We start from the raw sequence: 72,089 nt of genomic DNA on the forward strand, positions 1-72,089 counted from the left end.
AAAAAAAAAAATATATATATATAAATATATATATATATATATCAGAAGATTTTATAGATACAGCGAATAAAGCAAACGACGTAGCCGGGATTTAGTTCATCAAGTTTATTTACAACAAGCTTTCGGCCATACCTTGGCCTTGTCTTGTAATATATACACACCACTCTGAATATCACGGTTGTGCTTGCTTATATTGTTGGTATCTTTTGCTCGAGCTTGAACTGCCAGTAAGTAATTTCAAGTATAGCAGCTCTATACTTGACACCACTTAATAAACCGAACGTGATAGTCAAAGATTAATTTATATACATTAGAAACACTTCAAAGTGCAAACTTGTTGAAACAAGAAAGAGAAAATTAGTTATTGTTGCAGCTTGTGCAATTTTTTTAATTATGGAAATATGCGATTGAGATGTAACTTTATATATTTTGATTGATGCTGCTGAGTAGGGCCATCCTCCCGTTTTCAAATATCAATTCACATGTTTCATTTTATGTATATTGTTGTTGTTTTTAACGGAAATAAATTCAATTAAATTCAATTAAAGTTTTCCTACGATTTCAAGATTTATTTTAAACAGGCATGACGAAGTCTTTTCGGAGTGAAAATATTTTCATCCACATTTCCCCCAAATTAACCGCCCCAGATTGGCTGCTAAAAGCTGTTTTTGTTGTTGTTTTTGCGACCATAAAGAGGCAGTCTTACTAAAGACAGATCTTTAAGTACATCTTAGCCTTATTCTTACTAACAAAAAAGGTAGGTCATGAGACATAAAAAAGCTCGAGCTGTATTTGTTTGGAAATTTATGTTCTTATAAACCTGAAAATGAAACATTCTGAGTAATCATGAGCAAGATGCACATTTAAATAAACAATTAATGCACGCACGAAGCGCGAGCTGATATTTTTTAATATAATGACATTGAGAGGGACCTTTTAAGGACTGTTTGTACTGATTCAATATTCTTCCTCCTATTATCTTTCTTCTTTCTTTTGCTGTCTTCTCCACTTTTCCAACAGAAAACATACGTTCTTTGAGACGACACCGTTTTTCAAGTGACCAAAATATTTCACATGCGAAGAGGGGTACGACTGGAAGCTGATATCGTCAAAAAGACGACAATGAATTCGGATTTTTTTTTACATACATATATAATATATAATCATATCATATTAGTTACGTAGCTTTGTCTGATAAGCCTTCGCCACGTCAGAAACAAACGTAGTTTTACCTGATCAAAAACTAGGAGTGTCAACGTCGATTTAATCAGGTAAAAGCACGTATGTCAAAAATGAAGAAAATTAAGTAATTAAGTTTAAATAAGGAAATCAAGGAGTTTTTGGTCACACTTCCTTATTATGTTCCAAAGTTCAAATGAAAAGAAAAAATATCGATACACCATGCATTCTCCAATTTTCCAAAGGAAACAAAATAATTAATTTTGAAGTTTTAAGCTCGAATATCTCAGAATCGCATTAAAGAAGATGCGAAGCGATGACGTCAGTTACCATGGTGTCATGGCGGCCTGGTTCTAAACAAATGAACCAACCGAATGAAAGCGTGTGTTTCTCATATGGGAGAAAATGGATGCTATCGGAATTTGATCCCTTGCCACCTATTTTTCACGTGAGCCCACGTACAGACGATCGTCAACTGCGACTCTGTTTAGAACCAGCCTGCTGTGGCACCATAGCAACTGGCGTTCAAGCACTAGCACTAGCAAATATATAGTAAAGCAATTGCTAAGGCATGAACTTTTGCTTGGCTAGCAGTATCATTGCTTGAACTTGAAGCAATAATTGCTTTCCGGCATTTGATACTTTTTATGCATCTGACCCAATTCACCCCACACACGCACTCACGCATGTGAATTCGAATTGTGACACGTTTTGACCAGTCGCGATCCTTAATAACACACCAAAGATTATAAAGTTTTCATATTAACAAGTTATTCCTGTTTAAAATCCCATCACATTTTATTTTAACCGGAGTATAATGATCTGATATCACTCTATTGAAATCACAATAAAGGAAAGAAATTTACAAAGTCAATACAAAACATAATAAAAAAAAAATTAAGATAGGCCCAGGTCATGACGTATTACTGTCGATGCAGGGCAGTAGTATAAAACTTATACAGTTTTGACGTAACAGGTACATAACTTAAACATAACATGAGTATATGTGAAATAATAAAAATAATGCAATTTAGAGCATGGGCATGATTATTAACTTTCGTCCCTCTAGTTTTTTTATTAATGATATTAGAAAGTGATAATGCATAAAATTATACTTTATTTATCAATTAACAGTAACTCTTAGCTTCTACGGTATTTTGAGACCAATGAGTGTTAAACAATAAGCGATTTATCATTTTTTCAATTTGTTTTATTTCATTTTCAACAGAACAAAGTAAAGTGGTCGTATATACTTAGAAGACCATTTCACATGAAACATAATTATACAAGAAATATATATTGAGGTAGGTACAATATAGTCTGCAGGCACAGACCCTCATTGGAACTTTCGGATCAACAAGTGTGCCTCCACGCAAAGACAAGCACATACAAAGACCCTTCAGCACACAAGGCATGCAGTAGGCTGCACATTCAGACCCTTATTTCTAGTGAAGGGTTTGCCCTGCAGACTAGGTACAATACATGATATTTTCCCATAAGTAAAACAACGTATTTTATAAGCAAATCATCATAAACATGATGCAGATCTGAGAAAATAGAGGGATCCACTAAGAAGCAAATGCTTCAAAGAGTGTGGACCCCTCTAAATAATTATTGTAGAACTGTCTACGAAGACGGACACAGAGGTTTAAATAAAATGGCAATTACACAAGACAAAACGAAAAAGAAAAATCACATAAAGGCACAAGTAACAATAACATTCCACCAAAGTTCGTATGCCGAGCGAACGAAAGAAAAAAGGGGAACATTTTCTTGCCATTGAAATATAGTCAATGAGCCTTATTGTAAATGGAACATAAATAAATACAGCATTGTTGTCAACTAAAGTAGTATACAGAGACTGATTAATAATGGTATCATCATGATCATAAAAAATATATAAAGAAATACACAAACACCCACTAAATATTCTACGCACTTGAAAACATAATCACATAGCATATACAACTTCACAAGTGAATGGGTTTCGTAGACTCGGCATTTTAATAGACCAGCTCATAGTTACTTCATGGACAATTTTGGTCAAATGACCTTCCATTAATTTCTTTCATTATGATAGGCAGATTTCAAAGCAAGATATTACGTAAGCTTGCCTTACATAGCAGGTTGAAGAAATTGAAAAGACCAGGTGACTAGAATAGCACACCAATGAACACTTTACACTTTATGAAGGTATTTGTTGCATTCCTATAGTAACTTTGAATGCATATCTTAGCATGTTGCACAATGTACTTGGCAAACTGTGAATTACCAGTCGATCGTGGACGCATTGTTGTTTTTTTGTGGATGTAAATGAATAGCACTATTTTTCAAAAGAATAATCAAGACATCAAAGTTGGTGCTTATTTCATCAGATTTTAAACCACCATGTATAATACCAGCCACTATTCAGTGACATCAAACAAAAGAGAAATTGGCAATTGTTTGTTGATTTATTTTATAATGAAAATTCTTTGACTGTCTAAAATTAGATTTTGTTACCCTACCACCTATCATAACCTAAATGCAAATAAAAAATTAGGTCAGTGACTCCAACATTGCTAAAGGCTTATTTCACATCTTGATCATAATCATGAGCGAAACTTACACTGGATTGCTTTTAGACAAAGAGGGCGCCTGTCGAAATGCCGAGGATGATGGCAGTACAAACGCAAGCCGCGACATCGACGATGACCATGGTCCGTGATCGAGTTGAGGTGTCTCCTTCCTGCAAAGAAATGGAGAGAGGGATATCATACAAGATGAAAGGCTTGGTACACTGCAAAACTCTGGTGTTGATTTAAAACCAGCCCGGAATCTACATAAATTAAATGTCCACGCCGGAGAAGTATTTAAACAACACCAGTTTGGAATCAAACCGATGCTGTTTTAATACCAATTTGTGTTGTACAAACACCTATCTGGTGTTAGACCAAAACGAAACTGGTGTTGTTTAACACTTCCCTGATGTGGACATTATGTAGATTCCGGGCTGGTGTTAAATCAACACGAGAGTTTTTGCAGTGTGGGATATCCCTTGAACACAATATCGGTAGAAATGACGTCGTAGGTTCGAGTTTCTATCAAAGACTTCTCGAGGGATGAAGTTTTCGACTGAACAAAGACTTTCAGGAACATAAATATTTTCCCCTATAACAGTGTGTTATTTGAATCTACATACACACCCATTTTAGTAAACAAACTGTCAGTGTGCTTCTCATAGAGATATATAACATTATAGGCATTATAAGTGCCATAAAGATATGCGTGCTTGCACGTGCAATTAATTTTTTCTATAAAAATAATTCACTCGTATTATTATCCTTGTTGTTAATAGTATCCATTACATGTTAAGATTGTGATCACAACAACGGATGTAAACGAGGGGAGGGGTCCCGCCCTCCGGATTCCTGACACATGCCTGACGACATTTCCCACCCACCCACTATTATGTTTCATGTGCTTTTTGTTCCGTTTTTTACATGTATTTCATAAGGGGGCGACAGTGACATGGGAACTACATGTATTTTAGATGAAATTTTGACAAAGGGGGTAAAATCACCTTCCCCCATCTTGCGTTAAAAATATCTTTCGTCCGCACCTGGTGTCAGATGGGAGTCCAGTAAAAATAATGATAACATTTATGGCGTTGTGGCGTTCCCGCATTCTGAGTATAGAGCCAGAAATATAAAAAAGGCAAAAAGGGCATTTTATATTCATATCATCCGCTTCGCGCCCGCCTTTAAAGAAGGTTGAGATCTTAATGTATTTTCTTACAACAAGCTCCCCTGGCTTTTCCTTGGGGTAGCAGCGGTATACGAGGCCATTGTAAATACTGACGAGAGCGACGATGAGCATTCCGCCGATGATGAACCGACCAAGCCTGGTCGTCGAATAGGCGGGAACCTCGGCACTAACAGCTGCAGAGAGCACCACCAATGCGACAAAGATGAGCCCTGCGAATATGATCCGTTTCCCAGCCGACGACGGTCCGATCAAGAAGACTATGAGGATGAGCCATGTCGTGATGACAGAAGATGCGATACGACCGTGAGTCTCTCGTCGACGTACCAATACGGAGAACGTAACACTGTCGTAAGAGGCAGGACAGCACTGGTAGGCAAACGCCTCACGCGTGACCTTTGAGTCGACGATCTCCCAGATCGGATGGTCATCCGGATTAGTCTCTGACAAGTCGATGGTGTCGAATATCGGATGAACGGTTATTGTTGTGTTTGAATAGGACCATGATCCGAACTTCATACTGCATTCCTAGAGAAACAAATAAAAGAGAAGCACGCCCTCTTCTTTTTTTGAGTTGTCTTGACACACACGCCACTGTGTGCCGCTTCAATTTCTTGGCGCTTTTAATTGACAGCACAATGGTATTTTGACGACCTTAGGATGACGTCAGTAATATTCTCAATAAATATAGAAAAATGTGATGAATGTATACACGACCCGGAATCCTCTTTTCATTATCTATTTCTCCCCCTCCCCCCCCCCCTCTCTTACCTCCCCCCCCCCTCTCTCTCTCTCTGTCTTAGGTTCGTTCTTCCCTCCGTCTCATTCATTTAAAAATCGAAATCTGTATATAAAACTCCAACCTTAAAACCTGAATAATCCAGGCAAAAATTATCAAAAACATCAGTTCGATAATCTTCAACATCTACATCAGCATGTACGTGCACCTAAGTTTGTGAAACGGGGTCCAAACATCATGAATTTACTTTACATGTTGATCGTAGGGGTAGTCTTTCAAATCCATCGTACACGTCGTTTCCAGCTGCAAGGGAGGATAGTTGTATATCCCGCCAAAAGAGACTATTATGGCCAAAGCTTCTGTCACTAAGTCATGAAGCGGTGAATCGCTGTATAGAATGGAGTAAAAAGAGATCGCAAAAAGAGAAGAATTACACCCCCCCACCGAAAAATAGATAGATAGATAAATGGTATTTATTGTGATAAAAATTCAATTAGCAGCCAAAGGCTGAATTGCATGAATTTGTACATAGTAAAATCTTAGTAAACAAACAAGCGAAACAGTAAAAAAATAACAACAAAGTATGCTAATGTATAATACTGGAAAGGGGATACAAAAAGAAAAGTATAGAGAGGGAGAAGTAATGTCAAATACAGGAATGGGGAAAGGTTAGGAGTAGACTAAATGTATATACCTTTAACATAATGCACATTTTAACATAAATATATATTTAACCAATTTTGAATGAATAACAATACATGTAGATTGAAGAGAGGATTGTATGAAATTGCTTGCTTTGTAGAAAAGAAAAAAAAAATAAAGCTATTAATTGGGTGAAACTGAAGGAGGAAAACATGTATAAATATTATAAATGATACAGTAATCTGGGTTGGGATTGCTCTCGATATGCTTGATAATGATTCTAAATAAACACTGTGTTGATGGTAATAATAATAGTTGAAGGAATCGGAGTAATGAATGAATTATCTCAAAAGAAATTTAAATTAAAAATAAGAGGACGTGGAAGTAATATGATCTGAACAAAAATGTAAATGTAAAGTGGGTTATAACATTAGCCAGTGATTTTTCGGAAGAGAAAGTTGAATGATTACTGTTTTTATTTATTTATTTTTTTATTTATTCATTTTCCAACACGTGGGCTGGATAGCCCTCTTCAGCCTAGCGGCTGTTCTTCTGAGGGGACTGTAGAAATTAACAATTAGAAAAATATTTCAAAAGTCAGTTACAGTTTAAGAGAAGCTACAAATAAAGCAACAATAGTAATGATAAGAAAAATAGCAATGATAAGAAATACTGATAAATAAATCATTAAACAGAAAAGGTGAATAGATAAATTAATGATCGGATAAAATGCTAAATAAATGAGAAATGAATGAATGAATGGATGGATGGATGGATGGATGGATGAATGAATGAATGAATGAATAAATAAATGAATGCATGAAAAAATGAATGAATGAATGAATGAATAAATGAATGAATGAATAAATAAATGAATGAATGAATGAATGAATGGATAAATGAATGAATGGATGAATGAATGAATGAATAAATGAATGGAAGAAAAAATGAAAGAATAAATGAATGAATGAATTAATAAATGAATGAATAAATGAATGAATGAATGGATGAATGAATGAATGATTGAATGAATGAATGAATAAATGAATGAATAAATAAATAAATATATAAATAAATAAATAAATAAATAAATAAATAAATAAATAAATAAATGAATGAATGAATGAATGAATGAATGAAATAATAAAATGCACTGGCGGATCCAATTCATATACAGGAGTGTATGAAATTGTCAACAACATATTTATCTGTGTTTGTTTTTAAAATTGCATTGAATCCTACCCAAATTAAATTTTAATTGTTTAGATTGTAAAAGGGGAATTTTGTTTGTTTAGTTGTTTTAGAAAAAAAATATATGGGTTATTGCATTCAAATTAGTTTAGTGTTATCATGTAAATCTACCGATTCGATTTTAACAAACTGTGTGTAAAATGCGTACAGGTCCGTTGTGGGGAGCAGTTCTTTTATGTTGCTGAACAAAAATGGACAGTGCTCACTTAGTGTAAAATTCTTTCAACATTTTTACTTTCATTTGATAGATGAGACCAAAACCCCAGAATATAATGTAAACAAAGTTAATCCCATGTTGTATATTTCCAATTCCAAGATTCTCGATTGCATCGCTCCCTCGCTTTTGAGTTTCTTTTAAAAAAAATCGGATCTTGCCCTCCCCGAAAAATATATACAAAGTAATTCTACCGCGAAAATGAAGGCACGCGCTTTATCTCCGAATCTTGACAATTGAAGGGATATGGTCCGGGCTGAAAGTATTTATAGTTTGATAAATAGAGTAGAATTCACTGAGCAAAATGCCGAAAATTTCATCAAAATCGGATTATAAATAACAAAGTTATTGACTTTCGCAATATTTTGTGAAAACAGTCGTCATGAATATTCATTAGGTGGGCTGATGATGTCACATCCCCACTTGTTCTTTTGTGTTTTATTATATGAAATAAGGTTTATTCAAATTTTTTTCCTCCAAGAACTATAGAAAAATTGGATTGACAACTGATTGAGTGCATTAGATATTTATTGCTGTAACTTTTTTCATTATAAGGGAGACATATTATTCACACAAGTATGAAATAATAAAAAAAATATGATTTTATATATGTAATAACATAATAAAACGGAAAGTGGGGATGTGACGTCATCAGCCCACCTAATGAATATTCATGACGACTGTTTTCGCAAAATATTGCTAAACTTTAAACTTCAATAACTTTATTATTCGTTGTCAGATTTTGATGAAAATTCGGCATTTTGCTCAGTGAATTCTACTCTATGTATTAAAATATAAATATTTTCAGCCTGGACCATCCCATTAAAAGATAGGCCTATTGAATAAAAAAAACTCTTTCTGATTGTGATTAAAACGTGATAGTATACCTGTCGTAAAGCGATATATCAGGTACCCATATCTCAGATGGTCGGATATGAATCTCGTGGATGTTTCCATAATCTGCGGGATTCCAAGATAATCTCGGATCAATCCAATTCTGTACGAATTTATATAAAAAAAAGTTTTACCTCACAGAATTATTAATGTTACCTAATTAATTACCAAACATGTATACACTTGACAATCCGGGTAAGTTTATTCTTCACTTGTGTTAACTGTATATCTGTTTATCTTTAAAGGGATGGTCCGGGTTTTTATAGCTTAATAAATAAATTGCTCAGTGAACTCTACTCTATGTATTAAGATATAAATATTTTCAGCCCGGACCATCCGTTTAATAGATATGTTGTATTTTATTCATTTAAGCAATTAAAAGGCATGAATTTGCCTAGATCACTATAGATGTTTATGTTATATTGATTAATCATTCACTCTAAAAACAAGAATGGTTAACTTAACATTTGAAAAGTTGGAGGAGTGACCATTTTCTAAATGTTGCATTTACCACTTTAAATGGTTCTACCCAACAATTAAAATGTTGGATTCAGCTTTATACAAGGTTGGATGTAACATTTGGAAAAGGTTGTCACTCCTTCCCTGTTGTTCCAGTTTACCCATTGCCTTTAAGCCGGTCATTGTGATTTGTCAAGCATTTTCAATGGATAGTATGGAAAATTACTATAAACCTGACCAAATTATATCGCTTCATAACTTCTCCCATGCTTGTTCTATCACATCAGGTTATCGCGTAACCCGACCATTCGAGTACGCGTGGCAATCCCGGCGCGGCCGCGGCACCTATATGCCCGTGAGCATTATTGGAGGTGTGCACTTGTTTAAAAAAAAAGTTTTTTTAAATTATCAGTCAAATAAACGATTGTTTGGGTCTTATTTATCCGAGTCTTTGTGAAAATTATACGCCAAAGGGGTGGGTAATCTAGGTGTGACTTTTCGTACACTTTCGGACCCAAACCTCTTCTCGAATAAAATAATCTTGAATTAAATGTTTGTACAGGCCCTGAACTATTCAAGGATACTTGAAATATGTTTTGTTATTATTGTGTCAAATAATACAAAACAAACTGTAATAAACCAGTTCGTAGTTACTTAATGGACAATTTTGGTCAAATGACCTTTCATTTCTGTCATTATGATAGGCAGATTTCAAAGCAAGATATTACGTAAGCTTGCCTTACATAGCAGGATGAAGAAATTGAATAGCCCAGGTGACTAGAATAGCACACCAATGAACACTTTATGAAGGTATTTGTTGCATTCCTACTTTGAATGCATATCATAGCATGTTGCACAGTGTGCTTGGCAAACTTTGAAATACCAGTCGTTCGTGGACGCATTGTTGTTTTTTGTGGATGTAAATGAATACCACTATTCAAAAGAATATATGAATAATCAAGACATCAAAGTTGGTGCTTATCTCATTAGATTTTTAAGCCACCATGTCACTTTAGTACAAATGACCTTCCTCTGATCATGCGTAGAATCTTTTGATCATGCGCAGAAAGGAACTACGAACTGGCTTATAAGGTTCGTTGTTGCAATTGGAAATAAACTCGGGTTACGCGATTATCCGACACGACGCGATGTAATGGCACAAGCCACTTACCACTGCCAGCCAGACGTTCATATTGATAGTTCCCTTGAAAATATCCTGTTGGAAAATAGACAGAAAACAAGTTCTATCAAATTATGTTATTATTTTCAGGATGATGATAATAATGATAATAATAGCCAATAATAATAGCCAATTTTATAAAGCGCTTTTCCCAGAATGGCCTAAAGCGCGTTACAGCATATAATTGCGATGCATTATCATTATGAGGTGAGATGTATCAACGGACTGTTTTGCGTTGCTTCCCTCTACGTTTGTTGATATATATTTTTTTAAGAATTGGTGATCTTGATCAAAATGATTAGGAACAATAATGATAACGATAATAATAATGATGGTATTTTGTTTCAAGACACACCACAAGTTCGCACCACAAGCTCAATTGTACAAAAATTTTACTAATATAAAAAAGCAAAATAAAACATAATACAGCAATATTTAATAACAAATAAATACACATATTGCTCTTGATTTTTTTATTATTCATGATAATTGTACTGACCAGTCCACGCAGTTTTATTAATGTCATCGCCATATCCACACGGTTCACTCCGTCATATCTAGGCAGAAGTTCTTTGTCGTAATCTGTAAACAGGGAATTTCTCAAACGAGCATAATCATCAGCTGGGGGGATAAACCAAAACCATGAACACGAATGAACGTATTTTTAACAATGAAACTTTACATCGACTTCATTAATAACAATCATTTTACAAGGTGCAGTAGAGTATACCAAGAGTATATAAGTCTATGCAATTTAATGTATTAAAACTAATGCCTATATCGATCTCTGCGGTATTCATTTCACAAGATCATATCCTCCCCCCCCCAAAAAAAAAAAAAAATCGGTGTGATTTGTCATGCATTTTCAATAGATTGTATCAAAAATTACTATAAAAACCTATTCCATGCTTGTTCGGAATTACATCGGGTTATAGTCCGGTCGCGATTTCATTAATAACAATCATTTTACAAGGCGCAGTAGAATATACCAAGAGTATATAAATCTATAAGCAATTTAATATGTATTAAAAAGTAATGCCCATATCTCTGCGGTATTGGTTGTTGGGATATTCGCCTCTCACAAATCCGAATATTTATAGAATGAAATAATGAATACATAAAACCAAGCCTTGGAAAAATAAAAATAAAACTACATTCGGAAAGAGTGATTGGTGATTGGTTGGCTTACCATTCTGAGCCACTGCGCATGTCAGCAAGGCCACGCCCACTAGGGCCAGGTATGCCAAGCAATACTTCATGACGCGGACTCTTTCTGAAAAAAAAAGATAATTGTTATTCTTAAATTATAAATTACACTTGTTAAAAAATTGGGATATTATTCATTTAACTGATTTTTCTAATACAATATACAATCATTTATGTTTAACAGTTTAAGAAAGTCAAGAAGTATACGTAGGCCAATGCGCATAGGCCTATATAACCGTTTCGACTCATCCGTATTTTAAGTGAAAATAAGATTTCGGTTTGCACTGCAGGAGAATACTAACTGAAATTTAAGATTGTTAAAAGCAAAGTGTTTTTTTAACATAAGTATTTGTAAATTGCCATAATCATATTTCAACTATGTTTTGGGAGAAAATTAAGGTTATACACTCCAAAATGCATGATTTAAAATAAATCCAGATAGATTGCTTAAGAACCAATCGAATCCCTGATGTAGTTTGACTCCTACATATTCATTTTAAATCTAAAAGGATTTAAATTCAAATCCCTCGAAATCTAAAACTACATTTATTTGGATTTGAATTAAATTCAGAGTTGTATTATTCGTCGTTAAGATCGCAAACTTAATCTCGCAACGCCATACAGGGTGTGTGTGGGGGGAGGTGTCTTGGAAAAACAAACCGGAATTGAATGTGATCACCACTCGATCATAAATGAAACTAATCTTATTGCTATTTCGTGATATTTTATTACATTTGCCCAAATTACTGATCTCAAATTACAAAGGTCGCAGAACCAGAGGTACTAGAGGAATTTATCCCCCATTTTTCAATGAACGGATACAGAAACGTAAAAATATAATCCACGGTTACCCCCCCCCCCCCCCCGCTGATTTTTGGTCAGCCTCCCGCCCCACCCCGCTTTCAAAACCACCCATTAGCACCGCCCTGATTAATCTAATTAAATATCGATAGTTGAACGTTACTTGGCAGAGGGTACGTAGGTTCCATTCACTCTTAAAATGTTGGGCAATATATACTGTCCGCACAAAAAGTATCCAACTTTGTGTAGTTTTCAGCCAATACTGTGTAGTTTTCATCCAAAACACACATTATTGGTGTACAACTACCCAGAATATGATAAAATTTTAACCAACTGTTGTGTAGACAGTATGTTACCCAACATTAAATTTTGTAAGAGTGTACGTTGAAACAATTGTGAATGATATACAGTTCCTTTAGTGCTATGAATGAGTGATTTTACATTTGAATATAACTTATCATGGGAGATTTGTGATATCATAATTAAATCAAAGAGCATTTAAATAATTACACCGATTATAGATTGATATAATCATGGTGGTTTCATAAAGTTTCAATAAGTATTTTAGATGGTATGGCGCAAAGTTAATCTAGATTATGTTTTCATTTGATCAAAACTGAACTGAATATCATTTTGTAAAATCAACTTACCTCGTTCAAATATCAGTGCCGCAATCGTGAATCAAACTGCTGCCGAGTTCCATCCACTAACTATTGACCAATATTATTGATGTCTGGATTAAATCTCTGGAGGCGACGATGAATTTGACACCGAGTGTTTTCTTGTTGCGGGTAGATGCTCACAGATTTTGTAGGGGGCATGCGATTTTTATTTTTTTTTTTGTCACGGCAAGGGGAGGGGCGGCGAGGCGACCCCCCCCCTAAATTCGAGAAAGTTACACTCATCACCGGGCAAGCTAGCCCATGGTTACCGGTGAAGACCATTCTTTATTATACAAAATGCTCCTAAAATTCGACACAATGAATAAGCACCGGACTTATTTGAATAAATAAAAATCAAATAGGGTGTAACTTGGAAGATTTATTAAAACTCGTGTGTAAATGAAAAACGCTTATTTGGCGCCGATGACGGGAGAATGTGGCCCTCTCAAATTTAACTAGGACCCCACTCTCCCCCCACCCGCCCCCTAAAAAATCCCTGTAGGAAAAAAAAATCGCCGTTTTTCCCAAATGAAATACCTTTTTTTGAAGTAACACACAATAGATTTTATAGAAAATCACACAATTTTTGCTTCGCGCTCAATTATTGTGTAATATAAGGTAATCGTCCTGTTCCTGGTTAAAAAAATGCTGGGAATGTCCAGTTGTCAGATATATCACACATTTTGGGGCTCGCGTTTTACGCGTGCTTCATAATTATTGTTTATTAAGGTACTAATTCTGTTCCTGTATGCTTACAAAATTGTTTAGAATGTCCAGTTTCTAAGTTGGAATATAATAAGTTTTCAGCTTGCGCTTCGCGCTCGCATCATTCATTTTGAGAGATATGTATCATATTCATGAGTCACTAAATGCAGTCCTAAACAAGTTCTTTTTCTCAGTTTCTGTTCATTATGTAATTTCAGCTCGCGCTTCACGCTCGCGTTAATTATTTTGGTAGATACACATCTTTTTTTCGGGATTACAAAAACTGATCGGACTGGTTAATTTGTATGTCTTTTTGTCCAAAAGTTTGAGCTAGCGTTCGGGCTCTGAATATCTCACAAGGATGCCCTTAGATCCCCTTATATCCATCAGGCCTATCTAGTTATAAACAAACAGGGCCGGGAGATTTTGATGGAGCGGGAGGATGAGGGGGGCAACTTAAACATGACGTCATATTTTTTTCTTTTTCAATTTAATTACAATAGGGATATATTACAGAGTAATTCAATTCACTCAGACATCTCTTTTTATACTTTATATAGTCCCTTCCTTTTTCTCTTCCCTTTCTTCCCTCCCTTTTCCATCTTTTTTATATTTTTTTTCACCACCTGAAAACTCACAGGCCCGTATTCTGAAGCCGGATTTAACTTAAACTCAGGTTTAAAGTTGTGGTTTAAGTATGGATAGCCAATTGTTACATAAATCACTAACGGTATATAGAGATATCATATTTCAACTCATTTGGCTCTCAAATCATGCATTCATAATTGTCTAGGAAGTATAAATAGATGATTGTCTTCACCATCAATGAATCAGAAAAGAGCACAGCAATCATAAAAAACGTACAACTTAATAAAAATATTGACACTTTTGGCTTTCCATAATTTTAGCACAGAGTTGGACCATGGTCTAAGTTAAATCTGACATCAGAATACGGGCCATGCATAGAGGGTAGTTGTGGCCCGAGTTGTGTTTCCCTTTTGACCCCGTCCTTGTTGTATAATACACGTTATACACGCTCCTTTGGGGAACACGGTTGTGTTTGATCATATTGCTGGTGTCTTTTGCTCTAACTTGAACTGCCAGCAAGTAATTTCAAGTAGGACAGCAGCTCTATACTTGACACCACTTAATAAACCGAACGTGATAGTCAAAGACTAATTGATATACATTACAGACACTTTAAAATTATGCATAATGTCAATGACTACAGAGACCATTCGAACTTGTTGGAACAAGGAAGAGAAAATATTTTATGTTGCAGCTTATACTTTTTTTTATTATGCAAATCTACCTTACAGCTACATCTATTTTCGTAAGATTTCACTTTTCATTTTAAACAGGGCTGTTTAGATAATTTTTTGGAGGGAGCGGGAAAACTGGACATTTGCATGGATATTGAAACACAGACAATAAAAAGGGTATATCGTTATTCACATATTGTTTGCCGTCATTTTGGAGGTACCTTGGCCGAGTGGTCTAAGGCATCTGGCTGTACATCAAAAGTCCGGGGTTCGATCCCGGCCGCGGCACCTATGCCCGTGAGCAGCGGCGTACCAAGGATTTTCCAAAAGGAGGGCACATTTAGTGGAGGATACTTCGTCCGCGAAAAAAATTGACAAGCAAAAAAAAAAAAGGTCTTCAACCACAAATGAAGGATTTCCTACCAGAAAAAAAATGAAAAGCCCTTCTAAAAAAAAGAAAAGAAAGAAAGGTATACCTGAAAAAAGGAGATTTCGTACCAGAAAAAAATTTACAAGGAAAAAAAAAGTCTTCAAGTTTTAAAAGAGGGTGCACACCTTTGTTTTCATTGCAGTTTTACATTACAAATGATTTGGATCAGTTGCGACTCGTCAGGGGGGCAGGGGTACGTCCCCTGCACTAGTTGTGACTCGTCAGGGGGCAGTCTGCCCCCCCCCCCCAGGCTTAGGTACACAGTGCCCGTGAGCAATAAATAAAATAATAATATAGGATTTGTATAGCGCACGTATCCACCTTGCTAGGTGCTCAAGGCGCTCCTATATCATGTATATATATATATTACCTTGGCTAAGCTAGTCTACCAATTCTGGTGCGCACAGCTTTTTGAGGAATTACTTCCTGCTGGTACCCATTCACCTCACCTGGGAGCAGTAGCGTAACTATATGATTTTCCACAGGGGCGGTGGCAAAATCGTCCGGTGAAAAATTTGACAAGCAAAAAAAAAAGGTCTTCTAGCTCGATCGTCAGGGGTGGGGGCAAAAAAGGTATTCAAGCTCGTCAGGGGGGGGGGGAGGTTTTCAAGCTCGTCAGGCATGTCAGGGGGCAGGGAAAGTCCTTTGCCTGAGTTTTTACTCGTCAGGGGCCCCGGGGGGGGGGCACTCGACCAAAAAATTGGTGGGGGTGCATGTGCCGCGGGCGAGACAAAAACGGGGGCCTTGGAGCGGGCTTATTGTAAAAAGGAGGGTCCTCGGAACGGGCTTCGGAACGACAAATGTTTGTGAAAACGGGGGTCTTGGAACGGATCGCCAGCGTGTGAGCACGTATGCCTCCATACGGAACGGTCATGCGTGCATGATGCAGCTAGCGCGGCCTCCGCTGGGGAGCTCTGCGGCCGCTTTTCACCAAAATTGCAGCTCATTCAACGCGATCGGAGCGGCGTAACGAAAAATATGCGAAGCTTTGGAGCGGATTTCTCTCTTCTTTTTTCTCGATAAGAAGAAAATGCTATGCCTTGGAGCGGCTTTCTGTGTTCTTTTTCTCAACAAGGCAAAAATGCTATGCCTTGGAACGGAAATTTGAGTGTAAAAATGGGGGTCCCCTCCGCGGCACATACCCACTATGCATTTTATACTGAGTGCCCCCCCCGGGGGTCAGGGGGGGGGGCAGACTGCCCCTGCCCTGCCCCCCCCCCCGTAGGTACGCTATATAGTACCTGGGAGGCTTATCCTGCTACCAAATAAATGGAAATGCTATATGCATTATTGGTATCTAGGTGCATGTATGTGCACTTTTAAAAATAATTATTGTTATTATTATTATTATTGTTATCATTATTACTATTATTTTATTATTATTCTTATTCTTATTATTTTTCTTATCATTATCATTATTATTATTACTATTATTATTATTATTATTATTATTATTATTAATACTACTACTGTTATCATTATTGTTGTTGTTGTTGTTATCATTATTATTATCATTATCATCATCATTATTAATATCAGAATTATTATTTCCTACAATTATTTCCTCTTGTGTGTTTCCATGGAATTTTTCACTGTCTACGATACCCCTGCCACCCCTCCATGCCAACATAAGTAGCGCATCTAATTTTGTCTGAAGGAGAGCAGCAATAGACATTTCTACTTTGATCGATGAACAGGCTTCATCATACAACATCGTTGGAGGAAACTAAACTAAACAATTAATGTTCATCAACGCCAAGGGATCGTTGGTCCATGCCCCATGTCATTCCTGTTTGTGAGTGCTTTGTCGCCATCTACGATATAAATTTATTTCCGGTTGTTTCGATGCGCGCGTCAATTACAATCAACGAAAAGTAGTAGTGTCTATGGGTAGTGTGTACAATTTGCATATACACGTATAAGACTATGCAGATTTGCGTCCGTATGTGTGCGCGCTCATCGACCGGCCATTAACCGTGTATTTTTGGACGTTGAAATGAGAAAGAATCCTCAAAATCACACAGAAATTACGGATATTACGGAAGTTTATATTCAAAGGGGCGTCGTTTCCCATCGTAAGTAATATAATGCACTTTTATTTTGATTGTAAAAAATAATGTTATAATCTTTTCTTGCCTGTAAATTCGAGATTTCAAGTGGACTTTGCAGAAATTGTAGGGTGAAGAGGAAGTGAAGAATGTGTGTAGAATCTCTATTCATGTCTAGCCTATTGCCCAAATTGCGGGACACTCCCAATGCAATTTCAATGCAAATTGGCATGCATGGAAATGGAATGTCATTTTGACAAAATTTTATTGGACTTTCCAAATATTGCCGCATGTTACTAGTAAGACTAATTCCACCCAATTTATGTGATTCCACCCAAGTTTGATTCTCAGACTCGGAGTCGGCAATCGGGGGCATTGAAATTGGGAATTAACATGATTAAGATTAAAGAACTCGGTTGAGGCGCACGGCCAAGCCCAAGAGTCAAGACAAAACAATGTCAATAGTCAATACATGGGAGACTCTTTCCAAATAGGGGAGACAATCTCCCACATTGGAGACTTGCTTTGCAAAAGGACAAAAGAAACAACACCAACAAAAGCATGATTTTGTCCACCCAAAGTTTGTCTCACTGAGGTCAGAAGCCCATTTGTTTTGTGTGTGATTGACAACCAAATCCCTATCAAAACAAAAGTAGATAGATCTAGACGGTGAATTTTTAAAGTAGACGGTGAAGGGGTAATTTTTCATGAGGAATCTGCTTATCACATTTTTATTTGCCCCCAAGGTAATGGACCTTATCGCAAATAGATTCACGCAAAGGGGGCAATAGCGCCGCTATTGTCCGGATGCGACCACAAGCAGCCGACAATAAAGTGTACGATTTCCATAGTGTATCAAAATACGATCAACGCCCGCAGCCAACATTTTGCTAACTTCCAGTTAACGCCTCGTCATATTTGTTCCAGAGTCTAACATCACTTTTCTTCTTTCATGGGTGGCAGAGATAGATGTACTGTCTATAGCTGCAAGAATTCCCACAGACTTCATGAAAACAAGTGCAATTTTGTTTCATTTTCGAGCACTGTCTGTGCGTATTTTGAGCTATGCAGCTGTGACTGTGCAAAGTGTGCTTGTACATGTATGCACGGACAGCGGGCACTCTCGGCCCAGGGACAGTGTACGTCGGCGGGCGGAGCAGTGGAGGAAACTGGTCCCGGAATTCCAAGCAATAATAAAATGATGATCAATAAAACAAACTCTGCAGTAGATTTGAGTATTTTATTCTAGTTATATTTTTTAAGAAACATATACTGTATTCTCGACTATAATCTCAATCATGATTTTATTCAGAGTATGCCTAGTAAACAGAGCTGTGTTTCTTTTTATCTCCACATGATACTGGCTATTGCATATAATTCAGGATCATGGTCGGACATTCTGAAGTTTTATTAGTGGCATGATTAGACAAAATAATGAATTAAATAGAACAAAAATGAGAATAGATGAAAGTATGTTGAGAGAAAAAATAAGTTAAAAAAAAGAAAAAAGAATCGAAGGTGATCTGTGAGAGAAGTTATTGAATGCGATGAAATTAATTGAAGATGTGAATGGTCGCATGTCATAAGGTGGTCCAATTTCGCGAACAGGGTAAAAATGGTCAAAAATTTTATTTTTTTATATGTTATAGCTATTACCATTCTCTAAATAATGAAAAAGTTTTAAGTCTCAAATACCGTTATTTTTCCTTAAAATGACTAATTAACAGCTAATTATTACATAGATGTCAATGTAAATGTGAATTTTGAAATGCGTTTTTCTCAAATTGGACCTTCTGCACATAAAATGGTGTCAAAAGTTAATGCAACATTGGATCACCCTAGTATTGTGCAGTTATAATCTTGAAACATCAATGATTAAATCTGTACCAAAAATAAAATAATTATCTATTATTTTATGCATGTTAATTATACTAATTAATTAACAGTATTTAATTTCACATTTTTGCCCCCAAAATACCTGTCACTGTATTTGTATGCTTGGCAAAATGACAATATCATGGGTAGAAATGTTTGTTGCAATGATACACAACATTTGTACTAAAAATTAAGATTACAAATAAGATAATTAACCAAATCTCTCCGGTTTACTAATTGATAAGGTTGGAGATCAGAGCTGACATACACATGTATTCCATTGCTGCATATTTTCAAAATTGTTAAATTCTTATGACATTTAGTTGTTCCCTGCTTTAAAACGCCCAGAAATATGAGGATATCAGTCATACTACATATTATAGTAAGTTGTTAATTAGGTTTAATTAATATTTTATCATTCACCGCATCCACCGGCTCCACATCCACCGGCTCCGCCACCCCTGTTACTTCAAACTTAATGTGCTATAGTTTTTGTTCCTCATATTGTATTGATCTAATTCATAGTAATATATTTAGCCTATAGTTCAAGCTTCAAAATGAGATATTACTCAATAAATTTGGTCAAGATGCTGTGAAGTAGCAACAATTTATCCATGGCAGCGTGTGGAAAATTGTTCATACGCCACCCTTTTTGCATACCCAACTTATGAAATGCGACCACATGTGAAACTGCAAGATTTTTTGATAAAAAGAATGGAATAAATATCTTTATAAATTAAATATCCATCATCTAAGTTTCAGACAAAACAAATTACAGAGAGGTTGGAGGGATATAGGGCCTATATATGGGATCATAAAATGATTTAAATTCAGGGATTTATTCCACGTTTGCCCCCTTTCGCATCCCGTGGTCCTCTGCGATGACAGACACCCTCACGTGACAAACGCTATTTGCGATAAGGTCTATCCTTTTGCAGCAAATGTAAACAAAATTAGACTCCAAAACCGGAGACTGTCTCTGAAATTGGATACCCAAATTCTTTACAAAAGTCTCTGATATTAGAGATAATCTCCCACATTGGAGACAGTCTCCAATACAGTCCGACCTCTCTTATCCGGCCTCCCCTTATCCGGATCTCTCTATTATCCGGACACACACTTGCCGAGATTTTTTTTTTTTTTTAAATCTTCTACAGGTGTGTGAGGAAATGAGATTTCAATCTAAACTCAATCCTATACATGTACATAAACCCACTCTGATTACATATATTTCCCAACATATTTTTCATGCAAATATCTCACCCAAATCACCAAAAGAACTTTAGGAATGATAATTTCCAGTAAATCAGGGTGCAGCACAAACATTTCATCACATTTCTCTTTTTGATTCGCGGGAAAAACAACACATGTCTTGCTAGCTAACTTTAGGCCTCAATACGGACAGCGCCATCTATCATGTTTGAGCCTACAGTCAGTGGAACAATGGCTGACATTGCGAAGCTGCGATACCCGCCGCGATGATCTAATTTTAAAACTTGGTTTCATCGAGTCATTCACTTTCTTTCGAAGTATGCTCGATGTATACCTCAGTCATTTTAGCAGGTAAATTATCCAAGAGTTTTGGCCATCGATCGATTTCATTTCAATAAAAAACACTGCCTATAATTTGCACTGACTCTGCAGTGAATATTGTCTTTACCGTACGCCCACTACAATAGTGCAGTGTAGCTACCGCCGGTGGCCTGGGGAGGCAGCCGGCAGCACAGCTGCGTGTATTTAATATTGGGTCTCCCAGATCCAAATAAATCCCTTATCCGGATTGGTGCTGGTCCCAACGTGTCCGGATAAGAGAGGTCGGACTGTATTGGCCTTGCGCCTCTACTGCCAGTTCCCATTTTCCAAAAATTTATAGTACCAGTACCGTACCGGTAGGCGGTACAGACACTGACTGAATGAGTGACTCAGACAGTCCGACCTCCCACTCAGTCTCAGATAAAAGTCTTGACTCTTATCGGGACACGTTGGGACCAGCACTGGCAAGACTTCCATATTTCCCCTCCACTAAAAGTGAAATTGAAAAAAAATATGGAGAAGGTTTATTAAGAATTATCTAAGTTTTATCTCAAAGATATAGGAAGGAAAAGTTTGATACATACCAAAATATGGCTTTAATCCGTCAAAATTTTGAGTGTGTGTAATAACCAGTGGCACAGGTTTATTTAGTCAGAACAATAAATACCCAATAGTATTGGGTATTTAGAGAGTAGACTACATGTAGTTTTAATATCAGTTGATATTAACTGGGCGTTGTGGCGTGCGCATGTAATCCAAGCTGTGGGGAAGTTACAAATTGATGCAGAGGTTTGAGGTTCGAGCCCTGGTCACGTCTTTCGGATGGTGACAAAGGTCGGTCCCAGACGTAAATAATCATATCTGATTGATACACGTCTGACAAAACTCAAATACACCCACACACACGATAACCGTTATGAAACCCATAGCTTTAGCTCATTGAATAAGGAGACAGACTGGAGATGCTTCGTTCTGCAGTGAGAGGTTCGAATCCAAGTACCCACCGGAAGTAAGAAGAAAAAATAGAACGAAAGAAGGGGGTTTTAAAGAAGTATTTTTTTAAAGTAGTGGAGGGGACATAAGGAAGTCTTTCCCGAGCACCAATCAGGATATTAAAGGGATTTATCCGGATCTGGGAGACCCAATGTTAAAGTACACAACCGAAGAATCAAAAGTATTTTATAATGACTTCCTGTGGTCATCATTGTAAAGGGGAAGTATTACTGATAAGATATACAACTTCACTTTTTAAAATAGTGATTAGAGTTTGCAGAAATCAGCTCTCAAAAATGACTTGTTTTCATGGCATATTTCTACCTTCGTCCGTCCTCTGGTGAGCTCTAGCTGAGTGACGTCACACCAAGAGCAGCTGAGCTGACAGCAGCCCATTGAACAATCTTTCCAATCAGCGTTTTTTGCTCTTAGAATTGTTTATTCCTCTCAAGATTGGTCTTATTACATAGATAAAAGTTTGAATTTTCTGAACAGTAAAATGAAATGCACATTTAACATATTTTGGTAACCGATATTTAGCTTAGAAAAAATTATTTGTTTTCAAGAAATATACGTGAATAAACAAAGCATATTTTCACTTAGAAATCATGCTTGCACCACATTGATATTATTATCAATATAAAGCATAGACATTCGTCTTCACGACTGAATAAAAATTATGAAGTTTAATTATGTAGCAAGTTCAGGAACCACAAAAAAACACGGCAATATCCATCGCGAAATGATTGGAATTGCAGTTGGATTGCCGAAGCATTGCGAGGCAACAGCAGCGAACGCACTTTGTTTATATATCATTATGAACCCGGCAGAGATAGAGACACGGTCTATGGACAAATCTGTACGCACGTAGGTTTTTTTTTATGAGTGCGGGGATCCTGGTTCGAAACTCTTTGATTTTTGAGGGGGTTCGGGATTTTTTTTTTTAAATTATATTCCTTCCCCGTTCCTACCAGCTCTTTTTTCTCTTTTTATTTTCATGTGAGATTCTATTCAGTCCTGTATTTATTAAATCTTACTTCTTAATTGCTGCTTTTGATTTTCAAGTTCTTGATTAGATTCTCTACTTATTTGGGCAGCGACTCACTCACTCACTGACTGGAGTGGAGCAACACAATGACGACTGCAGTGGACAAAATCTGTCTTTACAGTCCACAATTCAATAAAAATGGGCAAAGGAACACAGTTCTGATTCACGTTTGGTCTGAAGTTGTCGAAAACAGAAATTGAATATCACATTACATGAAGAAAACGGTAAATTCGGAAGATATTGAACAGGTCAGTAAGGTGATTCAGTGCATGATGCACAGAGAGATGATGAGCTCGTCGATTGTGTGACGTCATTATTCTCGACCGTTTTCGGCTGCGTGATTGTCGGTCTGGGGGGCTGAGAAGGGTGTCTAATAATTTAATTTCTTGCATTTCCACGACATCTATAAGACTTTTTAGTGAAATATTTGTGTATAAAAAGACAATACCTTTCTATCCATTTATAAATTGTCTATAATCATCACTTTCGTGAATTTTCTTCGTGTGTATACTTTAAATACACACAGCTGCTGCCTCCCTACCTCGGCGAAGTTCGTGCAGGCTCCACTTCACAACCGCTACACTACGCTCCACCTACCCGAACTTCAGGACGGTGAACTCGATCGGATATTCCGAGTGACAAAGGTGGGATGGAAATGTTAGTTATTGTAAAAATTATAGAAAAAAATGTAACGAGAATGTAACATAGCTTAATTTCTTTCTCTTCACCCGCATTTCACTTTGTGACCACTTTCCGGTTATCCTCAAAACTGGTGATTTTGGGCCAGTATCTTTTTCCTCACATGTATTATTCACGGCCGATGTCAAAACATCGCATGAAATCATTTTAATGATTTTTTAAAGTGTGTGCTCAATACAGCTTTGGCATACCATATTCCTACGTGTAGATTTTCCACAGGCAGGATGGTACATGTAGCAGTGAATTATTGAGAAAGAGAATGACTCCAAACTAAGTTTTACAATTAGATCATCGCGGCGGGTATCGCAGCTTCGCATTGTCAGCCATTGTTATACTGACTGTAGGCTCAAACATGATAGATGGCGCTGTCCGTATGAGGCCTACAGTTAGCATTGCTTTTGTTTCACCTGTATAGCAGTGTGAGACTGTCTATAGGCGACGCTTTTCCGACGGCGGCAGCGTCAACACCAAATATTAACTGAAGGTTAAGTTTTTAAAATGACAGCATAACTTAGAAAGTATATGGACCTAGTTCATGGAACTTGGCCATAATGTTAATCAAGTACATGTATTACTGAACATCCTGCCTGAGTTTCAGGTCACATGATCAAGGTCAAAGGTCATTTAGGGTCAATGAACTTAGACCATGTTGGGTGAATCAACATCAAAATCTTAACCTAAGTTTTTGAAATGTCATAACTTGGAAAATATGGACCTACATGTACATGTAGTTCATGAAACTTGGACATAGGGTTAATCAAGTATCACTGAACATCCTGTATGAGTTTCATGTCACACGACCAAGGTCAATGGTCATTTAGGGTCAATGGACTTTGGCCGAATTGGGGTATCTGTTGAATTACCATCATAACTCTGAATTTTTATGGATCTGATTCTTGGAACTTGGACATAATATCAATCAAGTATCACTGAACATCCTGTGCGCATTCCAGTTCACATGACCAAGGTAAAAGGTCAATGAACTTTGGCCGAATTGGAGGTAGGGGAGACCGGGGTTAGTTGGAACATGGGGTAAGTTGAAACGTAATTTTCTTTAACGCCTGTAAAATAAATTTATGCAATACTGCCCTCAATGTATTGCAATAATAATTCAACACTGTTGTATTATCAATAACAATAAATTGAGAGCAGTATTGCATAAATTTATTTTACAGGCTTTAAAGTTTAAAGAAAATTACAATGTTTCAACTTACCCCATGTTCCAACTAACCCCGGTCTCCCCTATCTGTTGAATTACCCTGATAACTTTGAATGTTTATGGATCTGATTCATGTAACTTGTACATAAGAGTAATCAAGTATCACTGAACATCCTGTGCGAGTTTCAGGTCACATGATCAAGGTCAAAGGTCATGTAAGGTCAATTAACTTTGGCCATGTTGGGGGTATTTGTTGAATTCTATCATATCTCTGTATGTGGCATACATGTAGTTCATAAAACGTGGACATATTAAGAGTAACCAAGTATCACTGAACATCTTGTGCGAGTTATAGTACATGTAGTTTTCAAAGTCAGCACTGCTGCTACATTGAATCGCGTGATGCAGGTGAGACCGCCAGAGGCATTCCACTAGTTCTTCTTCTTCCTGTAAAGTACAGGCTGCCGTTGGCATACGGTATTATCATACTTGTTGTGCTTGTCAAGTGCCCAGATGAATACCGGTAGTGCGAGTAAAAATCTGTACAAAACTATGTGCGGCTAAAAACAGAAGAGGCTTTAATAATGAAGCCTCCTTTTCCAAGGAAACTAAAAGGGAATGTGGTTAAATGTTTGTGCTGCGCCCTGATTTACTGGAAAATTATCCTGCCTAAGTTCTTTCAGTGATTTTCATGAAAAGTAATGCTGTTGTACTGTAGGTAGATTTATAGCAAATCCAAACATTATTAGTGACTGCACTACATGTACATGTAGATCAAATCAAAAACATCACAAGCGCAAGCTCAACTAATGTAGAAGGCAGCTATCACACAGCCTAGCTGTGTGTTGCTGCCCTCTATGTTTGAAGATGTACAGCATGCTATCAAAATGGCTGATAGGCGAAAGACGTTGACTGCTCAGAACGATGTCCAAAAAGCCCCCAAATTATCGATAAAACTTCATCCAACCCTAGAAAAATGCTAATAACGTGAAAGGTGACGATGTATTTTTGCTTAATATGTTTTTTAAAAGATCCTATGTTGTCATTTACATCCAATGAACGCATACTTCCGAGTGTTATTGGCCAACGCGAGTATGTGACATCGCTATAAATAAAGGCTATGTACATGTAGGCTGGAGGTCTAACCAAAGGCTCATCCATCAAAATAAAATTAAAGGGGAATGAAACCTTAGGAATACATGTAAGTACATGTAGGCTTGTTTAAAAACGGAAAAATCAAAGAAACGGATCAATGAAATTTGAGAAAAATCAGACAAATAATGAAAGTTATGAGCATTTGAATATTGCAATCACTAAAGCTATGGAGATCCATCGGCAATGCGACAAGGATGTGTGATGTCACATGTGAACAACTTTCCCTTTGATGGACTATAAAATACCCTCACAATGTCTCTTTCTGCTTTTTCTTGTGATGATACAAACTCTTTATCCATGATGTATTCTTTTTAAATATCTGTATTACATGCCCTTCTATAGAAAGAACACATGATCTACTGATAGATGTGATAAAAGATGCAATTTTAGTGAAATATATACTAAAAGAAATGGGGAGAGTTGTTCACAAGTGACATCACACATCTTTGTCGCATTGCCAATTTGAGGATCTCCATAGCATTAGTGATCACAATTAATAGCCAAATGCTCATAACTTTCTCATTATTAGTCCGATTTTTCTCAAACTTTCGTCGATCTGTTCCTTTGATTTTTCTGTTTTCACACAAGCTGTCTTGTTCCTAAGGTTTCATTCTCCTTTTAGCATCCTGAGAACAAAACAAAGGGTTGACATGTTTTAAATGGTGTGTTATAAGGGGGAAAAGCATACTTCAAACTTTATTTCGATGCTAAAGTAAGATTATTTGTTCGGTTGTGTTCGCCTTGAAAATATAACGACGAATCTATGGGGCATTTCTACTCCCGAGTGTTGCATCATCGAGTATCTTGCAGTGCCTCACGTACTCCTATTTGTGTAAGTTGAAAGTGAGTGTGATGCCGGAGCTCCGATCGCGCGCTCAGCTCATTCACACAGTACAGGCCTCAGCTCCAGACCATTTCGTAAAATTTCAGAATTGATGCTTTTGAAGAGAAAGATCTAGACATAACTTTTAGGATATTTCTTTGATAATGATATTACCCATTGAGTCCGAATAAATTGAGTCTGTAATTTATGTTAAAGTGGCGTGACTGACCACCCTGCTGTTAGGGATTAGCATGACACGCATGGGGCAAAGCGTTCAAAAGAGCCAGACCTCCTTCTTTAAAAGCTCCATGGTATTAGTTTGAATTGTTGTCTGCCGAAAATTTTGATATTTCGATCTGAAAAAAAATTGAGTTAAATGGACATTTTTAATAAAGAACAATCAACAAAAAATTATTGCAAATCGAAGAGGGATTTCTTTTTGAGGTTTAGAACTGAAAACGGGACATTCTATTCACCTATTTTATCATGAAAAGTATGGGGTTTTGCTACCGAAATGATGTGAGCGTGAAGCGCGAGCTAAAATTTTTTATATTCCAATCTGAACATTTTAGAACTGAGGGGCAAAACGATATGTTTGCATCTCCCCCCCCAGGATCGACGCCTCTGGGTAAATGTACATGTACATACAAATTGTGTTCTGTTATACCCTTTTTAGACAGGCTAAAATTTCCTTAACCCCGTACTATTGGTGGGGCTAAATGGCAATTTAGCCCCACCTATAATACGGGGTTAAGCTTAGCCCACTTTTGTTTTACACAGCGTTTTTGCAAAGTGGGCTAACCCCACCTATAGTACGGGATTATTTGGCCCTTGCGGTGCTAAGAGCAATAGTACGGGGTTAAGATCGCTTGTGTAAGACGAAAGTGGGCTAAGCTTAACCCCATACTATAGGTGGGGCTAAATGGCAATTTGGCCCCACCTATAGTACAGGGTTAAGGAAATTGTAGCGTGTGTAAAAAGTGTACGAGTGAAGCACTTGTACTACGAATGATCGACAAAAACCACTAGTCCAGGGTTAGCGAGTTTTGTGTGTAAAAAGCAAGCATTCCTTATCCGGGAATAACAATTTGGCATGTGTGAAAAGGGAAAAAAAAAGTACGGGGTTAAGGATAGTACGGGGTTAGCGATAGTCCGGGGTTAAGAAAATCCTGTGTAAAAAGGGCATTAAAAAACAAATCGGGTCATTCAAAATCAGAGGAAAGAAAAACCTACTTGAAATATAATTATAATTTACTGTTCAGCTCTGTTACTTTGACATGTACGTGTAGTGAAGTGAGCTTATACATGTAAGTCTGTACACAAATAACATGTACATGTACAGTACATACACTGTTGGCATTGCCCCCACATTCCTTTTATCCACTAACAAATATAATGTAACATTGAAAAGTCAATCACAATTATATGGGATTCTCTGTAATAAACTCCCACCTAAACATATTTGAGGTCAGTATGAGTGCAATACACTCTGACTCACTTTATCCATTGACTTTTCTTACAGTGGGAGGAGTCCATGCTCACAATAACAATGCGGGCATTATGTGCTCTCCCGCGAGTAACTGCACTGTTGTGAATGGACGAGTCCTGCACACTGCTGTATTATCTGTGTGCAATAACATGTAGGCCTCCATGTACACGTACAGTGTATTGTAGCGTAGAGCACTAAACTGTGCCCCCTGTGTGAGAAGTATTTCGTTTATATAGCCCTCTATAGTTGGAAGGACATGTAAAAGGGAGTTGGGTTATATTTGGATATGATGTCACGTGGTATTGCATGGAGTATACTCTGTCTGGGCAATACACAACTGTCCATACTGTAGGCATACATGTGTACATGTACAAAATAATATACATGTACCTTTAGGGTAGGGCTTTTCTGACTTGTGCTATTTTTAGCTGAGGAAGTTTGGATTTTTGTTTGAGTACTTAAATGAAAATGTAGGCAAAGTTAAACTTATTGTACATGTATGCTGTCAATCTTTAAATCTCAAGTCAGTATAAATAAAAGTTGTGTTATACTTCATAGCCTTACATGTGTGCCAATTAAATGGGACTGGCAAGTGAATAATGTTATTTTTAATATGCATCTTGCATTTGTGTACCGGTAGCCTGTTTTGGGATTATTTTTCGTGTTGTGAGGTAACAATGAAATTCATTTTGTATTTCTTTTCTTTGTTTAAAAGTCTTGCAATTGACATCTCCTCTGACATAATGTACAATGTACTGTAGGCCTACATGTACATCCAGTTACAAAGCAACATGTAAAGGTACATGTAGGCCTGTAATACATGCATTGTACATAACAGGAAGATGGCAATAAGCATAGTTTTCATTCTGTACATGTACATAGTGTTGTGCCCAGTACATTTAGACCTACATTTTTTTTTTTCTTGTTGGTGGCTTTTTTTTTATTGATTTTCTTTTCTTTTTTTTCTTTTACAATACAGAACAGTATGCAATATTTGTTTTTACCTGTTTATATGAAAAATATGTTACTTGTAGGTAGTACATGTATAATAAAATGAACCATTTCATACACTGTATGGTAATAAGGATTTTCTTATTTTATTATTACATTGTTTTCTTTACTTTCCTTTTATCTTTCTGCAGGAATAGGCCATCCTTGCTTGTCATCCTCCGGGGATAAAACTTAGCAGCAATCTACCAAATATTTCAAATTCAAATCATCCAAAATGCAGACGATAAAATGTGTGGTCGTCGGGGACGGAGCTGTTGGTAAAACATGTCTACTCATCTCATACACAACAAATAAATTCCCTTCAGAGTATGTTCCAACGGTGAGTATTATTTTACTTCATTTTATATCATTTTCTTGTTCGTTTTTACACCCCAGGTTTAGTCATTTGAATGATTGAAGAAAATTCAAACTTACAATTACATGTAACATAGGAAATTTCATAGAAATCCCCCAATGCAAAATTTGTTTTTCTAATTCCAGTTTCTTGAATTTGAATACATTCATGTCGATTGTGCTACATCTACATGTACATCTGTGTTTGATTTTCTCTCTATTTTCTGTTGGGGTACTTACATGTATAAAAAATAGATCTTTTACATGTAGAACTAAATGCTGTTCATCATTCCTTTCCTTTTTTCACATCCATTTGTATGATGATGTATCATTTGTTTAGAATACATGTATGTTCCATTTGGATTGTACGTACATGTGGGATTATTTTGAAGCCTACAGTGTACATGTATGTAAATTGTATCTTGTAAGAAACAAATTGTACGTGCACTTCTCCGGTGAGCAGCAATTCAACAATACGTGAACATATACATGTATAGTAACTAAACTAATCGACTGTCCACTATAGTACATACATACATGTAAAGTACTGTATACAATCGGCATTCAGATACATGTACATATATTGTGACTGCTGTGATTACTTTATGATGTAGAAATGTAGGATATCCTGTGTATATCCTGTGTGTATATACCGCAGCTTGTGCTTGAGTTCAGAGATCCCTTCCTTTTCCTGCTATACTACAATGCTGTTTATTGTTCCTTGTTTGACCCATATCAATCCATTCCACCTCAAATCTACACCCTACACGTAGTTTCTACAAATCTGCTTTTGCATATTATGTATACAGAAAAACTGGCAAAAATACATACACATTTTTGGACTGCACATGACACATGTACATGTACACACATGTATGTACAGTGTGTAGGCCTACATTGTGCATGTTAGCATACATGTACCAGAAGTACATTATTGTGCTGGATCCATACTAAATTATATGTACATGTTCATGTAGACAGTAGGCCTGTATCTACTTTCAGCCCAAACTACAATCATGTACATGTATGCCTACACACATGTACATGTACAATGGAAATCCTGTACATACCTGTAGGCTATATGTACTGTACATGTTCATGTAAAAGAGCATTCATTGATGTTTAAAATGTTACTGCCATCTCACAAGAGACCCCTTTTCGCCCACTCATTGATGATAAAAAATTCTGGACATTCTGGAGACCCCATTTTTGATGTGGTCATTTCCAGAGCATTACATTTATAGTAATATTGTTAATCCAAGAGCTGTTCCGGAGACCCCAATTTTAAGACCAAGATTTAGTTCCAGAGGGCCCGACCCCTGCCTTTTGCACGGCACACATATGTACAGTACATGATCATGTTATAATTCGAGTAGCCCCACCCCTCCTCCCCCCCCCAGGACTTGGCCATGGATCATTGCATGTACAGTATATTCCTCCATGTACAGTACATGTATATACGGTATGTCTACAATGTATGCAAGTACCGTACATGCATTTCTCCTTGGTGCACTACATGTATGTTATTTTGAGACTCCAGACATGATAGCTTTCAAGGATTATTGTTATTTTTATTTTTTTACAGGTATTTGATAATTATGCAGTAACTGTTATGATCGGTGGTGAGCCGTATACACTGGGTCTATTTGATACAGCAGGTAAGAATTTCATAAACAATGTTGTACAGGATCTTGTCCAAAATTGGGGGGGGGGCCTTAAATTTGAAATATTTCAATATATTTGTTTGTTTGATAATGAACTTTCATTTGTTTGGAAAAGTAAATAAATATGGAACAAGGATCAAGAAACATTGGACTTAATTCCATTCTCAATGACTTTTGACATTTTTGTACCATTTAAACAGTTGTTTCCCCATTTTCGGTACAAAGTACAGATCATATACTCAAGAATGTCTAGTTTCAAAATTTATTGTAAGAAACACATATTTCGGTGTGAAACCATCCATTTCAAGGTTGAAACACAATTCTCAATTAAAGAAGTTTATTTTGTTTTGAATGTAAAATGCTGATGGATGAAAACTGGACACAGTTCATGTACAGAATTGTTGGCTTTATTTCTTGTGACATACGTATTCTGCATGATACGAAGGGTTCTTTAGATTGGAGGATATTGGACCAAACAATAAAAATTGTGTCAATTACCATTAATGAATTATCAATTAAAACAGACATTTTTATTTGTAGAAGGAAGTTTAACTTTTTCTTTCATTTATATAGCATGACATTTATGCCTGTCTCATAAAGTACGGCAAACAGGAAGCATAATAGATTTGTTAGTTTCGATTACAGTTTCTGTGAATTTGTCTGTGTCACACATTAAAGGGTTATCCAAACTTTAATAAATATTTGTAGATTTATGAGAAGGAAAAATAAAATTCAAATTGGTAAAAGTTTCAAGAAATTGTACGAGGAATAAAAAAAAGGTTGTAGTTGTTTGGAAAAAAAGTTCTTAATTGCAAAAAAATTGCTTTTTTATTGTTAATGGTACAAAATTTGAACAATTTTCCCATTTACTTCATGTTCAACATGAATTTTAGTTTTCTCTATTAAAATCACCTCTTAACTCTTAACATGCCACGCACACTACTAACCCAATGCCACAGTACTAATCCGATGCTAATCCCCTGTGCCAGCCACAAAACCCCCCTGTGCCACATTGATTTTGGGATCGCGAGTTGTATTCACTCCTTTCAATAGTCATGATTACAATTGCTTGTAACTCTCTAACGATTAGTTTATCCACAAAATATTGTGTAGTAAAGTTGTAGGAAATTTCATACCCCTTATATGGATTGGTTATTATCTTTACCGCTAAAATATGAGTTGTATCAAGTAGTTCCATTTTGTGGAGTGTTTTGTATGGATCAAAAAACCTAGGTCTCTTCCCTCTCAGAGGCGGAGCCATATCTTGTAAAAAATGTAGAAATACTCGAAAAAGTCGAATGTAAACCGCGTGAGTAAGTTGATCTGTCAGAAAGCAGAGTTCACACTGCACACAATAGTGCTAATTACGGCGTGCATGCGATGCGCAATACAATGCAAAACGGCGTAACAATGATTGTAATTCCGAATGTGCGCAGTCATGCACGAAGCAGGCGAGGGTAGGAAACAATGCAAGCACAAAGCAATCAATAGTAGGCGTGCGAGCACGAGTGTGGCATGTTATAGTAGGATACGTAGCGTGCACGAAGCACTCAATGAGTTAAGTACCTTGAGGCAGTAAAAATGGTACTGTGTGTTGCACTGCATGTCCTTAAAAAATATATATATTAATAATCTAATTGAGAATAACTATTGTAAAAAAGCAGAGCATTTTAGAAGCAAATTCCTCTTCATAATTTAGCCCAATCAATATTTTTAGTTTTCATGCTTGTCCAACTTGAAAAAAAGAAATAACAAGTTGAAATGTCAAATAGAAATTCTTGTATGTTCTCCAAATAATCATTAGCAATACTACAGTGTACTTGTATGATAAATGTACATATAGAACTGTATGTTTTTTATGGCAACTTTCTATATCTCTGATAGCTTCTTCAGATTATTTATTACATGCCACTTCAAAGACAACATTTATATTAATTACTGGTACTAACATGTATTAAAAATGTTTTCCTTTCCATGTTCTTAATGGTATGTCATTATTTCTTTCATTGTAACTATTAAACAGGACAAGAAGATTACGACAGACTTCGACCTCTCAGCTATCCCCAGACGGATGTCTTCCTTGTCTGTTTCTCAGTTGTAGCGCCCTCATCATTTGAAAATGTCAAAGAAAAGGTTTGTAATTCTCTCTGGAGGAAAATACAATACAATATACTTGCATATACTGTACAGGTATTCCAGGGCCAAGAAATAGTAAATTTCATAGAAAATAATTATTAGTTTTAAAAGTTTATTCCATTTATAGTGAAAGAGGGAATGAACGTGAAGTTTGATGGTACAGAGCAACTTAAGGAAATACATGTATGTCATAGGCCCATATTCTGAAGTCGGGTTTAACTTAAACTCCGGTTTTAAGTTGTGGTTAAGTATGGGAAGCCAATTGTTACATAGATCACCAAGGGTAGAGATATCATATTTCAGCTCATTTGGCTCTCAAATCATTCATAATTGTCTAGGAAGCATATACAGATGATTGTCTTCACAATTAATCAGGAAAGAGCACAGTAAACATAGGGAACGTACAACTTAAAATTTTTTTGGATACTTTTGGCTTTCCATACTTAAACCACAACTTTAAATCTGAGTTTAAGTTAAACCCTACGTCAGAATACGGGCCATAGTGTTACCAGATTAGTTGGTAAATGCCATTATTGGATCTACCTGTGTGGAAACTGCCTGTTTTGCCCTGTTACGTCTTGGAAGATGCCATCATTGCATACATTACCATAGTTTAATTGCTATTCTTTATGAAATGGGCCTTATGCCCAGGTTTCTGACATGCCAAGTCTCCTGCATTTATGGGCGAGACTCCAGCATTTGGGTCTCTTGCACATCCCCTGATATCTCATTCTCACGCATGCATTATGCCTGTGATCTTATGCCAAGTCACGGAAAATCTCATGCTTAACTGGTCTTTGAACTTGGCGTCTCTGGGGCCCGACGCAGAAAGAGTTGCAATCAAACGCAACTCAAAAAATCTTGCGCCACTTGATTTTCAGCCAATGAGGCACCCGTATTCGGGACTTGCGCTTGATAATTTGACTTGCGTTTAAATGCAACTCTTTCTGCAATAGGCCCCAGGAGTACATTTACGTGTACATGTATGTGTAATACATGTAGGTCGGAAGATCTGCATTATCTTAGCATTAGTTTACCCCTGACTCTCCACAAAATTGGAATATGTATCCGTATGATCTTGGGTGCTGCTGCAAAATGTAAGAACAGTTGAAATCAAGTGTTTGTAGTAGCATAAAGTGGAGGGTTGTGGCCCAGTGGATTAAGTCTTCTGACTATGAAACAGAGGGTCGTGGGTTCGAATCCCAGCCATGGCGTGATTTCCTTCAAGAAATTTATCCACATTGTGCTGCACTCGACCCAGGTGAGGTGAATGGGTACCCGGCAGGATTAATTCCTTTAATGCATGAGCGCTGAAAGGCAGCCTTGGCTGAAGCCGGGTAATAAACTAATAATAATAACATCGCGCCTCAAGGATGTTAGATAGATAAGATGGCCCTATATTAATGTTTATTATTATCAAAGTCCATAGTTTTAACTAGCAAATCTCTTCCTCTCCCCTCCCCCCACCCTGTTCACAGTGGGTACCCGAGAACTGCGGGACGCACCATTGTCAGAAAACACCATTCCTGCTGGTTGGAACACAGATAGATCTCCGTGACGACCCAGCGACCATCGAGAAGCTCATGAAGAACAAGCAGAAGCCTACGACGGGAGAAGCCGGTGAGAGGATGGCAAAGGAACTGCGTGCCGTTAAATATGTAGAGTGCTCCGCTCTGACACAGGTCAGTTGGACAGTGTTTTCATGTTCAGTAGGGGGCAGAGATGTAAATGATATTTGGCTTTATGATAGTTAATACGTCAGGGTAACCTTAATACCCAAGTCATCAAAGTCACACCAATGAAACTTACTTCAGACCAATCAAAACTAAAATGTAACTTTCAATGATAATAGCAGTTACATTATATCGCTCTATACTTTATGTTTCTATGCGCTTTAACTTGCCTTCCAGTAGTTTCCTCTCACTGTCATGACTGATTTTTTTATCCTCGTCTCTTCCTGCTCCATGTAATTTTCTTATTTCCCTTTCGCAGCGCCTTGAACACATAATCAATGTGGATTTGGTGCTTTAGAAATACTCTATATTATTATTAGATATTATTACCTCTGTCATTGAATCTTGGCATACCTGCATACAATGTATTCACTTTCACCACTCCCTGGGGAGAATTCCAATAAGAGCTTCCAAGCTCAGCTGATAAAGCATGCTGCACGGGCTACTGTCTCTTTATCTACATAGCCTCCATGGGATGCCAATTTTGTGCCTGTGTAGATGAAGGCTTAAAAAAAAATCAACTTTTTCTTTGAATTGATCAAAAGGAATTTTGAAAAGTGAAAATGGACCACAAGAAATTGAAACAGATTTTTATTGTTCACTGTCAGTTTTAACTGTGTGTTTCCTATACATTGGGAGTGTAACTAACTATACAGCTGTGCCTGTGATGGATTTCTGTTATTAAAATAACTCAGCTGCCCACGTCATTTTCTTTTAAGGCTGTCACTTTTGCACTGACTACATCTTTCCCTTTTACCAGTATATCTTTTTCTGTTTTTCTTTCTCTCGCTCTCTATTTCATCATTTCATCTTGATATTTATGTCTCGGAATAGGTCTCTTTCTCTTGATCCATCTCCCAGCTCTCTTCCTATCTCTCTCCCCTTTCTCTCTTTCCTTCTCTTTCTATTCCCTCCCCCCCCCCCTCTCTCTCTCTCTATTTTCTTCCCACATGTATTTTCTCATGCATTTTACTCTCTCCATCTTGACGTGAACAAATATAGAAGATGAGTTTCCATGGGAATAATAGACACATAAACATAGTACATGTCATCATCCCTGTTGTGCACTTTTAGCTGTCAAACAATTAGTCTACCTGGCCTCACTCGTTCCTTCTAAAGATTTATATTAAGGGGGACTTTTTTCCTTGAATTATATCCATTTGTAAAGGACAGCAATGCATAAATATGAAGACTAACTTTGTGTACTAACTTATGACTGCCGTGTTACAAGACTACAACTACCAGACTCACATTTTATTTGTTTAACAAATTTTCGGCATTACTTCTATTTGTTTAAGATCAGTATGCTTGATCTGTAATGAAAATCATAAGATCAGTATGCTCGATCTGTATGAAAATCATAAGTCAGAAAAAAAAAAATTATTAAACAAATTATAATCTCCTCCTATAAAAGCCTCTTAATTTACTATCACATTTTATTGTGATTGGAGAATAACTATGTGCCACCATTAAGCGATGCTAAATGTTCCATCAATATCATGTGTTGTGCATGTTGAGAAATGAAAGGTGACAATAATCAACACCCCAAGAAATATACAGAGACCTATCAAAGGCTCAATAAGGCACATTTTATTATTTTCCTTTCTCCCAACTTGTTACATATCAGATATTTGAATAATCTATATGTACAAGAGGGCACAAAGGCAGAGCACTGGATATATCTCCTACATTTAATCCAAGATTATTCAGATCATTTGTTATTTATTTTATTATTTTGTAATTACAGAAAGGACTGAAGAACGTCTTTGACGAAGCAATCCTAGCTGCGTTGGAACCACCCGAACCAGTCAAGAAGAAGAGGTGTCGTCTTCTTTAAGAATTGAAAGATCGCGAGAATAATCTCTAAAAATATCTTAATGGTCCCCTGCTTGGAGGGACGTGACACCAACCTGAAATTAACCCCTGACATACCGGATATAATCACCCCCAATCATGTAAACTATATGGATATACCTTAATCCGGTATGTAAGGTGTTAAGGTTTGGAGCTTGGAGGGGGGCAAAGGGGAGATGATCGAAGCGGTATACAGGAATGGGGACGGGAGTTCTGGTCGAGCTTCCATTATAAAGCTTGGTATGGATGAAAAATGGTGTAGCGCTAATTTCGAGGGTTATTTGTATCATTCTTCCTAGATTTATAATCGATGCGGTATACTGCTAGAAAAATAACATGATTAATGTTGGTATTAAGGAATTTGTCTGTTCTTAAGATGGCCGGGTCGGTGATCAAAGGTAGACCAGGCTTGGGTTAGATTGAAGACAATGTAAATTTGAATTTAAAGGTTTTTTGCGGGTGTTATTGAGAACGTGTGAAAATTCAAAAATGTATATGTCAAATTTGTAATTTCTGCAGAGGGATATTATTCATCGTTTGATTTATTTAATAACATGCGACATCGCATCAATTGTGCGTGTGTATGATACAGTGATCTATCCTTCAATTTTTGCAAACTAAAATAATTTACCTCTGGATGTGAGGAAATTGCTCAAAAGCAGATTGAAGAAACGAAACTTGGTGCCTATAGTAATGTAAATATCAGCTAGACTTCTGTGCCATTGTTTCTGTAGAGTTTAGAGAAAAGCCAGTTTTAGTAACATCTGTGGAGCAAAAGTTTGATTAAACTTTCTCCACTTTTGTGATTCACAATGACAAGATAGCTTGTAAAAAGAATAATTAGACCGATCGATGACGAGTGTTTATGCTTGCGTGCAAGTTTTGAGGTTTTGTGTCAATATTTTATAAGTATACCAGGGACTACAAAGATAATTCTTTTCTACCAAGCTTTTACTTTTCTCTGAGATGTACATCATACGATTTATCCTCCCCCGTACTCCAAGTTATTTCCATCATATGTATATTATCTAACTCCTTTAAGTCTTCTATTCTAGTAATGTATTTACTCATATCTTATTCTCGTTTGTTGTACATATATGCTTAACGTTTATTCTAGAAATATAACTATCACTAGTGATGGAGGTGTATGTGTTATGTATACCAACAGGTGTTCGTGCATGTAGGAGTTCTTTAAGAAATGATAGTCCACCCTAACATCAGGTCGAGCTCAGTAGATAAAATCGCCAATAGACACATTCATATACTTACGTATAAATAGACCGTTGGAGCAGGTTTAAATTTGAAATTACTTCATTTGCTGGGATTTTAATATGCAGTCATGTAAACATGAATTGGCAGACTTGTGGGTCTTTGCATGAATGCCCGACTTTGTGTGAAAATGAAATATGAATGTAAATGGGAATATTTTTTTTTCACTAACTATATATTACTCTGATTCTCTGTTTGTTTTTCTACATTTTTAAAAAGGAAACTTCTACATATTAGGGTGGGCTTATCCTTTCAAACAGAACCATTTTGCACGAGTTAGGTGGATGATAAGAGATTTATAATGAAATAATAAACAAGATTTACTCATACTGATCTTGCAATCATCATGTACTGATGTATGCCATTTGTTCTTGGTAGGTCCTTTTAAGAATAAGATATTGCCTACATTTTCATATTATGTACATGTAACTGTAAACTATTAGTTGTAAACTAGCTGTTGTAATAAAAAGTTATATCATGCTTTGATTTGAAAAAAAGTATATTTAATACAGGAATATTGTATGATCGTTTAAGATATAAGCATCTGTTCTGGTATGAAGCCAGCTTTTCAATAGACCAGTTCGTAGTTACTTCATGGACAATTTTGGTCAAATGATCTTTCATTTCTTTTATCATGATAGGCAGATTTCAAAGTAAGATATTGCGTAAGCTTGCCTTACATAGCAGGATGAAGAAATTGAATAGACCAGGTGACTAGAATAGCACACCAATGAACACTTTATGAAGGTATTTGTTGCATTCCTACTTTGAATGCATGTCATAGCATGTTGCACAATGTACTTGGCAAACTGTGAAATACCAGTCGTTCGTGGACGCATTGTTGTTTTTTGTGGATGTAAATGAAAACCACAATTCAGGAATATATGAATAATCAAGACATCAAAGTTGGTGCTTATCTCATTAGAATTTAAACCACCATGTCACTTTAGTACAAATGACCTTCCTCTGATCATGCGTAGAATCTTTTGATCATGCGCAGAAAGGAACTACGAACTGGCTTATTGGATCTCTGTTACATTTCGGTTTGTAGTGCAGATAGGTTGACGATTTGCCATTAAGACGGTAATGTTGCGTTACAGTCTTTAACATTCCTGAATACATCTTGCTAGGTCGGGCAAGGCTTCAATTAGTGTATGTATGTGATATTCATTGCAATCAAGTCTGCAAGTACTTCAATATCTCGAAGAATAAATGAACGGAGTAGATACAAGTATAGTTGAAATCCTATTATATCCTGCGCGTTTGCTTGTCAAGTCAAGATATCATCAGCTTATTAGAAATCTAATTCTGACCAGACTGTTTCTTAAAATGTGTCATTGCAAAATGTTATTCAACAAAATCTATGAATGTAACATACATTTTGACACTTTATTGCCTTGGAAATGTATGAGCCCTGACACTGATGCTTATTTGGAGGCTAGTCTGAAAATTTCCTTACACATTCTGTGTTTTCATTTCTCACATTGCATGACTTATTTTAAAGTTCGTACTTGCTCAAGCAGCATCGGCAAAAGCTAAATGGCTGTGAATACATGTATAGACTCATAGGTGTTCAGTGTGATATGGCCTGTGGTGTTTTCACTCGGTTAACGTCCAGTTTTAAATAAAATAGAAGAAAATATAAGATGGAATATACCAGATAATAGAAGATTGTAGGAAGTTCGAAGAATGAACTCATTTCATGAAAAGAATCTTGTACAATTCTGCTACTCTGTTTTTAACAAGTTTGTATTTGTTAGTACAGTGATCCACTGTGTAATCTAGACATTCCGCTTGTGTAGATAACCATTTGTTACTTTCAGTCCATGCAAAACTCATAAGATATTCTGTTTCTGTTAACTCCCGTAGGAACTCGGCAGGACAGCATTTTTTGCTGGTAAATGCCAAGCTGGTATATAACCAATTACCTTAGAAACATTTTACGTCTAGGTTAATCAGTCATAGTGGCTGACGTATTAGACGACAGATATCACTCTCAGGCCTTTTATCAAAGTGGAGACAATGGCAGAGTTGGGATTCAAACTCACAACCTTGCGATTATGAGTCCAATGCTCTAACCACTGGACCACACGACCCGTGTTCAAATACTAAGAGCTAGGTACAGGGAGCGGACTTATGTAACTTTGATAGAGATAATCTCAGATTGCATGTTGAGAAATCAATTTTGATTGTGATTGTAATTTATGTAATTTAAATGCCACTCATTTTCTTTTTTTTGTAGAATCTTTAAATTTAATTATGCAATTTATATTTTTTATCTTTTTTTTGTACAATTAAAATTCCTTTGAAATTTGCATGCACATACAGGAGCCCTTTTAGGTTCAAGAAAATTGGGGTCAATGAAAGCCTTTCAAAGAAGAAAACTTTGATAATGTTCGTACATGTATTTGTATTTGATTTGAGGCACTTTGGGATCATTCAAATGTTGAAAAGATTTGGATAGAAGATTAATAATATCTGTCTTCGTGTTCTGTTGATGTTATTAACCATGGCGTCTGCTAACTCCTTGGTTTCTAATCAATTGTATATAATGTCGGTGAACAACTTGTTTCTCAAGAATATTGCATGTATTGGGCTCGTGGTCTCCATCCACAAAGTTGAATAGGGATTGAAGATGAGTAATTTGTATAGATGTTCACAGCGCAAAAATTATGTACAATGAACCGTTCTTCATTGGTTTTTTTTTCAAAAAAAGTAATCTAACTTTGAAACAAAGTATTATAATACTCAAATTACTTTATACACTGTTTGAGTAACTTTCTATGAAGCTGTTTTCATGTCTTGATTTGTTTTCTTTGTAATGTATCGTTACTATGGCAACACAGCATATGTAAACTTCTGCATGCTTTCATCATGCACTTCTGCGTCTATATTTTTTACAATAATTTAATTCACCCCAAATTTTTGTTTGACAGGGTTGCATGTAGTTGTCTGTGTTTTAAAAAAAATGTCTCACTATTTATAGACAGAAAACATCAATATCGGAACTGTATAAGGCATATCTGTTTCGTGAGAAATAGAAGATTTAATATGTACATTGTATTGTATCTCCTAGATATATTAGGTTTTTTTCTGATATACTTGTTATATCACTCTATATCTTGTATGACTTTTAAGCAATCCGTCACATATCCCAAATTCATATCTTCATCTGCGATTTCAGTGTTTGGTGAAAGATCAGAAATCAAATTTTTTTGAGCTCTCTGTATAAACATCTGTGAATGATGTTGATTAAAAGAAGAAAATTGTAAAATGTTATCAATAAGTTACCAATAAATAGGGAAAAATAATTACCGAGTGTCATTTTGTCATTTTCAAATGAGTTTCTGAGGAGTATGGGCAACCAAAGATATTTTTATTTGTATATAAGGTGTAAATGTGAGAAAACCATGTAGTAATAATAATAATTATACTTGCTTATATAGCACCTAACACTTACTTTGTCAGAAGTCTCTAAGCGCTCTACAGTATATGCAGCATAATTACCCTGGCTTTAGCAGTGCAGCTGTTACGCGCTGCGTTTCAAGGAATAAATTCCTGCCAGGTACCCATTTACCTCACCTGGGTTGAGTGCAGCACATTGTGGATCAATTTCTTGCTGAAGGAAATTACTCCATGGTTGGGATTCGAACCCATGACCCTCTGTTTCAGAGTCCGGAGACTAATCCACTGGGCCACAACGCTCCACGTAGTAAAGACTTGAAATATACTGAATTACTTTTTGATAGGGCTGTCAAGTCAGGATTTAAAACACAATGTACTGATGTGATTCCCTTCCTCCAAAGAGAGAGTAATTCATTGTTTTTAGATAATTTCAAGCGGGGTCATAAGTTTTGTCCTCTTAGTTATTTCACCAACAGCTTTCTACTGTTTAATTACTTCCTTCTTCCCTTGCTAGTGTTTGTCATCCTTGGTGTAATAATAATTATCTCAACGTATTCTTTCAACATCCTTGTAACCAGTAATCTGTTTCCTTGTATTACCACTTTACTTTCTCCTCGGTTTCGATAACGGGTCATCGAGTTCAAGTAGGATTTATTTTACATTTTTAGATTGAATTCGGAGGATTGAGATTGGTTGGGTATTGCAATATTTCCTTCGCATAAGACATGAATTGAACACTTAGTTATTCAGTGTTCTACCTATGTTCCGAACGGCACTAGTAGCAAGTGTACATTTTGGACTGAGATGCTACACATGCAGCGGCGGATCCAGGGAGGAGGGGGGGGGCCTCTGCCCCATGCCCCCCCCCCTTGAGAGCCATAATCAAAATCTGTAATGTAAATATGTCGTTTTACTCAAGTGTGCCCCCCCTTTTTTTAAAGTGGGGACTATTTTTTTTTGGGGGGGGAGTCTTGTCAAATACTCATTGGGAAAATGTGTGCCCCCCCCCCCCCCTTAGAAAATCCTGGATCCTCCTGTGAATGTGTAGCCTCCAATCCTTCAGACTTGTAGTCAAATTTAAAGTTTACTTTCAGATAATGTAATTTTTGTTCAAAACAATAATACAACAATTAATCAGACACGATGTTACTTGCAAGAAAAATCATAAATATGTTTTTGCTCGATTGCAATGATGATCAGACCCAGGAGGGTTAGGGTTATTATTTCCCCTTTTGTTTCCTCATATTTATGTCTTGAAAGCTGTTGGTATTATCAAAATACTATTTTTAATGTCACTCCTAGAATTTTTTTTCTTTTCCAAAGGTTTGAATTAGGTTCAAGCGATAGAGCAGTATGGTCTGTTGAAAGTCATATTTCTCCCTGAAAGTGATACCATTTCAACCAGCCAGTGCCCGTTTAAAAAAAAAACTTGCGATTATGGTAGGTTTGCAATAATTATCATAACTACCATGGTAACGGGTCTCATCAGCCAATCAATATCATGGTTTAGAAAGTAGTTAACCTTAATGGCAAAGTTACCATCATCGTAATTCTTTGTGAATATAATAGGCCCTGGTTTGGTAATATACCCATTTGCTCTTGATAAGAAACTTCCTGTATAAGCCTACTTGAAGTGACGCATGACCCGATGACATCATCGAAAAACTCGTCATGATTACTGTATAGTAGATCAGCGTAGAGGGCGATATAGTAGAAAATATGAGAAAAGCCAGAGCGATCGCGAGCGGAATCTCGTCTTGGAAATGATGTTGGTAAATATTTCTGTTGTATTTTTCTTTGATAGATAACGTGGGGGGGGGGGCGTTGATCGCCCCTTCCACCAATTATCTTTTAGGTCGTGATAAATAAAGAAGACATAGAGAGAAAAAAGATTTTTTTTTTTTTTACATAATTATATAGGAGAGAGATGACTTAATCCTTGTCATGGAATTACGAATGTACTTAGATCTAAAAAAAAGTCAAACTCGCATCAAAGTATTACCACATCCTATTTCACTAGCACCCGCACTGATGGTTGCTACGACCCCCCCCCCCCCCAACACCCCACCTCCACACTCTCCTATCCCCTATCCACTTCTTGATAACGTTGCTATAGTTGTACATGACCATCTCCATAAATGGCAATGATACCAAAATACATGCATGTACTTCTTTTTATGAACTACCGTCACCATCATCAACATCGTCGTTATCATGATCATTAATCACCATTCTACTCATCCCCACCTCCTCTTCCACCTAATCATCAAAACCGTCATCATGGTTATCATGATCCTCAATATGATCACCATCATTACCATCCTTATCGTTTTCATTCGTCATCAGTCTCATTATCATGGCCATCATCATCAACATCACCACCACCACCATCATCATTAGCATCATCATTATCTCCATAATCATTATCGTCATCACAATGATCGCCATAATCATCACCATTGACGTCATCATTATTGCCATCGCGATCGTCACGGTCTTCATAATGATCACCATCATAATCATCATTATCATCACCACCACCACCACCATCATCGTCATCATCACCATTATCATCATCGTCATCATTGTCACATTCTAATTTTCTCCCTCATTCTCCTGTGAAACAGAGTTTTTGTTACTCCCTGAACACGGTGGAATTACCATTGTTTAACATTTTATGGTTCAGTCAAGTTGGTATTTAATTCAATAATTCAAACAATATAAAACCAAAGAAATAGTGAGTGAAGGATATCATCGATTCTCTCATCAAGTTTTGCATATCACTGAATTGTGCACATAACTGTTTTGTGAAAAATAAGCGAAAATATCGTAACTTTCTTATTTTTCATCCGATTTAGTTGAAACTTTCAGCATTATTCTTGTTTGATTTTTATCTTTTGATTCGAATCAACAATGATTTTTTCTGGGGTGGACTTGACCTTTAATATGATCTGGTTACACTGTCGCGTTGCCGTTGGTTTGCCAATCGAGGATGTTACCTAATAAAGCAAGAGTTTTATTTTTTTTCCTATGACCTATTCGGGGGAGGAGGGGGGGGGGGGCAGTGGAGTGATAAGCAAAACTTGGGAAAATTAAAAATTGTAAATACCTGTCTTATGTTTAGACCTAATGGCCCGAATTCACAAAGGTGGTTTCGTTTGAAACCATGGTTTTTAGAAACCGTGGGTTTTAGAAACCATGGTTTTTGAAAAACCATGGTTTCTAAAATTTGGTATTCACAAACGATGGTTTCTAAAACCCACGGTTTCAACAGTGGTCTCAAATGAAACCATGGTTTCAACAGTGGACTCAAATGAAACCATGGTTTAAACCATGGGTTTTACCTAAAAACCAGGGATTTCCCCTCTTAAGCGCGTACTGAGCATGCTCAGTACGCGCTATGTTTCATTGAAAACTTACATTCTACAGCTAGCACTGGCATAAGTGGCAATACGGTCCGATTCTTCAATTACTACAACTTTTTTTCGTTGAAATATAAAAAATTGAAAAAGGTGTAATTTTATGCGCGTCTAGACTAGTATCTTGCGATTCCCAGGTACAGATGTATTGGCTGCTGTACTGTATTTGGTGATCGACTCGGCCCCGGGACCCGGGCCCCCGCTCAACAACTGACATAATTTTGTGATCATAATTTAATTTCTTCACATTTGTCGCAGAAGATAGATTCTCTAGTATTACCTTCACTCAATTTCTTCATAGAAAGAGTAAAACTTAGTGTAGATGCCTGATATGTTGAGGTTTGTCAACTTTCTCTCTGATCGTGAGTAATGAAAAACGGATTAAAATAAAGATTCGGTGCTTTTCATCGCAATATTACTAGCTCGGCCTCCGTAGCTGCCGGGGCGCTTCAGACCCGAAGATATCCCCAATGAAAGTGTGCATGTACAGTCAAAGGGCCGAGCTTGGCTGAGTTTGTTTACTCCAACGATGTTGTAGGACTAAGCCTGTTAATTCATCAATCAAAGAAGAATGTCTATTGTTGCTCTCCTTCAGACAAAATTAGATGAAGCTTTACATCGTAGGATCTGCCCTTCTACTTTTTTAAAATGAATATATTTATTTTCCATGGTGTGTATAGCTTGGTTCTAAGTGGTCATAAGCTTCAATTTCTTGACTTGTAGATGTTCGATTCATCATTCAGGCTAAAATTGCATGTATAGTACACATGCACAGGCGCTGAGGGGGGGGGGGGGGGTCGGGCGTTTTTTGCCCCGGCCCCAAAAATGTATTAAGGGAAAATATACATGGGGGGCCAGCTTGGGACGATATAATCCCGGCCCCCAAAATGTTCAAAAGCATGGATCTACGCAGCAGTTGCCCCCCCCCCCACTGGAATTTTTGAAAATTTAATGTTACTGAAAACTTTTATATCCACTGAAAATGTGCATGAAACTTTCAGTTTCTCTTTCAAAAATGCAAATTTGGTTAAGTATACAGTGTTTACTATGTAATTATTCAACTTCATATGGCAAATAATAAAACCCACTTCACAGAGGGATATTATATTTCAAAACAAGTATTTTTACTGTTGAATTCTATCTTGTGTATATGCATTTTCCTGAGATGAATGGAGATATGAGAAAAATGGAGATGTTGAGAGGGATGGAAATGAGAGGAATCGAGTTGATGAGGGTGATGGAGATAATGGGAGGAATGAAGGTGATGAGGGATGGAGGGGAACTGAGGATGGAGATGAGAGATGCAAGGATAGAGTGATGGAGATGGTGAGACGAGGGATGGAGATAAGGGAGATGATTAGAGGAGAGATGTAGATGAGAGGGATACATATAAATAACGGTGATGAAGATGAAAGGGGGATGATCATTACTATCGTCATCAACATTACCATCATCAACACTAACATCACCATTGCCATCATCTTTATTGTCATCAACCTCATCATCACCACCAACATCGTCACCACCATTACATGTATAACCAGCACCACACTTGTCACCATCAGCAGCACCAACACCATCATCATCCTCATCACCACCAAAGTCATCTTGATCATCTTCATGATTATTTCGTCCAAATCAGAAAAAAGGCAAAAGACTACTCTTCTTTTATCATTTCTGTATATCTTTAATTTGCATGAAACTATCTTGCACCTTGGAAAATCACACCAGAAAATTACATAAAAATATAACACACTGAAAATCTAATAATCAATTGGCATTTTAAAAACATTGCAAAATTATAAACATTTGTGAAATAATAAGGTCTAAATTTTGATATATTGCCACATCATTCTTGTATTACAATACAATAATGGCCCAAATGAATAATTATTATTGTTAATTATTAGCTGGTATTTTTCTGGTTGCCTGAGTCGAGCTCTACTTGTTTGGCTACCTGGTTTCCCAAACTAGGCCATCAGGTTATCCTTTGGGGTCAATGGAAATTATATTTTTTCCAAGAAAATGCATTAATTGCCCTTTTAATTTGTTTCATTCATGCTCCCTAAATGTGCATGTGCCAGGCCAAGCTAGTGTTTTCCTGTTTGCCAGAGTTGAGCACTACTTATAAGGCTACCTGGTTGCCCTAGCTAGGCTGTTGCCCTGGGAATACTTGAAAAGAACACATTTCAACAAAAAACAAGGTGAACCACCAGTCTCGCCTCATATCACAATCAAACTAAAGTGTATGCTACATGATCTTTTGACCTTATTATCCTCTTGGACATGCATATGGTATTTAATCCCCAATGGTTATCTGTACAAAGTGTAAACACAACTGATGCAAAAACAAAGAAAGAGCAATTAGAATCGATGACCCCCATGGACACATACGCATATTTTGGGGCATGCAATAAACTTTCTGTGAGCTATCAAAGTTTTAATCTTAAGCATTTGAAATAGACAATTTAAATTATGTGAGAATATTTCACATGAAAAAGTAAATGAGGAATTTGCATTTGATGCGTCCTGATTAAATAGCGTTTTTTTTAATGAAAAAATAATTGAAGATACATGTAGTCTGAAAGAAACTAAATCTGATAAAAGTTCATTTCAAATACTTGTATTCATGTGAAATTCTTAGTAATAATGTGCTCTTTTAACCCTACATGTAAAACCCCCGGGAGGGGGGGGCATAGAACTATGGTGGGGGTAGGGTGAATTAACCCCCTCAACATATTCCACAACTATTCCGCTGTGCGAAATTTTACGACCATTCTACTTGCCGACTTTTTACTTTAAAGTCATGCACATCTTTTGAGATCAAATTTACGATGCATGGGCATGCTGTTGGAAAATTACTCAACTTTACATAAGTGCATGTCAGACCCAAAATTGCTCCAAAACGTGATTTTGTGTACAAAGTCAATGTTGAATTTTCTCATCTTCTTCATATGGACATGATTATTTTTACTTTCACAGGTACTTGATTTCAGCATAATTATGCTTCAAAAAAAATGTCCTGCTATAATTTTGGCAAAAAACAAGTTTGAAAAACAAAGATATACATAAGAAATTCATAAAACAATAAAATACATAAGAAATTCATTTTCAATCTAGGATTTTTTTTTCATTTTGATTGTTAACAATGGTATAAAAGTATGATTTATGCAGAAATTTGCATAATTAATTAATGTAAAAGATCTGACGATTTCGGAAAAATTAACCAAACAGTACTGCACATGACGTTCCCCACTATTATCATACCAATTTTCAAGGCGTTAATGTGATCATTGGCAGAGATCTCAAGGGAGGTTGATTCAACCCCCCCCCCCCCTGTAAAAAAATTGTTAAACAAGAAGACACAAATAAATAATGAAATTCTTACTTGTACATTACAAAAAATACCTGTTTTAGAGCAAGTCCACTGTACAAAAAAAAAGTTAATGTGAATGGAATAGAGATAAATAAAACATGCATGACACGGAAAACGTCAAAATAGGATGTAAAATAAGAAATTAATTAATCAAGTGATAAAACAGGTGATATGCAAACAAGTCTATGTCACACACTCACTCTTTCTTCTGTAGAAATATATTATAATGCTTGATTTTTTTACAGAATTCACAATTATGAGAAAACTCTTCATCGAATTGAGTATAGGTTGCCACAATGGCTTTTTACAAAAGTTTCAGGGAGAAATCAAACCATATCTCACCTGTACTTTATACACATTATGAGGGGGAAAAAATCATGATACTAGTATATTACAAAAAGAAACACTGAGTGGAGAACGTCACTTTGTCACTCATTTGCATACTGACCAGGATGTCTGTTTTGTGAAAATAAGCGAAACTTCAAAATGTCAACACTTTCTCATTTTACATCAAATTTTGATTAAAAGGTTTAGTGTTATGCTCATTGGACTTTTCTGTATTATATCAAAGAAACTTTTTGTTGGGGTGGACTTGCCCTTCAGGAAAGTACAAGGCTTGTTTCCCTCCAGGAATTCTTGTATAGACTTGGGTCCCATCGATCACTCACACAGTTGTTGTTGGGTAGTCTCAATCTCATCTCTGGTTGTTGAAGTTCTCACAAAACCTCTTTTTTCTTGCTATGGCTTGCGAAACATCTTTGATCTCTCACAAACAGATAATTGCAACACTGATGCCTCATCACCACGTATTCCCTGAAATTATCCTGTAAATGAAGATATATTGCCAGAAGTTGCATCTTACTCTGCGTTTTTATTTTTATTTTTTTAAGATGACAAAGAGAAAACAAAATGTAACTATTCTATTGTCTTTACATTGTAAGATTTGAAAAAAAAATATGGAATCCTTTAAAAATTACTTTACTGGTCTAAAGGCTAAACCTATCCGTATCCCATAAACATTTGTGTGACAAACATACATTGAGCATAGCCGATGCAATACTTTTTTCAAATAACCAAGATCATGATGCAACCTCTCATATTTTTTTCTTTAATGTAAATTAGGGATTTTGGAAGAATCTGTCCACAATGGATGACAAAACATATAGTTCTAATTTACATTTCTGATTGTATTATCATATGAACAGTTCATTGTAAATTAAAAACAGGCAGTTGCCAAAATTCATTATCACTTTTTACATTGAGTCTTCCTTCTTACAAGAATATCACTAATACTTGCATACACTAGGCCTGTCTTGAGATGTTATTATCATATAACTTTCTTATTAAAAAAATACTTACACCATACAAAAGCAGAATTGTCAATACTTGCAGAAAGGTAGTCTATCACTAGGCCCTTTGTCCCTCTTCAGGCTCAGATCATCTTCAAGCATGTTGATGAGGTAGTGTGTGGTCTCTTTTAAAAAGTTTCCTCCTGTCAACGACTCCTCATTGCAGTTCTTGTTGGCATATTCCTATTGAGTTAGAGTGAGAAGCAAAAGAAAATATTTAAACATTGAAAAAAAATATGTATTCTTAACTACCTTTACTGCGTACTGTCAAAATTAATAGACCTACCTTTTAAATCTGCATATATTTGGTCAAATGACTTTTTTTTGCCCACAACCTAATCAGATTGCCATTCTCATAAAGTTAAATTTAAATTGATCAACTGGATCTACAAATATTTGACATTTAGGCATTATACTCTATGACCATGTGACACAGAATTTAGATCAATTCAGTCACTGTCAGATGTGTACATCAACCAAGATTGAAATTGATCAAAATAAGTGGTTCTTTATCATGACAACAAATTTTATGATAAAAAAGTTTTAGACAGTGACAAAGAAAAAATTTAGAAAATAGACAAAAGTCCACATAGAAACGACAACAAAAATGAACATACCTCTCTTACAATCCTCCTTTAATAGTCTCTCAGGACAGCCTGTGCATGTTAACTTGTAAGATGTTTTCATCCATTCAAAAATTTACTGCGGAAATAAACAAAGTACAGATAGATGATTAAATTAAGCTTTAAATCTAATGGACATGAAACATAATTCAACATCTCTTCAAACCTGCCAGATTTCCAACCAACATGTAAATTCTTATTATCATTTGGGGTGATTTGTTAAAATAGTCCATTCAATTAATTGTTCTACAGAATGGTGCTTCATAACGTAGCTCATCGTATTGTAGCTACATCATGTAAACAAAGCGAGTCAAGCCTATTATATTACGCAGTGCGCAGCAAGGGATGGGAAGATTTTGCAAAAACAATTGCCACCAGATCGATCTGATTATTTAGGCCCTATAAGAATATTTATTCATTTTATTATATAAGGTGTAAAAAAGGTATAAAACTTAAATTTAGTGTATTTAACCAATTTGCAGTGATGTGGATATTGAAGGGGATTCCATCAATTGTTTACCAGCTTCGACACACACTGACATAGCCCTAGGCTAGGGCCTACCCAAGGCTAACCCAGGGAGCGCCGGCCCGCGTAGCGGTCCGGCGCCCATGTATTAATTGACCCATACTCACGGGACAAGGGTAGATTATGGTCAAAATATCTAGCAAGATAAATTATGAAAACAGAAATTATGCACTTACCACGATTATATGGATGAAGGTCTAACGAGTGGCAGTTTTCCTGACATCTGGGCACAGACTGGAACCTCAAAAAACGAAAAGTTCTCTCCTTCTGCCCCGTTTCGATCGGCCATTTTGTTACAATTCATAACAAAAATGGTCGATCGAGAAGGGGGTAGAACTAGGAGAAAACTTTACATTTTTTGAGGTTCCAGTCTGTGCCCAGATGTCAGAAAAACTGCCACTCGTTAGAGTCTTAGACCATCATCCATATAATCGTAAGTGCATAATTTCTGTTTTCATAATTTAGCTTGCTAGATATTTTGACCATAATCTACCCTTGTCCCGTGAGTATGGTCAATAACACGGTAAGCTCCTGGGCTCCCACCCGCCATTTTGTTACAATTCATAACAAAAATGGCCGATCGAGAGGGGGTAGGAGAGAACTTTTCGTTTTTTGAGGTTCCAGTCTGTGCCCAGATGTCAGAAAAACTGCCACTCGTTAGACCATCATCCATATAATCGTGGTAAGTGCTTGATTTCTGTTTTAACTATTTATTCGGAGAATTATTTTGACGTACGATCCTGGGTTCCCGACCGCTACGCGGCCGGGAGCCCCCTGGGTTATGCCTTCTCCTGAGCGAGTCGCGTCGGTGGGACAGCTCTTCGTTATAGTTTGACAGGACACAAAACTTCACGCGTGGGACTGGAAAATAACTTGCGTGCGATAATGCTTTTTCCATCCCAAGAACACCGTTCCGCTCTTAACTTTGCATGCATTTACAGCATTAGTTATAATATTTCTTCACAAACAAATACATGCAGACGTAGAAAAAATATTCATTGTCGCTATAAAATGGTAAATTACTTACGATGTTCTCAAAGCTCGGCAAATACCGATATTAAGCGCTTCGCTCCTCTTCATTTTGTGCAAAGCTGATTTATCGTCGTCTGTGCCGCACTTGCTCAGCTATGTACCGAAATACTGATCTGTGATTGGTCAATGTGCCTAAAAACCATGGTTTTCCTAAAACCCACGGTTTGAAACCACCTAAAACAGTTGACTCAAAATCATGCCGAAAACCCACGGTTGAAACCATGGTTTCATTTGAAACCACCTTTGTGAATACCAAAATCAGCAAAACCCACGGTTGAAACCATGGTTTCTGCAGAAACCACCTTTGTGAATTCGGGCCAATATGTAAAGAAATTTACCAAATATTGTTATGACCTTTTGTGTAAATCACCATGATTTGAATAAAAACTGAACATTTTTTTATTTTAATGAAATAACATTTTTGGTGACAACTTTTTTTCCCAATCCACTGGGAACAAATTAGCCCTACGCTAGAGTGGATCAGGGTCCAAATTATACTTTCAAATTTCCAATACCATATGTCTTTACATGAGTATAGATACATCTCTTGGGTATGCTGTAAAGTCAAGTTTATCATGTCTGAGTTATATTTTAGACCACCAACCGTCAGAACCCGTAGGTATATATTATTTTTTTCTCAAACCAACCTGCATTCAGTTGAAAGAAGTAGGGCGCCCTACAGCGTTCATACATTCCAATCCAGGTCAATTCTCACAGGTGCATAATAATCTCTGAATATGTCGTCAAGTTGACATTTGTCATTATTATTTTGTATCTAAAAAATGCCATAAATACAACATATTACATTACCTACAATATGATATTTTCAAATTATCCTGAAGTCACATTCGAACAATTAAAACCATCCCTTAAATATTCATTTTAAAGAAGTAATGTGGAAAAAATGTTAACAGAATTTGAAATCGGATGTGTTGTGTGCATATACACTAGGTTTGTGAAAATTTATATTTACCAATAACAAGCAACATATATGTATATATATATTTGAAAAAGGGGAGTAGAAAATGAAAGAGAGATTTCGGTCGATTTGATTCAATTGAGAAAAAGCTACGTCACCTCTAGGCCACCCCCCCCCCCCCCCCCCCCCTTGCACCGGCCCTTCATGTCGGAGATAGAATAATCCAAGTACTTCCATCCGAAACTGATCAGCATTAGAAAAAGCTCCTCAATAACACTGTTTATAGTGGACATCTTTCATTTATTCCCTCCTGAACCCCACTTCCAGGTACGAGTATCGATCACATCTCGTGCTATCGGGCGAAAATCGTCTGCTAGGTCGCCTGATCGCGCTGATGCGAAGATCTCGTATACCAGACATGCCATATCAATCGATGTGAGAGGTATCACATTCACAAAGTCATCCATGGACATAACTTGGAATAAAAAACATTTATGATCTTCTTTTGGACTTCGAAATGACAATGGTATCCCCTGGGAACGATGTATTCTGTGTTTTATGTTTGATTTTTGTGATTGTATCGGTTCTTTGGGTGCAGACGACGAATTCGATGCCCCATGAATCCAGGAGGCCGGCTCGGGTTGAGTGTACTACCTCGGATATAGAATTGGCGGTAAGATTCTTGAATTTAATTTTCCCTTTCTTTTTCATTTCGTGTATTTGGTCAATTCAGAGACAAAGACAAGTGGTATCGTTTTCCCCGCTTGATATATCTCTGCACATGCTATAAAAGTATAAAGCATATTCGACTACAGACTTTCTTCAGATCATGAACCTCATATAAAGAGAACATTAAGTCAAATCGTGCGTTGCCTTCTTCCTCTTTTAGAATGAATATTGCTCCTCGAAACAGTTGATAATGAAAAAAAAAATCCTCACTTCGCATTAAATTTTGTTTTACCAACAGTTCGTAGGTTGAATTGGTTGAAATATTTTGGAGAGTGCACTTTGGCGTCCGATTGGCAAGACAACAATTTTGTCGCTCTCTCCAAGAAGTAGACCTACCCGGTATATATAAAATTAATGCGAACGTCGATATGTTAGCAAATAGTCTAGAGAAATTTTGATTGCTCATTGCGGAATTCATCCTGATATGACTACTACTTCTTCATCTTCTTTTTCTACTACTACTTCTACTACCACTACTACTACTACTACTACTACTACTACTACTACTACTACTACTACTACTACTACTACTACTACTACTACTACTACTACTTTACTACTACTACTATTACTACTACTACTACTACTACTACTACTAATACTACTACTACTACTACTACTACTACTACTACTACTACTTTACTACTACTACTATTACTACTACTACTACTACTACTATACTACTACTACTACTACTATTACTTCTACTACTACTGCTGCTACTACTACTACTACTATACTACTACTACTACTACTACTACTATACTACTACTACTATTACTTCTACTACTACTATACTACTACTACTATTACTACTATACTACTACTACTATTACTACTACTACTACTACTATACTACTACTACTACTATTACTTCTACTACTACTGCTGCTACTATTACTACTACTATACTACTACTACTACTATTACTTCTACTACTACTATACTACTACTACTACTACTACTACTACTACTACTACTACTACTACTACTACTACTACTACTACTACTACTACTATACTACTACTATTACTTCTACTACTACTGCTGCTACTACTACTACTACTACTTCTACTACTACTACTACTAATAATAATAATAATAATAATAATACTGCTGCTACTACTACTACGTCTACTACTACGCCGTCTACTACCGACCACCACCACCTCCACAACTACGTCTACTTCACTATTTAATACTGCAGTCGTCTTTATACAGTATAAAACATTATTTTGTCCCAAACTTATTGGTTGGGGTCTTATGCAACGGGCCCCAAGTCTTTTACCAGGTTTTATCATACGATTACAATTGTACACACATCCAAGCACATTATCATTATTACAATTTAGCACACAAACAGACTTAACTCACGATTAGTAAACCTTAAAGAATGTACCCCCATCCCTGCATGGTGCTCTGTGGTAGAGGAGACAATAATCATTATTCACCTTAATCCTTTTATCGAGACTCATTCAAAGTTTGTTTAAAAGCATTTTGTTGACGGGAAGTCACTATATTTGGGGGAAAACGGCATTTTATATAATTTGTCTTGTCACAATGTATTATGAAACCAACCCTGTGGAATTTCGATACGGTTGTGTACTTCAAACGTGTCAAATGGTATTCCTTACTTATTCCTTTCTGTTCTACCTCCATGCTTATATTCATCTCTCTTATTTCCAAAGATCTAAAAGGCGTCTTTTCTCTCTCCCTCTCTCTCCCTCCCTTTTTTCCATCTCTCCCTCTCTCTTTGTCATTGGCATAACAAGCCAAAGCTTTTAAGGGGTACAACATAGCGTATGATAAAAAATAAGCCTTTTTTAAGATTAGATAACGTTGTGATAGATTTGATATACTATACAACAAATTGTGTTATTGTCACACTTTCCCTTTTCTTCCTTTCTCTTTTCCTTCTTGGTCGTGGATTTTTTTATTTTTTATTTATTTTTTTTTTTTTTGGGGGGGGTGCGTTGGGGAAGGTGGATGGGGAGCACCCTAAGCCCCCCCCCTCCCGTCTGAACGCCTGCATGTGCTCTCTTTCTGTCCCTTCTTCTTCTTCTTCTCCTTCTTATCACTCCCCCTCTCTCTGTCCCCCTGTCTCTCCCCTGTCTCTCCCTCTCTATTTATCTCTCATGAAATACCTGTAATCAACCTGCGACTTTTTCCAGTCTAACAACCAACAAAGCGTGGTGCAAAGCCTGTCTGGTATGTTTCCATGTCAGCGTCACATGAAATTACTCATTCTAGCGATTCAAGAGCCTATTATTCTTTGCAACACATCGAGAAAAATATATTTTATTTACGACTTTTCTACTGGTATGCACGGGGGCGAATTCAGGATCTCACTAAAGAGGAAGGGGGCGACAAATCTCAGAATCTAACAAGTCGCGCCCCCAAATGCAACGATGACGCCGGCGATGACGAAGATGATGACGACGACGACGAAGAAGAAGAAGAAGAAGGAGAAGAAGATGATGATGAAGTAGAAGAATAGGAAAAAGAACGATAGTAATGGTAATAATCAATAACAATACCGGTGTGTTGGCTCAGTTGGTATAGAGCGTCCGTCTCACAACCGGGAGGTCGGGGGTTCAAACCCCGGCAGCGTCAGACGAAGACGTTAGAAGATGGGAATTGCTGCTCCCCTGTTCGACGTACAACGATTAGAGGGATAGAGCCTCGTCGATCTGGCGCTACAAAGCGGCTGCCGGGCCCACGATCAACTGGGCAAAGCAAACTATTTAATTTCGTGTCTATTTTCCAACAATAAAATATGGATAAAAAAAATGCGATAATGATAACAACAATAATTACAATGAAAATGAATTTTAAAAAATAATCGATAAAAAGAGAAACTTTTAGCAAATGGGAGAGTCGGCGCCGATCCTCTTCAATCCTTTCCCCATATTTACCTACGCTCGAGTACACAGCTTATAGTGTTCTAAAAAATGGGACTTAATCCTCATTCAACATTTAAAGAAATAAAACTGGTCGTTAACGGTTCATATTGTGGGGGTTAGACTGTTTGGAATATTTCTCCAATTGTAATGAATAGATTTTTAAGCCTTGCATTTCTTCTGTTGTTATTTTTATACCATCGAGAATGTTTTCGTACTTTCACTTCTCGTATCTGAAAACAGAAAAAAAAAGGTTTGGAAACTTGTGTTTCAAGCTCATCTTGTAATCAACATATCAATGAACATAATCATTTTGTTTAGGCCCATAAGAGTCTCAATATTCCATTTTTCACATTGTTTTCGGCACTTTGGTGTGGAAAGTGACGTCATGAACAATAGAGGGCAAAACGTGATGATGGAAAACTTTAAATAGTTGCGAGCAAAATATATCAAAACTTTTATTTTTGTGACAGACATTATTCCTAAATGAGGCACCTGCAACAACCAAGTGAGAAATCAGTTTTAGAGATTAAAGAATTATATTTTACGACATTTACTTTACTATTTACAGTTTATTATATCTTCTTTTTTCAGTTCTAAAATCTCTGGGGTGGGGGCAACTAGAGTGACATCGGTCCCGACAATAAGGTGGCAAATGCGGCCATGGCCCATTTTATGTTGCTGCCACTGATTGATGCAGGGATACAACACGCAAAAGTCTATTGAAAATCCATTCACAAAATGCTTCCAAGAATCGATCTTCCCTTTGAACCACGAATGTCTCGTCCAAGTTCATTCTGTAAAGCCCTCAAGGTCGTTGCGAAAGCCACTTTGTTCCACGGTCATGACTAAACATACATACAGAAAAACCACTTCCTATTGCTGCTCTGTAAACATTTGTAAACATTGGATGTCACGGCGTGAAGGTGCTCATTTCAAGCAACATTTCTTCTTTTATTTTTCGGGTGTAACGTGCCGGGGTAATGTGCGTCAAGATCGGCGGGGGGTGAGGGTTGTCACCGAGGGGGTGCCTCACCTGTTAAGATTAAAGAATACAATCGACCAAATCATTGAGAATACCGAGCAAAAAAATTTAGTTTTCATTTCCAAAGACATTTAACATACAAAAGAAGAGCACACAGCAAAAACTGTGGTGTTAACCGGTGTGCATAGAGGACAGTTATTTACACCGGTGTTAAATTAGAGGTGTTAGTTTTACACCTAAAGGTGGTATTACAACACCTATGGTTGTTACATTTACACTCTTTGGTGTTACGTTCAATCTCTAGGGTGTTATTTTAACACCTCAGGGTGTGGTCCTCTATTATCACCAATTGGTGTCAGTTTTAACACCACAGTTTTTACAGTGCAGGAACAGATCGAACTTAATCAAGGGCGGCGGCAAAGGGGACAGGGGATAATCTGGTCCTCCCCTATGATTTCTGAAATTAAGTGATGAAAGTGAAGCCAAGAAGAAATTAAAGTCAAAAAGGAAGAAACGAAAGAAAAAAAAAGATTGAAGGATTTTGGAAAGGGGGTGCTTGGTCGTGTACCTATAGAGGATATGTGTTACCCCTACATTTCTTCTTTTTTTTCGTTCATGGGAAATGTTACCTTGCCCTATTACAAACGTAACGCCGCCCATAATGACGGAATGCTATACGGGGGGGGGGTGTAATCGGTGCCTGTGTGAGCGAACGAAGCAAGTGAACCACAAAATAATCGCGATAACATCATAGAAAATAATGGTTTTTTTCATCCAAAATAATGTTTTGGCCTATAAATCAAGGAGAGATTTGTATGAATCCGGCCTTTGAGTTAGATATTGTAAAAAAGAAACACATCAAGCTTCGAGATTTGAAGGAGTGTGTGGCGTGGTGAAAATTCGAGGGGATATATCCCCCGTCCCTGGGATCACCGCCGGTGTGTGTCATTCCACCATTCCTTCGAAGAAAAAATATCTCACCTATTGTTGAAATGACACGGTCGGTTTAGCTAATGCTAATCGATAAGATCGGTTTAAGATATCCTTCTCGAACAGGGTAAATAACAAAATAGTTTGAAGGACTTTAAGCCAACTTTAACAATGATGCTTAAATATTTGTGCTCTGTCGATGCTCAGAAGTGAAGTTACTGGGCAGAACAACAACACCGCCCCCCCCCCCCTTCGATAAAATGCATATTCAATCCCTACCACGGTATAGGTCTGTCATTACCCCTCCCTCCTTTTCCCACCTCCCTCCCACTCATTCGAAGTCTCTGACACCTTTCCTCCCAAATGCCACTGTGGGCTTCGAACCTCGGCGGTTCCAAGTTCAGGGAGCTTTCGCTAAACCACAACCCATTGTCGCCTTGACTTTGCCAAATTCTGATTGGGTCGTCTGCGGTTCTTGGAGAGCCGACATCGCTTGATTTACGAGGTAAATATTTTCAACTTAATCACCACGAGTGTTTGTTCGTACCGGGTCAAATCACCGAGTCACACTTCGTAATGATGAAAAATATAAGTCATTATGAGGGGGTAAAAACCTACATCTGAAACATTTGGCAAATATTTGCGGCGCCTTGTGCACATATTTGGTCCCAATATTGGTTCTCTTTCTCGACGAATTAAAGGTTAAGTCTGGCTTTTTGTCTCGATTGTGGCCCTCAGAATGAAATTTCGTTCAAGATTTTATTCAAGACGCAACTGCCTATAAATGGGGGGAAATGTGTAGCAGTTCAAATATACTCAGGAAAAAAACGAACGCCCGGAAATATTCAATCATGGGATTTGAGAGGTTAAATATCTCAGCTGTGTGAAATGAAATGATCCGGGAAATAGACTGTCGTCCTTCCAACATTCAGAATTTTTAGAGTTTGAGAATTGAATTTGAGTCCGGAAAGAGTGTGAGGTGTACGCCCCGACTCTTGTGCCCACCCCTCACCATATATTTAGGGTTTGAAGCTGTATACGAGCTGGAATATTGAATGTTTCCAATTCAAGAAGACGAGTCATCATGTTCATAGCGTGAAAGAGGATCAGTAATGGTCTAACGAAACAGGAAATGGTAATAATCGCTTTTCAAAACCCTCGCCACACTGAAGGCCCGACCTTAAACATCGGGGGGGGGTTGCGGGGGAGGGGCGCTCTTGCCCCTTCGAAAAGAAAATAAAGCAAAACCGATTTACGGGGCCTTTAAAGCGACATCGACTTGAAGACTTGGCGAAATACTTTATCTTGCCATGTCGACATGGCGAGATACGTTATCTCGTCAAGTCGACTCATAAAAAATTATATGTCGACATGGCGAGATACGTTATCTTGCCAAGTTGACTTATAAAAGGTTATATGTCGACATGGCGAGATACGTTATCTTGCCAAGTTGACTTATAAAAAGTTATATGTCAACATGGCGAGATATTTTATCTTGCCAAGTCGACCTACAAAAGTTGGCGAAATATCTGGACTCTCGGCCGGCCTTGGACACTTCATATCTTGCCATGTCGACAAAAAAAATTATAAGTCGACTTGGCAAGTAAAATATCTCGCTATGTTTACATATAGGTCGTACCGTTTTATAAGTCAACTTGGCGAGATAACGTATCTCGCCATGTCGACAAATAACGTTTTATAAGTCGACATGTCAAGATAGTCGATGGCACTTTAAAGGCTCCGTACCGATTCTCCCACCTCTCCTGAAAAAAGGCGTTCACAAGATTACATGTGCATTAGGGGCCCGTTGCAGAAAGAGTTGCAATCAATTGCAACTCTAAAAATCATACGCAACTTAATTTTCAACCAATCAACAGCGCACATTTTGGACTTGCAATTGATTTTGTTTGGCCTGCGTTTAAATGCAACTCTTTCTGCACGGGCCCCCTGAGCGTTCAGTTTTAATTCGATATTTAAATACTTGCTACTAACAATCCCTCTGCATAAACTCTGTTATTTCGTTCTCTTGCTTGTATAAATATAATTCACTAAAAATGTTTGTCGACGTACGGCTATAAGGCCTATACTCATCACACTCAGACATGTGGGAAACTGTTGTTTATAGTTTCCTCTCTTCCTCCTCCAATATTTGAACTTATCTGTATTACTCATTGTTGAGCCAACATTGGTTACATAATTATTGGTATGAAAGAAGCAATACACTCTTAAAAAATATTGGGTAAAAAACGCTCCTTGAGGGTAATTATGTGTCCAACCAACATTGGGCATTTCTGTTGGGCATTTTTATTCATCCAGTGTGATGAAAATGTTAATGTTCTAAAGTAATTGCTACTTATTTTTTAATCGTACTGGACAATATGCTTCCCGCATTTGGTAAAATACTGCCCAAAATTAGTTGGACACATAATTACCCTCATACTGGTTAAAATTTTACCAAATACTTTTTTACCGTGTACTGAGTAAACTTTTGGAACAAAAGGATAATGATTTGGGGTATAAGGAGCAATTACATGAATGTTTCGTCCCTTTAAAAGACTAAAGTCAACATCACAGTGACATGACCAATTTGAAACGGGTGGTAACAGGCTTTGAACATAATCGTAATACATCAATTGAAAATGTAACACAAGATGTTTGTTGCTCCGAGGCATATTTTCACCCCATACTCAACCTGTTTTTCATATTTTCCTTCCAATTTCAGAAGTTCTCAAGTTTTCGTGCTTCAACCCTTCTCCGTTAAACATGTTAAAACCTAGAGCAAGAAGGGAATTATGCTGCCGCCATTTGGTATAGCTAATTACCCTCTGGCTCTAAACATGCTCTTTACATTACTAGCAAATATTTTTCACACGAGCTTCGTTACATCGTAATGCTCCCGCCCTATTCTATCGCTTTCTTTAGCGACTGTTTATATCCCATCCACAGGCATCGTTGTTCTTATATTTGGAGAAGCCATCCCCGTCTGCAGGACTGTAAAGAAACCAGAAAATAGGAATAAGTAAAAAAGGGTTTACAATGTAAATACCCCCCTTCTCCAATGTTAGCACGTACGTCACAAATTCAGGGCCGTCAACCAGCATGACCGGGAATGTTGAAGCAAAAATAGTAAGTGCTTCTCATTAACTTTTCCTTCTGAGCTAATAAATACAATGATTTCAGTGAGCTTATATCAATTGGAATTTTGATGAACGTTGTTCTGCCGTAATACAACCGGAGAAGACGTAATACAGTCGCTATACAACCTGTCAAAACATCATATTTTGTGTCTACCAATGATTGACTGGACATCGCAGTAGCGCCGTGATACAGCCGTTGACATGGCGGTAGAACGTAATACAGCCGTTCTTGACCGAAACGACCCCGCTCTCGGTATTTCAGTCCAAAACGGTAAAGTCGATTGCTCAACCATCATAACCGACTTCGACCAATGCCAAGTGTGAGTGTACTTTTAGAAACGCGTGATGATGAATTATAGTACATGGTACATGCGTCTCAGAAAATTATATGACTGTTCACAGTGAATCATGATCCTTACGACTGAATGAATATTTTGAATGCATGGACCAATAACTATTTTAATTTGAAGTGACTAATGATACACACTTTACATATGATTGACTAAAGACATTTATTTGAGGTTCCAAGGACCATTGCCAAGAGGCTTACTGTATAGACCAGTGGGTCTAAAGACCAAGACATAACTAGGCCCGCGAGTAACAAAGTGAGTGTGTATGTGGCGAACACTTGTTGTAATACCTCGGTCACATTTCCCGGGGGGGGGCCACTTCCATTCACAAGTGGATACCATGCGCGACCATGAGGTCTCGAAAAGCACCCTAAACACGTAATTTCCATATTCTGAAAATGCACCCCTTAACAAGTAAAGTATTGGCATGTGAAACCCTACCCTTAACAAGTATTGGAAACAAAACGATACTCTTGGCAAAGTTCCCTGAAATGAACCCTTAAACAAGTACAGGAATGTTTTATTGTTACGGGTCCTTCGGTCATCGGCTTTACCTTATTTGGTTTAGTACGACCCCACCTTTTACATCTTGCGCAAATCGGACTCTAAACACGTAGTGCTGGGGCAAAAAGGACATCCTTTATAAAACATTTTAATTTTGTTTTATCATCTCCTCAAATTAGAGTCTAAACACGTAATTTTCCTAGTGAAATAAATTCATTATTTTTGTGTTTTTGACACCCTTATCACGTTACGTACGTAACGTGTCCTATCGTGAAAAAAACATCCTTTTTACGTGTTTTTTTGGTCGCGCATGGTATCCACTCGCCAATGTAAGTGGCCCCCGGGTCACATTTGCTCTACGGCGGCCGTACGGCGAGTCGAAAACAGCAGTTTTATTCATATTTATTCAAACCACCTATATGCATAGCTTGTACAAAAAAATGTTAAAACGGCTGTTTTCGACTCGCCGTACGGCCGCCGTAGAGCAAATGTGACCGACGTACAACGGGCAATGGGCAATAATCGGTGTCCTTTGAGCTCGCATTTAATATTTTGCATTCTTTACTTCAGCCATCTCTCTCTCTCTCTTTGTAGGAAAAGCGTTTATGAAAAAAAAGAATTAGACACAGAAATAAATATCTGCACATAGTACGCGAAAAGTCCTATAATTTCTGCTGATGGTGGCTTTTTTGTGTGATAATTTTGGGGCGAAGTTGGTCCATTACCTCCCACCCCTGGTCATAATAAAATTCTGATCGATGAGCGCCCCTGTCATTCCTGTTGCACTCTATCATACAGTTTTTCGTGACCGATTTTCATTCTCGTGATCAAACAAGCACTGGTTATGATCTTGACGTCGTCAACGTGGTCAAGGATAAAGAGCATTTGAGTGAAAATAGAATGAGAAGAGGTTAAGGTCTACTCACAAGTGATGTCATGAATCATATTTTTAATAGTCAGCCTTCTTCTGGAGGGGTTCATCATTTTGTCAGCTATAGGCTTATTAAGAAGGCCATATTGTCACTAAGGAAACATTGCAAGTTCGTCATCATCATCATCTGTTAAAGTACAGTCCACCAGGTTGGTGTATCATCGTACTTGTCGAATTGTGCAGGAGTATATACAGTGCTGTGGAATTAAGATCTATTCTACGTACGTGCGGTTTAAAATAATAATAATAATAATAAGTTAAAAAAGTTATACTTTTGCCTGTTATATCAGGTTAATATTGAATTGAATGAATGAGTGAGATTTATCGAGAATTCTATTTTCCCTTTCCAGTGGCGTACCTAGGATTTTCCACAGGGGGGCAAATTCGTCCCGCGCCCAAAAATTTGACAAGGAAACAAAAAAAGGGGTCTTCAATCACAAATATAGGATTTCGTACCAGAAAAAAAATTGACATGCAAAAAAAAAGGCGGTCTTCAAGTTCGTCAGGGGGGCATGGGATACGTCCTAGGCATGGGTTGTGACTCGTCAGGGGGCAGACTGCCACCCCGTAGGTATGCTAGTGTCCCTTTCTCTTCATATTTCGTCACCATTTTTATAGTTATCTTTAATATTAAAAACAACAGTTCAACGAACGTTCATGACACACACTGCAAATAGAAAAAGTGCTCCATCTATGAAAAAAAAGTTTCTTGGTTCTTACAAAATCAGATGAAATGGAGAAAGTCTGTGATTGTTGAATAACCCGCTAATCCTTATCAAATGTGAGCGTCTCGGGGCATCTTGGGGTAATAGAATCCAAATTTTTGGTTTAATTTGACGTTCGTTATCTCATCAAGCCCCGGGCATACAGGTATTTCATTTCATGTGACCCTTGACCTTTGCATTTGACCTTTCTAGAGGGGACACGGCTGGTTTCTGTGGAGTGACTGCCGACTCTGCGTGAGACGGTAGGGTAAGTGGAGAGGATGCTGAAAAAGATGCTCCGAAGAAAAAATTGAAAAAAATGAACAGAAATGGAAATAAAAAAGACAGAAACCAAAACCGATCAGCTGATTGTTAACGGCATAATGAGGATAATGCGTGCATTTCGAAATGGTCCACTGACACTGTCCTCTCTCGTTTCGCCTTGCTTTCGTTTTTGACCTGTTTCAGAATTACTATTAGCAGTCGATTTTAAACAAGGGCTTTGATTGATGGATACAATAATCTGTTTCCATTTATTTATTTTTTTTGGGGGGATGCTTTATTCAAATAATGTCATGATAGTACAGTACAATGTTTTCTTTAAAAAAATAATATAAAAATATTAAAAGAATACAAAAAAATATTATATAGAATTTGAAGGAGGAAAGAAATATATTAGCACGAAGGATCTGAAACTAAATAGGCCACTCAAATAACTTAACAAATGACTGCACGAATTTGATTCATCGATTGTGGGTGTGGATCGCAATAAAGGCAAATGAATAATTAGATGGCAAAATGTTATAGGGAGCTTGTATGACCTAAAGAGGTTTCTATAGATATTTTGGTTAATCAGAAATAGTACTGGGTTTCATGGGCATCAGTTGAAATGGATTTGCGATGACTCGATGAGATTAAAAAAACAGCAATTGCCAGAATCATTAAGGGGTCGTTTCATGGAGCAAATAGTCAGAGGGTTCACTGTTAAAAGCTACTGAAATCTTTGCATCTGATTGGTTGAGCGCAAGTTTGTTAGTGAAACATTTTTAAATTATCCTTTTTACTAAGTTCTCCCTTTTCTCATTTTTCCATGGAATTTTTTGGGCATGGCACCAAACACCCATCTCTACGCCAATGAGACCTGCAAGTCTTATACCACCCCCCCCCCCCCGTATCTGCGCCTGAACTATTGAGAATTAGACGCTTTATCCATGGAGCTATCATATACAGTGAGTCTGACTATGAATTAGTCTCTCTGGGATTCAGAGGGTTAATATCTAAAGGAGATCTAGACGTACCTGATGATTAGCTTAACTCATTAATCAGCTCATGATGGAAGAAGGATGAAGAGATATACCAGCAGTTGGCTGTGACGCACTATACTAGGAGGAATTAATTGCTGATTTATTCGGGTGCCTTATAAACTTGATTGCTTTTGATGTCACGCAAGGGTCGTATTTGAGTACGGTTCGACTTGGCTCCCAAATTAGCTAGACTATCATTTTGGTGTATATCTCTCGATTTTGTACAAGACTGATTAGTGATGTGTGTTTGTATGTGAGGGAGAGGGTGTGGGGGGGGTATCAAGAAATATGAAAAGCATCTCATCATCTCCAACAATGACATAAATTCATTATAAATTCAACTCGCCTCTTTAAACAGTTGAATCTACCTTAGTGTGAGATCATCATATCTCATAGGCGAAAGAGATTTCGAGTAAATTATGAGAATATGAATATTTCTGACAATTCATTGGGACAGAGATATAAAATCGGTATTTTTTTTTTTTTGGGGGGGGAACTGGCAAAACTGTCAAGTACAAACTGAACTACTTCCTCATGGCAACATCAGGCCCAAAGAACAACCTAAAAAATCGGGAATGTTTAATATACAGAAAAGTTTGACACTCTAATTGACTTCACTTTTCCTCTTCCAAAACTTGTTTTGGATTCCGGCTAACTCGAATTCTTTTCTTATGTAACATAGATATAGGTCAATACAAAAATATGTGCATTTATGATTACCCCATGCTGTGCTTATTCGGATATGCTTTTCGTGCTCATCCATATTTTGATTTCTATTTTTAACGATCTAGCCAACTTTAATATTTCTGATGACAGTTTTATACAATTTTATATTGTTTTCTTAAGCCGGTGATGTTAAAAGAAATGATCGTAAACTCTTTACCATTCGATTATCCCTGAATAAAAGCAGGCATAAATTTTATGACCCCCATAATTCATTGGAAAAGTTTTAAGACCCTTCATATCCATAATTATAATGGACGGGCTGATTGGAAGATGGGTGGGGTTCATATTGGAGGGGGGTGGGTGGAGAGAAAGAAGAGGGGGAAATTATTGATTGAAAATAAGAATTGATATGGCAAATAAGGGCACGTATTATTTAAAGGGGAAGATCACCCTGGACAACTACAGTTTGATGTAAAAATAGGAGAAAAAATAACAACAAAAAATATTGGTGAAGGTCTGGAAAATCCATCAAAGATTAAGAAATTTATCCAAATTTGAAATTTGGGATTTGTGACGTCATAAACGAGCAGCTGCCCTATATGTTTTTTAATGGTTCGTGATGACTTATTCTATTTTCTTTTAGGAACGGATGTGAAATGATTTGACTACTGATATACTGAACATGCTGAATTAAGGTGCATTGCAAACTATTTTCAATTTTGTGAGAAAATGTAATTTCTTTTATTTTTAACCATACGATATGAGGTCACAAATCAAATGATTAAAATTCTAATAATCTTTTATTCTTCTATGGATTTTTATCAAACCTTGGACAGTATTTTTCAATCATTTTTTCCCCGTATTGTTACAACAAGCTTTTTGTCAGGGTGAACTTACCCTAAAGATTGAAAAGTAATAACATCTTCATATGTCTTTTCTCATGTGTCCCTTTTCCCAGCCAACCCTCTCTCCCAGTCCCTCTCTCTCACCTCCATTATCTCTATCTTCTCTCCTTCCTTTCTCTCTCTCTTCCCCTCCCCTCTCTCTCTCCTATTTGCATTTCCAAAAAATCGCCCCCCAAAAAATTAACTTTTCATTGCAAATTTTAACAAAATTCCACATTAAGTGTACCCAATCCTTAAATTTTCACCGGAAAATACAAAACCCCTTTAAATAGCTTTGGCCGCTTCGCTCGCTTGCTCGCTCATTATACTTCAATATTTTACATATTTTTGTCCTATATAGGAATAACTTCTGCAAACGACCATGCTCTCTCCCTTTTGCTCCCTCCCATCTCTCACAGTCCCTCCCATTCTCTCTCACACATTTTTTCTCTCTTATTTCATGTATTTCAAAGCATTAACAGTTGAGGTGGGGCTTGCAGTGAATTGAGCATGCAGGGTCTCATTTGTCACGTCTTATACACTGACTTGCATGCCTCAGCGTAGTAAGATATGATATTTAAATATTTCATTTTGGTGAGTAAGGTCATACAAAGTACTAAACGTAAATTGGATTTTCGAGGCAGTCTTCCAGGTTCAATTTCCACCCAATTTCATTTCTGGAATCGAATGGTTTTTGCCAGCACAGTTAGGTAAAAACCTTCCACCTAATCGTCCGAAAGAAAATTGGCTCCGACATTGCAATTTTGACGGAACATCTACTAGATTTGAGTGGGATATGATATATTAGGTGAAGGAAAAAAAACTGTCGTTCTGTCAAGCAGAAGAGTGGTTGTAAAAATCTAAAGATATTGAACACGGAAATAGAGAACTATACATTTTAAGTTATCATATTTACTAAATAAAACAAAATCCATTCAGTATATGAACAACAAGCAATTTGAATTCAGTGATGTACATGTAGGCCAACATGTTAAAGGGTTGAGAGCGAACAAATAACATCAATGAGATTACATATCATTTTGTTTTTATCATAATCGATAATTATGATGGTCACTGTTTCTGTTTGTTCTGTTTGTGGTAACTCCCGTAGGAACTCGGCAGGACAGCATTTTGCTGGTAAACGCCAAGCTGGCATAAAACCAATTACCTACGAAACATTTTACGTCTAGGTTAATCAGTCATAATGGCTGACGTTATAGACGACAGATATCACTCTCGGGCCTTTTTATCAAAGTGGAGACAATGGCAGAGTTGGGATTCGAACTCACAACCTTGCGATTATGAGTCCAATGCTCTAACCACTGGACCACACGACCCGTGTAGGGTAGAGCATGAAATAAATATTAAAGTTGCAAACGATTAAATTTGGGGGAAAAATATATGAGCTGCACGGTCGTGGCGTCCTCTTCATAAAAAAAACAAAACAAAATGACTATATAACAAAATAAAGAGAAATAGACCATCAGTATGGCGTATCTATTAGGTCCGCCCTACCCCAAAAGTCAGGAAGAGAAAGAAAGAAAGAAAGAGAAAGGCACGTGCCCCCCCTCTCCCCCTACTGAGAAGCAAAATGAAAAATTCGTAATGTAAAAATTCCATGAACACAGAGATGTGCCCCCTCTTTTGAGATTATAGACTTTTTTTGGCTTCATTGTCAATTTTTTCTGGTACGAAATATCCTTTCTTTGTGGCTAAAGACCTTTCTTTTTTTTTTACATTTTGTGGGGGCTTCTCAAAATTTTCCTCCGAAAAATTCCCCCCCCTTTTGTAAATATTGGATCCGCCCCTGATTATTGCGAAAATCGCGTCAATTTATCTTAATTATGAATCCAGCATATCTATAGAGCATAACTATTTTTCCTACCGCAAAAATATTATTTTAATGAATAAAAGAGAGTTTTTAATTTGAATTAGAATTTATTAATATACCGGTACTTAATTCACCTCACATGAATGACAACATGAAAATTGCTTATCATTTTGCAAACGTTCAAAGATGACAAATTTGTGCTGCATTTCCAACAGCATAACAAACCATCAATCATAGAAAATCACCAGAAACAAAAATATGAAGCATAAAAAGATAATATTTCCTCCAGAGTATTACAATGTCAAACATGAATGTCATATATCAGACATCATTTTCATGATTCCAGACGGCCTATTTTCATGGTAACCTATTAAATCTGGGCAATCTCATTCCATTCATCTCAATGGGTTATTTTTTAGTATCAAATTATCATCGAAAAAAAATCATTGTCTCTCAAAAAGGCCCTCCTTAACATTTCAAAGATGCTCGGTTGATTTCGCGGTGTCCCAAGAAAATAGAATCACAGTTTTTGGATGGTACTTTATTGTACCACATAATGAATCTCTTCTATTGTGAACGTGGTGTACTGTAATAACTGGGTGTTAAATTGACACCAGTTGATTCCCAATAGAGATCCACGACCTAAGGTGTTAAAGTATCATTGAACAATAGACATAACACCGAAGAGTGTTAGAGTGACAACCAAAGGTGTTAGTAAAACGAAAGGGTGTTTCTATAATCCAACATTGTTAATCTAACACTGGAGTAAAGTTACTGATGTACACCGGCTAATACCACATTTGTTTTTTGTTGTGTTCGGTTTTTCGGGTTAAGTTAAAGGGGTACTACAGGCTGAAAATATTATGATATGTACAGATTAAGAAAAATCCGACAAAGAAAACGCTGAAAATTTGATTAAAATCGGACAAGGAATAACAAAGTTATGACATTTCAGATCAAATAATTTGTGCCTCCCCAAACCCAGAACTAATTATTGCAAACGCACATTTTCCTATATGGGGGACAAAGTTGTTTGACAGTATCCCAGATAATATTCGTATGACCTTAAACTCTTTTAGATCAGCGTTGTCACATTTGAGACATTGATTTTTTTTTTTTGGGGGGGGATGGGGCCCGGGGATGGGGTAGTAGTGTAGGAGTAAGCAAACTGATAGTGATTTTTTTTTTTCCTTTTCTCTCCTTTCTTTATTTTCTACCTTTTATTTTCTCTCTTCCTTCATTTCCCTCTTTTGTCTTTTCTTTTCTGTTCTCATTTTCCGCTCACTATAACTCTCTTTTTACTTGGTCCTCATGGAAGACCATCAGCCGCACATATATTGGTGCAGCTAAATATGGGTTATCCAACCGTCTCTTGTCTTAAGTTTGATCTTTTAACTTTCTTAACATGTTTCAATCAATCATTTTTTTTTAATCAATGTTTAGAATCATTATGTATGTATATGTTACTCCTATCTCTTGTATATATATTGTTATGTATTTTTATGACGGAAATAAAACAAACAAACATTTCAAAAATTTGCATTATTCCAGTGAAACAGTTCGAGGCATGTCTTCATGAATATTTAATGTCCAAACTGATGATGTCATATCCCCACTTATTCTTTCGTATTTTATTTCACAAAATTAGGTTTACTCCTTTCCTTCAAGAACCAAAAATATTGGAATAACAACTGCTAAATAGTCATTGCTGCAATTTACTTAATTGTGAGAGAGACTTATCATTCACATAATGTATGGAAAATTGAAACAATTATGATTTCATGTAAAACATAAGAAAAGGAAAAGTGGGGATGTGACATCCTCCTATATAATGAATATTCATGATGACGTGCATATAACTATTTTCACAATATATAACCTTGCCATTTGTTATCAGATTTTGATGAAATTTTCAGCATTTTGCTCTGTGAATTTCACTCTATTTGTTTATATTTTCAACCCGGAGCATCCCTTTAAGTATCTCTACAATCGCAGTAAATTAATGCCCTCTAGCCCCCCCCCCCCCACCATCTTTGACAAAAAACATATATTTACCCATGTGGGGTACTCTTCGCTTAAAGATTAATATCTTGATATTTTGTAAAGAGGTTGAACTATGTAAATTATCTTGAACAATCATTTCGTCATTGTTTGTATATTGCTTTTCATGGACTGATTGTTTAGATTTAAGCATGTTAAGTATCAATTAAAGTGCAAAACTCTAAAATACTTTCTGTCGTTTCTAGAGTAATAAGTTCTATTGATTACTCTGGTCGTTCCTGTTTAGCGCCCCCATAAAGAAAGCTGAGTAGAAACCATTACAGCTCTATAGAAACACTCTTTGAAAACAGCTGTTTGAATCTAAGTAAATATACATAGGTCTTTGTGATAATATGTGCACAAATAAGGACAATGAAATGAGGATAAAGTTTGATTTATACCATGCATCCCTGATATTTTTTCATACAAGGATGATTTATGTGATGACATTATACCAGACCTGTGCAGAGATTTGAATCCCTACCTTTGTTTTAAAAGTCCTATAAAGAACAACGGTTCCCCTCCCAACCGGGGGGGGGGGGGGGCACTTCCATTCACGAGTGGATACCATGCGCGACCATGGGGCTTCGAAAAGCACCCTAAACACGTAATTTCCATATTCTGAAAATGCACCCCTTAACAAGTATTGGCGTGTGAAAACCTACCCTTAACAAGTATTGGAAACAAAACGATACTCTTGGCAAATATTCCCTGAAATGAACCCCTAAACAAGTACAGGAATGCTTTATTGTTACGGGTCCTTCGGTCGTCGGCTTTACCTTATTTGGTTTAGTACGACCCCACCTTCTACACCTCGCGCAAATCGGACTCTAAACACGAAGTGTTGGGGCAAAAAGGACATCCTTTATAAAACATTTTAATTTTGTTTTATCATCCCCGCAAATTAGACCCTAAACACGTAATTTTCCTCGCGAAATAAATACCCTTTTTCCTTATTTTTGTGTTTTTGACACCCTTATTACGTTAGGTGCCCTATCGTGAAAAAGGACATCCTTTTTACGTGTTTTTTTGGTCGCGCATGGTATCCACTCGTCAATGTAAGAGGCCCCCCGGGCCTCCCAAACATTAAATATAGCAAACACGTCCATGTTGATAGTTGTTTCTATAATTTGCGTTTCCTCTCTCTTTTTTTCTGGGGGTGGGGTTTGGTTGATTTTATTACTAAGGCGTATCTCCTTGTAGATAGTCTAAGCACCGAAAGGATCACATCCTTTGATCCTATCCGTGGGACTTGGCAATGAAGATAAACATTAAGGGCAAAACGCAATAATTTCGAACATTATCACTTAGAGCCAGCTAACACTCTAAATCTGGCTGAGTCATCGAGTTTACTA

The 72,089-nt window shown here is 37.0% G+C and overlaps 2 protein-coding genes and 1 long non-coding RNA gene across 3 annotated transcripts; 1 reads left to right on the forward strand and 2 right to left on the reverse strand.

Annotated features, from left to right (window-relative positions):
- Positions 1 to 3,799: 3,799 nt before the first annotated feature.
- LOC121427839 (acetylcholine receptor subunit alpha-like 2) lies at positions 3,800 to 11,561 on the reverse strand. Its single transcript, XM_041624407.1, has 7 exons — positions 11,492 to 11,561; positions 10,802 to 10,923; positions 10,294 to 10,338; positions 8,657 to 8,766; positions 5,915 to 6,050; positions 4,957 to 5,451; positions 3,800 to 3,907 (listed from the first exon to the last, which is right to left on the reverse strand). Exons 1-7 carry the CDS (start codon positions 11,559 to 11,561, stop codon positions 3,800 to 3,802), a joined length of 1,086 nt encoding a protein of 361 aa, XP_041480341.1.
- A 5,728-nt stretch (positions 11,562 to 17,289) lies between these two features.
- LOC121428196 (cdc42 homolog) lies at positions 17,290 to 40,036 on the forward strand. The gene is made up of 6 exons (XM_041624802.1): positions 17,290 to 17,443; positions 29,333 to 29,520; positions 31,120 to 31,192; positions 33,222 to 33,331; positions 34,813 to 35,016; positions 36,815 to 40,036. Exons 2-6 carry the CDS (start codon positions 29,416 to 29,418, stop codon positions 36,902 to 36,904), a joined length of 582 nt encoding a protein of 193 aa, XP_041480736.1. The 5' UTR covers positions 17,290 to 17,443; positions 29,333 to 29,415; the 3' UTR covers positions 36,905 to 40,036.
- Positions 40,037 to 48,640: 8,604 nt separating this feature from the next.
- LOC121427635 lies at positions 48,641 to 51,995 on the reverse strand. Its single transcript, XR_005971706.1, has 4 exons — positions 51,916 to 51,995; positions 50,357 to 50,441; positions 49,750 to 49,922; positions 48,641 to 49,214 (listed from the first exon to the last, which is right to left on the reverse strand). It is a non-coding gene; the product is annotated as an uncharacterized LOC121427635 (long non-coding RNA).
- Positions 51,996 to 72,089: the final 20,094 nt, after the last annotated feature.

Source organism: Lytechinus variegatus, chromosome 14 (assembly GCF_018143015.1).
Source record: "Lytechinus variegatus isolate NC3 chromosome 14, Lvar_3.0, whole genome shotgun sequence".
Taxonomy (NCBI): domain Eukaryota; kingdom Metazoa; phylum Echinodermata; class Echinoidea; order Temnopleuroida; family Toxopneustidae; genus Lytechinus; species Lytechinus variegatus.

What these genes read in the sequence shown, in the direction of transcription:
- LOC121428196 (XM_041624802.1), top strand. Translation starts at nt 29,416, where the DNA reads ATGCAGACGATAAAATGTGTGGTCGTCGGGGACGGAGCTGTTGGTAAA. An exon ending in CTTCAGAGTATGTTCCAACG is followed by an intron (nt 29,521 to 31,119) that starts GTGAGTATTATT and finishes ATTTTTTTACAG; the next exon opens with GTATTTGATAATTATGCAGT. An exon ending in GGGTCTATTTGATACAGCAG is followed by an intron (nt 31,193 to 33,221) that starts GTAAGAATTTCA and finishes ACTATTAAACAG; the next exon opens with GACAAGAAGATTACGACAGA.
- LOC121427839 (XM_041624407.1), bottom strand. Translation starts at nt 11,561, where the DNA reads ATGAAGTATTGCTTGGCATACCTGGCCCTAGTGGGCGTGGCCTTGCTG. An exon ending in ATGCGCAGTGGCTCAGAATG is followed by an intron (nt 10,924 to 11,491) that starts GTAAGCCAACCA and finishes TTATCCCCCCAG; the next exon opens with CTGATGATTATGCTCGTTTG. An exon ending in ACTACCCCTACGATCAACAT is followed by an intron (nt 5,452 to 5,914) that starts GTAAAGTAAATT and finishes TTGTTTCTCTAG; the next exon opens with GAATGCAGTATGAAGTTCGG.